At 33.4% G+C, this 72,089-nt stretch overlaps 1 protein-coding gene and 1 non-coding gene across 2 annotated transcripts; both read right to left on the reverse strand.

Annotated features, from left to right (window-relative positions):
* Positions 1–20,063: 20,063 nt before the first annotated feature.
* Positions 20,064–26,996, reverse strand: LOC149527904 (disease resistance protein L6-like). The gene is made up of 5 exons (XM_089812026.1): positions 26,835–26,996; positions 26,577–26,707; positions 26,151–26,254; positions 25,679–25,945; positions 20,064–20,758 (listed from the first exon to the last, which is right to left on the reverse strand). The coding sequence occupies exons 1-5, from the start codon at positions 26,994–26,996 to the stop codon at positions 20,064–20,066; spliced, it is 1,359 nt and encodes a 452-aa protein (XP_089668152.1).
* Positions 26,997–64,219: 37,223 nt separating this feature from the next.
* On the reverse strand, positions 64,220–64,291 carry TRNAV-UAC (transfer RNA valine (anticodon UAC)). The gene has a single exon. It is a non-coding gene; the product is annotated as a tRNA-Val (tRNA).
* Between the last annotated feature and the right edge of the window lie 7,798 nt (positions 64,292–72,089).

Consider the following 72,089-nt stretch of genomic DNA (forward strand, 5'->3'; position numbering starts at 1 on the left):
TTACCTCGAGTCTTATAAACCGCTCAGTTGTATCATTCTGGCATTGAATCTTAACAGCCAGATTCTTGCTTGCTAGTGCCATGGGCTCTTTTATTTGGCAAAAAGGGTCTAAATCTTTTTGCAATTCTAGTAAATATAAAAAAATTGGCAATTCCAAAAAGTGCGAATATAAATCTTGATGGGATCTTTGAGATCCTTGGGGTATTATAGTCATAAAAGACAGCAAATGGTGATTCAGGAGAATGTGAAAACTCACATCAAGATAATCTTCCAAAGCTATGGGCGTATCTTGGTTTAGTGTGAATTATCCAATTAATCAGCAGAATATAATAGTGGCCATATGCATATATTTAAAAAAATTGATGATTTGTACAGATTTCACGTTTCATTCAAAAAATCAAACCCTAGAAAACAATATGGAAGTCAAACTTTCACCTACAAATCTTGTTCCTAACAATTGCATGGCCAACTGCTTAGAAGAAAGAACGTATGAAAGAACGAGCCAACCTCTAGAAAAAAAAGGAGCACGAATTGGAGAGCTTATGAATTCCTGCGAGGTTGGGTGAGGCAATGACCTCTGAAACACAGAGTGTCGAATGAGCATAAGAAAGAAAGGAAGACAGAGATAAGCAAAGCACAGGGTGGAAGATAGATATCTGACTCTGGACCGGACATGCTACCAAGTAATGTGAAAATATAGGTACCAGATAATCACAGGATGTGATAACCATAAGTTCTCTATAAGAAAATAAAACAAAACAAAAAATTATGTAAAATGTATTAGGCTAGAGATTACACCAATTGGTGTCATTGGCAGTATCCTCTGACTTTTGACTGGTGCATTTATTTTCAATAAGATAGCTATCCATCTCGTTAGCTTTCCACATCTACATCTACAAACTCTAAAGGAGACAATTTCTATAAAAATGGGGAGGACTGTAACAAACACTAGTAACTATGGTTGCAGAGAAAATAAAAATCAGAAGTAAAAACATATTTAATTTAAATCATGTGGTAATACAATATCTAATAATCAAACTAAAAGAGGGGTAAAGTTTTTATTGAATACCAAAGAGAGCAGAACAACACAAGAATCAAAGAGAACTACAAAACTTTATCCCGGGCCATAAGTTGAACCAATATTTGAGATAAATCAAGAGGAAGCATCCTATAATCAATAATGTTCCAAGCCGGCTCATGCTCAGAGGCCCATTTAGCCAAACAATCAGCCACACCGTTCCACTAACAAGAGATATGCATAAAAGACATAGAATTCAGAGAATTGCATAACTGCATGATCTGTTGAATAACTTGAGATAAATGCCAATCCACATGCACAAGGTTCCTTCTATTCAATAAATTTACAACCACTTGCAAGTCAGTCTCATAGATAATTCTTTTCAAGCCACGTTGACAGCATTGTTCCACTACAACCAAGATAGCCTGGGCTTCCATGAGGTTATTAGTATGGTAACCCTTGTGCATAGAAAACAAAAACTGAATATTACCATAACTATCAGACCCAACTCCCCCAATACCAGCCGGACTAAGATTTCCCCAAAAAGAACAATCAGTGTTGATTTTAAGAATGCCTGCCTCAGGAGGAGACCAATGCCCCTCACAATGAAAAAAAAAAAGGTCTCATAAAAATGTTGCATTTTTTAACATTTTCCTGGATGACTACTAGATAGAAACACATGCAAGGTCATGTCAAGAGAAGCATCTTCTAGAAAGATTGTGGTTGATTTACTAAGCTTTGTAAATTGGAAAATGAAAAAGTCTATCAGAATAAATGTCAAAAATGCAATTTCAATAGAGGAATTTCTAATAAACATAGATTAAAATGATTTTGTATTGTTTTGGAAACATGAATTGATAGGAAGTAAGAAAGTGAAAACTTTAGTCTTCGCCTATGACTGGACAGGACTAAAAAAAATCTCTCTATATATTTACTTGCTACAATAATCTAAGGTACTTTAAAATCATCCAAATTCTAAATAGATTCTACTTGAAACAATTTGTAGATAAAACACAATTGAAAGCAAGCAAATTAGTTTATTATATTTGTTGACTATTATTAAAAGAAGCAAGTTCCTCTACTCTGTGTTGTTAATAACTTCCAATTTGTCAATAATAAGACCGAGTAAGATGAGAATATAACTCTGGAATATGTTGACTCCCACTCCATCTCATTCTGAGGAAAAATAACATCAAAAGAAAACAACATTTAGTACATGTCCCACTCTGGCTAGAAACTCCATTCCACGCTCTTGCAATTCTGCCCCCCAGAAGTATGTATTTAAACTGGCCTTATTTATCACTTTCATCGTTTTTATGTATTCGTGCACCAACACCACTTCCCCTCACCAAATAACTTAAGAAACCACATAAATAAGATGATTAGCATGCATGCAAAATGTTAAAGCATATGAAGCCACGTGAATTATTTGAAGCCACGTGGACACTTCACATTTTTTCTAATTTTGTAAAGTTAAAAATAAAAAAGACTACCGGCAAAAACAACCATAGTCAATCATAAAACAATAATAAATACATAAAAATCCATTTTAATAGAATTATTTCACCACACCAGAGGTTAAATGATTTGACCACGGTTTTTTTTTCTTTTTTTTGATGGAGGGTTCAGACCTGCGAGGCAGCCTAGCGAGGCACAAAGCCTACGAGCTACCAACCAGCGAAGGCCACCATTAACTTTTAGGTACCCGATACGGGCCCACACGTGCCTAAATACTGAACACCTCTTCGGCTAAGAGCCAAGGACTGAGGAGCATCCACGCTGTCAAATTCGCCCGGGGCACAATCACGACCACAGTTTTCAAAACATAAATTAATTGTAAAGAAGCAAGTGAAAACTATAATCTTCCCATTCACAAATTAATTGTAAAGAACTAAGTGAAAACTATAATCTCCCCCTTAAGATAGACGGAACTAATAAGTTGTAAAAATGTCCTTTGACCCTACTAAAAAATTCTTCTGATTTCTAATGAATAAGAAGAATCATGTTCCATTTATATAGGAATGGTAGCACAAAGAAACGTACCCATAGGAATCTACACAGTTACTGGATTAAACCAAATGAAACACATAGCTAGGCATGCTCTACGCCTCATAGGATGGCCCTTGCCCTAAATTTGTTGTTGTTGGGCATGACTTTTGTACCATTTCTCGTCTATAAATGTATATATTTTCTCATAATCACCTATGTTTGGGGATCTTCAGATAGACTTGTAAGCCTTTGAAAAAGGTTTTTCTAATGTCTCACGTGATTTGCAACTGTATATCCATCAGTTTGGATAATTCATTTTTCTCCCCCCTTATCCCCGCCTTCCCTTCCATGTTTCACAACATCTCTTTAACTAAAAGGAATTTCATATTGAGAGCTTTTTACTTTTCACATTTATTCAATTTGACAAATTATACTCTAATATAATCAATTACAAGAAATAATTGATATAATCAATTGTTAGAAAGAATAAATCAAGTCTTATTACAAGTTTATATTACATGTTCTTTATTGTTTTAGGAAATAACATATTGAGATGAATGTACTATAGTTTATGACATTACAAATAGATGACATTATATGCCAATTTTAGATATTTAAGTTATTGAACAAATGAACCTATATGACTGAGAGAAATAAAAGAAAACATACAATGAAACATTCATATTTACAATGAGATGGTACTATAAAAGAAGATACAATTAACTGATAATATTTTAATTTAATTTTGAAAAAACATAATCCCTCATATGGTAAAAAATCCTCATTATTTATAAACTGTAATAAGCCTTTGCCATTTCAATTCAATGCACATACTTTCTCATCAATTTCACTAGAGAATAAACAACACAAATTTTTAACATCAATTGAAATTGTGTTCATCAAAACCCTAATAGATGAATCCACTAGAAAAATCAGGTCATTACTATTTATTTTATTTTTGAAATTAGACGTATAGTTCCTATTTTTACTATTTATGAAGCCCAAAATCTATAGAATTTTTTAACAAATTATAAATTTTGACATTCAAAAACTTTTGATGGAAAACAATTTTTAAAAAAATTAGAGCCAATTATACCTGGTCATGTGAGATTAAACGAATATAGTTGAGTCAATGCCTTTCCTCGCGAAATGGAAATAGTCCTTAAATATCCTACCACAAATATATTTTCAGCTTGAACTGCTTTCACCTCCTTAAAGTTGATACATATTTGTATATAACATTTGGATAAAAAAATAAAATTACATGTATCATATCTATATAAGAAATAAATTAAATTGAAATTATTATTTTAATTTACAAAAAAAATATTTAAAAAGAATTGAAGTTCACTTAAAAACATAAAAGTTAAAATAAATCCACATTAAGGGAAATAATACATTTTCATATGAACACCATACATATATCATTCTAAAAGATTAAATAGAAAAATATGGTAGATTTCAAAATTTTAAAAATATCATAAATAAATACGGCAAATGAGAAAGAAATCTGATTAAAATGAAAATTACAGATATTCTAATATAGATTTCAAAATTTCAAAAATATCACAATTAAATATAGCAAATGAGAAAGAAATATGATTAAAATGGAAATTACAGATATTCTATTAAAAAATGATCTAATTCTAATTACTGTAATTACAAAAAGTTAGATAATAATAATTATAATTTAATTTTGACTAATGTTATTAAAAAAGTATAATAACAGATCAAATAGCTTTAAGTTTTGATTTACACAAGTTGATCCTCTACCTGTAATCTGAACTCGAGATCTATTTTAGAAATTTATATCACTTTCAGGAATTGTTATCAAGATTGATCATTTTTACAAATATTCAAAATTTATAAAATTAAAGAATTCAAGTTCAGAAATGCTCAATTATTCCATTTGGGGGTTCTTCACTGTGAAAGAAGGGAAATTATTTGTTCTCATGCAATATTCAGTAGGACAGCATCCAGTAGGTACCTAGATAGTTTTTAAATGATTGGATTTTGGTGCACTACTCATCGCCGCCTGCCAGAAAGCCGAGGACGCAATGCCATGGATGAATACTATGTGAGACTAGTAACAGTGGATTCGCAGAAACTCAATTGCGTGTCGAATAGGGGACACCAATTGGTGAGAAATGTCTTCGCACTCAGATTCGGCAAGAGGAGGTGTTTGAAGGTTGGGCAAAATGAATTGGAGGTGATCGAGATCAAGTCTCCTCCTCTCCTCTTCGTCCAGATACACCAATGTGCCCACACTGCAATTCCCAACCCCCAGATTGGCTTCTTCCACAATACGTCTCTTGTAATAATATTGCCGCACAGAATGCGCAAAGAGGATCCTCGCCCTGCTGTCGGGAGGCATACAGACAACTGTGCCGCTGGGCAAATGTGGCAGAGCTTCCTCAACACGCATCTCTCTTTCCTCCCACGACCCTCCTACGTCCACAAATATCATCTGCCCACCCTCCGAGGCAACCGCCTTCATCCACTTCTTCTTCACCGCTTCCCACCATCTGCTATTCGATGATGTTTTAATATCCCTCTCCTTTACCAACATCCACAGCTTCTCCCCACCTGCCGGACTGGGCCACTCCCCGAGCTGCCCATTCTCGTCCACATGCACGAATTTTGACTCGCTGTGAAAAAATGCTCTACTCATCACATCTGCATCTGAGTATATTTCATCACTCAATCTCAGGAATATATCTTCGTATATTTCAGCACGGAATCTCTGCAATGTAAGAAAAACGCTCAAATTAAGAACACTATGAGCATAACCTCTGAAATAAATTCCTTAGTTAAGTACAAGACAAATTACCCCTCTTCCGCTCTGCACTACTGCTAAGGAGTAATGCTCCTTCACTTGCTCCCATCGCTCTTTCAACTTGGGGCTTTTGTCTATATCCACCACCATCAATCCCTTCATCTTGGCTAATGTATCAATTGTATTTTCCTCTAGTTGGGAACATTCTGAAGCCTTCATGGCAGTAAGTGAACTCAAACATTCGAAATCACCAGAGAGACTCTGTAATGCACTGCATCCTTGCATGTTCACATATTCTAAATACTTCAGCTGATCAAAATTTTGAGGTAGATTCATGAGCTTCCTACAGTCTTGCATCTTCAAACATTTCAGGGAAGCAAGATTTCCAAAACTTTCAGGCAAGAAAGATAGTTGTGTACATTCGCTTAAATATAGTTTCGACAATTTACATAAACTACCAAAATTGTTTGGAAGGCTCCCCAAGCTAGAACAATATTGTAAATACAAATGTTGTAAACTGTTAGACACAGTCAATAGGCTGTTATAACTGAATTGTCTGTCTGTCACACATTTCCTATTATGTTGCTAACAGATATGGATGTTGTCCTTGATACTAGGTCATACAACTTTATCTCCTTATCCTCTAGAGACATCTATTATTAATACCCTCATATCATAGGCTCTTTATATATAGAGGCCATTGCATATGTTTGTAGCAATCAGTTTGGAATAAAATTTGCTTCTCTCTAAGTGTTTATTTCTGATATTTTTTATTATCTAGTATTTATCTTGCTGCTCATGTATTAGATCTCAATTAGATATTAGATCCCCTTATTTTATCATGGTATTAGAGCCTAGTTTATCTAGGTTCAGCTGGAGATTCATTTAGAAATTCAGCTAAAAATATTGCTAGAGGGTTTTGTTGTAGGAAAATATATTGCTGAAAATAGTTTGTTTGCAGGGTTGATATATTTTTGGAGTGATACTTTGTTGTAGGGCTGTTATGCTTTTGGAGTATTGCTAGATTTGTTTGAAAGCTGATTTTTTTTGCTAACATGGGTTCTTCAAATGAAGTTTTGCCTATCTTTGATGGAAGTGGTTTTGCAAATTGAAAGATTGCAGTCAAGAATGCTCTAAGAGAGAAGGTTTTATGGATGATAGTAAATAAAGAAATTGGGGAGCCTCAACAAACTGATAAAGAAAAGGAGTTGTGGCAATGCAAGTTGGAGCAAGCTAGAGGTATTATTGGTAAAGCTTTCAACCCCAATCTAAATAGAAGATTTGTTGATATTGATAACTCAATAGAGCTATGGGAGACTTTAGAAAAAGATTATAAAGATGCAGACATTGCTAGCATGTTTAGTGTAGAAGAAAAAATGATAAATTTAGATCCATTTGATTTTGAAAAAATGTCTGATTACTTCAATGAAGTTTCCTTTTTAAATGCTTAGCTAAAAAAAAAAGGTGCTAAATATGGAAAAAAGGATTTTCAATTGATTGCAATGGTTGAAAGTAAGCTTCGCCAGCCATATAAAGTATTTAAGGAATCAAGAAAAAGGGTTCTTTAACTAAATCTCAATACCCCCAGCAAACTTTTGATCAATTTTGCACATCTATTTTAGATGAAGAAGTTCAGCTTATTAAAGAAGGGCATATTAAGAACAATCATGCATATATGGCCAAGAGTGATTTTTTTAGAAATGATGAAAAAAAGAATTGGAAAGGAAATAATAAATTTGGAAACAATGAAGGTTCTAACCATTTTTCTAGAAATGATGGTGCAGAAAAGCAAGCTGGAAGAAAGCCCTTTATTTGCAGGTATTGTGGAGGTGAGAATCACATGGAGAAGTTTTGTTTGAAGAAGAGGAACAATGAAAGGCAACAATATAAGCCCAAGCAAGAAAGGTTTAAGGATGGAAAGAAGGATAAACATAGTTTCGTAGCTATCTCTTTAAAAAGGGAGGAGAAATCAAATGAGGAGGTAATTGCTACACCAAAGAGTAAATCTAGTGTTAAGAGGGGATACTTTGCTTCAGATTATAATAAAGAATGGATTTTAGATTTGGAGGCGTCATCTCACATGACTAGGGATAGATCTTCTTTTATTGATTTTTATAAAGGAAAGAATTCAGATCAAGAAATTTCTATTGGAAATAAAATGAAACTTCCAGTTTTAGGAACAAGAATTGTTAATGTAACCAATTGGTCTTTGAAAAATAATTTTTTATTTGAAGGATTGGGGGTGAATCTTATTTCAGTATACAAAATAGTTTAAGTTGGATATGAGTTTGTTGTCAATGATGATCAAGTTATTGTTAGAAATAGAAAAGACCCAAGCAATATAATTGCTATTGGTAGAGTTGTTTATGAAGAGAATCTATTTAAATTTGTGAGGTTTCTTGATGATAAATATACACTCTCTCATGCTTTTATTGCTCAGAATAATTATATGTCACAACTTTTGCATGCTAGACTTGGACATTTAAATTATAAAAAATTACAATATATGGTGAGAATGGATATGGTTAGACGATTAAAAAAAATATCAGCTTTTGAAGATGTGTGTGAAGGTTGTGTGTTAGGGAAACATCATCAAGATCTTTTTGATTTGGATAAAGCATAGAGAGCTAATCATCCACTGCAACTCATTCATATTGATTTATGTGAACCAGGATATTGTTCACTTTCAGATGCTAGGTACCTTCTCACTTTTATTGATGATTACAATAGGAGAGTATTGGTTTATTTTCTTGAAAGGAAAAAAGAAGTGTTTGAAGTGTTTCAAAAGTTTAAGGCATTAATTGAAAATCAAAGTGGCAAAACAACTAAATGTTTAAGGATGGATAATGGGGGTGAATATTGCAATTATGTATTTGAGTCATTTTGTGAAAATTATGGTATTAAGGTGCAAAGAAAAATTCCTTATGCTCCTCAACAAAATGGGGTGGCTGAAAGAATGAATAGGACTCTTTTAGAAATGGCTCGTTGTATGTTGCATTTTAAAAGTTTGCATAATAAATTTTGGGGTTTGGCTGTTTCTTGTGCTACACATATTATGAATAGAATCCCCACCAAGGCTCTCACAAATATCACCCCTGAAGAAGCATGGAGTGGTAAGAAACTTCACATTGGATATTTAAAAGTATTTTGGTGTATTTCTTGGGCACACATTCTTGATGCACAAAGGGAAAAGTTAGAACCAAAGAGTCATAAGTGTTTGTTTATGGTTTATAGTGAAGAATCAAAGGCTTATAGGTTATATGATTTGCAACAAACAAGGTCTTTTTGAAATGTCTCTTTTCTGATTTTTTTGATATTTCAAGCCACTAATTATATTTTCAAAATCAAACAACCAATATTACAAAGATCTACCAATTTCTCAATAGACCCTAAATCGGGTATGTCCGAAATAGTGCCAAAAACTTCACAACTTCACATATCATTAATAAGTCTGAAAATGGACATTTTTACAGAAATTTCAGCAGCATAACGGCCTAAAAAATGATATTTCCAGATCTATATAGAATTTACACAACAGCTCCCAAATGTAGGACAAAAACCATGCTCATCGGGCTCTCGAAATTAGCACAAAAATGCCCAGAAACACCACAAAACACTAATAATCTATCTCAGAAGTTTAACCACGTCCCAATACATATATTCAACTTTATTTTAACATCCTAAAGTCTAAAATACAGCAGCAACCCAAACTGATATGAAATACTCAACCTGAAACACCAAACTCTTACAAAAAACACACCCGAAAACCCACAAATCTGCACTGTTAAGCACAAAGGCAAACTCTGCATGAGCATGCACATGGAATGGCTTCAAACTCCCATCCTTAGCCTTCTCGAAAACCTGCAAAATCCTGTTCTTGGGTCTCCTTCTCCACAGGTTTGGCAGCCTTTGAAGAACAACAAAGGAATGAGCAAAAATCAAGTTCTCCAATCAGCCCAAAATGCCTCTAAACCCCTTAAAAGAGGGCATAACCCTAACTCACATCAAAGAGGGGTTAATAAAATATAATTTAATAATAATTTTTATTTATTAGTCCATTGGTTTCCAAAGATTAGCCCCTTTTGCCGAAACTTCACCTTTTTGGAGCCTGCCTGCCTTAGCAAAGTTTATTATTTTTATTTATTTGAAAAGGGGACATGACAAGTCCTCCCCTCCCAAATATTGCTTGTCCTCAAACAATAAAGGTTGGAATTTTCAAGAATATGTGCTCCTTTGCAAGTTGCATCCTCTAGTGGTAATCCTTTCCATTTGACCAAATGCTCTATGACGCTCCTGTTTCTCAATCTTTTCTCTCTTGTATCCAAAATCTCTTCTGGTATAAAAACTAATTTTCTTTCATCATCAAAAGGTGGTAATTCTATAGATACTATGGTTTGCTGGCCTAGAACCTTCTTCAGGCAAGATACATGGAAAATATTAAGTATTTTACTGTTTGGTGGGAGCTCCAATTCATAAGCTACCTCTCTTACCTTCTTGATGATCTTATAAGGCCCATAGAACCTTGGCTTGAGTTTCTCTGCCCCACTCCTCTTCAAGGTGCTTTGCTTATATGGCTGCAACCTAACAAATACCAAATCTCCCATCTCAAAAGATCTTTCAATCCTTTTCCTATCAGCATATAACTTTTGTTGGTTCTATGCATGTTGTAGATTATCCTTGAGGGACCTTATTATGTTTTGGTTTTTCTTGACGAAATCACTTGCTGCAAGTACTCTACTATCGAAAAGTATTAGATCAACAAAGGAAAGAGCATCATAACCATAAAGAGCACGAAAAGGAGGCATACCAATAGACATGTGATGAGATGTATTGTAACAATACTCCCCTAGGTGTAACCATTTCACCCAAGCATGTTGTTGATTTGAAACATAGTTCCTCAAATATCCCTCTATCCGTTTGTTAACTATCTTTGTTTGTCCATCTATTTGAGGGTGATAGCTAGTACTAGGAGTGAGTTCAGTTCCTGCCAAATGAAAGAGCTCCTTCCAAAAAGAGCTGAGGAATCTACTATCCCGATCACTAACAATGTTTCTAGGCAAGCCATGAAATCTAAAAATTTCCTTGAAGAACAATTCGACCACTTGTGATGCCTTGAAATCAGATGTGATAGGAAAGAAATGTGCATACTTACTTAGTCTATTTACCACCACATATATGCAATCGTTACCTTGAACCTTGGGCAATTTAGTGATGAAGTCCATGGAAATACTTTTCCACTTTTGTTCACGAATAAGAAGTGACTGCAACAACCCTGCATAAAAATTTTGCTCACTCTTGCTTTGTTGGCATACCATACATTCCTTAATGTGTTTAAGGACATCCTCCTTCATACCCTTCCATGAAAATTGTTCTTGAATTTGCCTATATGTCTTGAAGTATCCCTGATGACCAGCCAAAGGTGTGTCATGAAAGGCCCTCAATATCCTCTTCTTAGTTTTTGATCCTGGCACTAAGAAGATCCTGTTCTTGTAATACATCAATTCATCAACAACCATGTACCTGTTATCATCCACTAACTTATCCAAAATCTTGGTGGCAAAGGAATCTTTAGCATACTCTGAAATTATGGAGACTTTCCAATCAACAGAGATAGATGTTAAGGAACACAAAGTGGGCTTTCTTGAGAGAGCATCAGCAACCACATTATTCTTTCCTTTCATGTATTCAATATCAAAATCATAAGCTTGCAATTTGCTTACCCATTTTTGTTGACGATCATTCAAATCCCTTTGGTTCAAGAAGAACTTGAAGCTATTATGGTCTATCTTTACAATGAATCTTCCACATACCAAATATTGTCTAAACTTATGAAGTGCATGCATGATTGCCAACATTTCCTTATCATAGATGGAGTAACCTTTCTCTGATTGATTTAATTTTCTACTCTCAAATGCTATTGGATGTTCCCTTTGAGTTAGGATAGCCCCTATACCTTCTCCAGAAGCATCACATTCAACAACAAAAGGTAAAGAGAAATCTGGAATTGCAAGCACAGGGCATGAACTCATTACCTCCTTAAGCTTATCAAATGTTTTGTGTGCCTCTTCTGTCCAAACAAAAGCTCCTTTCTTTGTCAAATCAGTCAAGGGGGCAGCAAGCTGAGAAAATCCCTTGGCAAATCTCTTATAGTAGCTACACAACCTGAAGAAACCTCTCAACTGTGTAAGATTAGTGGGTGGAGGCCAATCCAAAATTGTCTGGATTTTTTGTTGATCAACCTGTACTCCTTTAGAACTTATAATATGTCCCAAATATAGGATCTCTGTCAAACCAAACTCACATTTAGATAGCTTAGCATAGAAGGATTGCTGTTCCAAGATTCCCAAAACAGTGTGTATGTGTTTTAGATGCTCTTCCCATGTTTTACTATTAATCAAGATATCATCAAAAAATACCAAAAAAAATTTTTGAAGATGCTGGCAGAATACCTTATTCATACAAGATTGGAATGTTGCAGGTGCATTAGTGAGGCCAAATGGCATAACAAGAAATTCAAAGTGCCCATAGTGACATCTGAAAGCAATTTTTTCCACATCTTCACTTCTCATTTGGATTTGATGGTACCCTGATCTTAAGTCAATTTTTGAGAAGTATATAGCACCATGTAACTCATCAATGAGTTCATCTATGTGTGGTATGGGATGCCTATTTTTTATGGTCTTCTTGTTTAGAGCCCTGTAGTCTATACACATTCTCATTGTACCATCTTTTTTCTTGACAAGTACCACAGATGAAGCAAATGGACTAGAGCTAGGCCTTATGAATCCCATGTCCAGGATTTCTTTAATAGTTTTTTCAATTTCTTCCTTATAACCTCTTGGATGGCAGTATGGGGTTGTTATAACTAGTTTGGCACCCTGTTTTAACTCTATAACATGCTCAAAACCTCTATCCGGTGGTAATCCTGGAGGCAAGTCATTGAAAACTATACTATGCTTATCAAGAATATTTTGAATTTCAAAATGAAAATTACCTTGATTCTTTGGAGAGCTTGTTGGATGGATTATGACTCCTACTGCCCATGCTACTTGTCCTCTTCGAAAAGTCCTCTCCATCCTCTTTGTAGAGACTGCCTTAGGTGCTCCATTTGATAAGCCTCTCAATATGACTTCTTTCCCATTGGAATGAAATTTAAACTCCATAGTTTGATGGTTCATGTAATAGCCTCTAATAGAGTGCAACCATTGAACACCCAATACAAGACCCATCTCCCCAATGCCAACCACATAGAAGTCATCACATAACTCATAATCTCCTAAGGTCATCTTGAGTTGTTTCACCACCCGTGTGCAAGGCATAGTGAATCCATCAACTACAGTAACATTGAATCCCTCAAAATATTCTGCTTTAAACGCTCTTTTCATGACAAATCCCTCATCAATAAAATTGTGAGTTGCCCCACTATCAAGAAGAACTGTCAACCTTTGCCCTGCTAGTATCCCTCAAATTCGAAAGGGATGGTATCTTGAGACTCTTCATAATGCTGCTAAAGTGCCATCCTTGCTGATTTCTTTTTCTTTCTCTTCTTCTACCTCCTCTTTAGTGTCATGAAATTCCTCATGCTCATCTGAATAAGATTCTGAAGCAACTTCAATATAGTGCACTTGACCTTTCCCCAAACATCTGTGTCCTGGAACCCATGGTTCTCTACAAGTAAAACAAAGCTTTTTCCTTCATAATTCACTCCTAGTCTCTTCATCTACCTTCTTTTTTGCCACATTTATCACATCTTTTGGTGGTAGTGTTGGGAAAGTCTTTTTCTAAAAATTTCTCTTATGTTGCCAAAGATTTGGGCGTTTTTGATTAGTGACTGATTTCATAGGCACACAAGTTTCAAGTTGCAAGCTTCTTTTGATAGCTTCCTGTAAGGTTAAGGGTGAGAAAGCCTTAACCAAACCCTTAACAAAATCTTCTAAACCATCAAGAAAAAGATAAACAATTCTCTTTTCACTCATATCAGGTACCATAACAGCCACTTTTTGAAACTCTTCTATATACTCATTAACTAATTTGGTTTGCTTCAACTTTGACAATTTTTTAAAGTACTCTTCATCATCCTTGAGGTCAAATCTATCTATCACTCTTTGACTGAAATCATCAAATGTAGTTACCTGATCATGACCTTGAGTAGTCATTCCATGATACCACCAATCATAGGCTGCATCTTCCAAGTGTAGACTTGCAAATTGAATAGCATCACTCTCCTTCATGGGGTTAAGTGTGAAGAAAGTCTATAATTTTTGTAGCCATGCTCTAGCTAAAATTTTAATTGTTCCATCAAAAGTAGGTGTTTTAAACTTGCTTATTTTATTTTTGAGCTCTTTTCCACTTATGTCATGCTCCCTCCTATTCTCTTTCTTGGGCATCAAAGTGTTCATCATATCCACATATTCTCTAAAAGGAACTGAACTACGAAAGTTATCATCTAAGCCATTGTAAGTAGCTCTTAATGCAATCAAGTTACCTGTAACCTCTTCCACGGGATTAATGGCTAGATTTGGTACTGGTGGCTCATCTGCAGGCAAGAAAATAGTTTTGGTTGATTTAGATGGTGTGGATTTCAGATTTCTTGGCTCCTTTGAAGTGCTCCCTTTCTCATTAATAGATGCAACACCTTGTAGTTTTTCTGTCAATATTCGCAAAGCCTCTCTAGTTTCTATCAAACTATCCACTGTTTGCTTCTAAGTATTTTTGATGTCTTGGAAGAATTTCTTTGCCATATCATCTGGATCATTCATACTTTTCCCTTCCTTGGATTTTGTACTTTTACTTTCAATTGGAGGTTTGATCAAAATTTCTTTATTCTTTTCTCACTGCAAATATTTTTTTCTCTTTCACTTAGTTGCATGCGACCATAAATTTCGACATGCAGCTGATTGGAAGCAATAGGCAACCACCAAATTCACCAAGAACTAACATGAAAATGATTAGAAGTAGCATGCAACCATAAATTTTGACATGCAACTGATTAGAAGCAACATGCAACCATAAATTATGACATGCAAGATCTGGGTAGTCATCAAAACTGACATGCAAACTTCTACAAACCCTCAGGCTGGCAAGATCATTGCTCTAATACCACTGAAATGTCCCTTTTCTGATTTTTTTGATATTTCAAGCCTCTAATTAGATTTTCAAAATCAAACAACCAATATTACAAAGACCTACCAATTTCTCAATAGACCCCAAATCGAGTATGTCCGAAATAGTGCCAAAAACTTCACAACTTCACATATAATTAATAAGTTCGAAAATGGACATTTTTACAAAAATTTCAGTAGCATAACAGCCTAAAAAATGACATTTATAGATCTATATAGCATTTACACAACAGCTCCCAAATGTAGGACAAAAACCATGCTCATCAGGCTCCCGAAATTAGCACAAAAATGCCTGAAAATATCACAAAACACTAATAATCTATCTCAAAAGTTTAACCACATCCCAATACATATATTCAGCTTTATTTTAACATCCTAAAGTTTGAAATACAGCGGCAACCCAAACTAATATGAAATACTCAACCTGAAACACCAAACTCTTACAAAAAACACACCCAAAAATCCACAAATCTACACTGTTAAGCACAAAGGAAAACTCTGCATAAGCATGCACATGGAATGGCTTCAAACTCCCATCCTTAGCCTTCCTGAAAACTTGCAAACTCCCATTCTTGGGTCTCCTTCTCCACAGGTTTGGCAACCTCTGAAGAACAACAAAGGAATGAGCAAAAATCAAGTTCTCCAATCAGCCCAAAATGCCTCCAAACCCCTTAAAAGAGGGCATAACCCTAACTCACATCCAAGAGGGGTTAATAAAATATAATTTAATAATAATTTTTATTTATTAGTCCTTTTTTTTCCAAAGATTAGCCCCTTTTGCCGAAACTTCACCTTTTTGGAGCTTGCCTGCCTTAGCAAAGTTTATTATTTTTATTTATTTGAAAAGGGGACATGACACTTTGTTAGTAGAGATGTGAAATTTGATGAGCATTCAAAACTTGTAGCCACTCCTTCTTGCTCTACCACAACAAATGCTTCTCATTTTTAGATATTTTAAGAGGAAATGGAGACTACATTAATGAGGATGAGTTGTGCACTTCTACAAATGATGAAATTACTAGTGAAAATAACACAACTAATGCTTGTAATCAAACATTTTCTATAGGTACTAATGAAGAAGAAGATGACTTATCAACTAGAAAAAAGACAAGGAGTGTTGAAAAAATATATAGGCAAGGTTCAACGATCCAAGGGAGGAATGGTAGTGCTCTCATGGCCAAAGTATTACAAGTAAATGACCCAAGATCATATGAAGAAGCTAGAGGGAAGAAAGAATGGGAGCAAGCTATGAAAGAAGAATACGATGCTTTGGTGAAAAATAAAACTTAGGAACTTGTGTCACTTCCCAAAGGTAAGAATGTCATTGGTTGCAAATGGGTTTATAAAACAAAATTTAAATCAGATGGTGCTATAGAAAAAATTAAAACTAGATTGGTTGCTAAGGGATTTAATCAAAAAAAGGGTGCTGATTATGAAGAAACTTTTGGTCTTGTCATTAAAATGAATACAGTTAGAATTATTCTTTCTTTAGCTACAAGTCTTGGATGGCATATTCATCAAATGGATGTAAAAAATTCTTTTTTAAATGGAGATTTATATGAAGAAATATATATGGACCAACAACCAAGTTTTGTAGATCAACAACATCCTAATCTTGTTTGCAGATTAAAGAAGTCACTATATGGGCTTAACCAAGCACCAAGAGCATGGAATGAGAAGATTGACAGATATTTTCAGCTTCATGGGTTTCAAAAATGCAAATTAGATCCAAATCTTTATGTGAAGAGAGTGCAAAATGAAATTATTCTTGTTGCAGTTTATGTGGATGATTTACTCATAACTAGACCAAATATTTGGTTAATTAATGATTTAAAATCAGATCTTAAAGGGGCATTTCATATGAGTGATTTGGGTGAACTAAATTATTTTCTTGGCTTGCAAATTAGTAGACTTCATGATGGGTTATTTATCTCTCAAGCAAAATATGCTTTGGATCTTTTAGAAAAATTTAACATGCTTTAATGTAAGCCAACCCCTACTCCTTTTCAATCTGGAATTAAGCTTACTAAAGAATGTATTTTCAAGAAGGTGTATGCTACTTTATATAGATAGCTTGTTGGTAGCCTAGTTTATCTAACACAATCTAGACCAGACATTTGTTTTGCAATCAATCTAGTATCTAGATTTATGCAAGAACCAAAAGAAATTCATTGGTTGGTTGCCATAAGTATTTTACAATACATTTGAGGAACCATTTAGTATGGCATACATTATAGTTACAAGTCCTCAATTTCTTTGATTGGCTTCACAGATTCAGACTGGGGAGGTGATATAGATGATAGAAAATCTACTGGTGGTTATATTTTTCAGCTCGGGTCAAGTCTAATTACATGGGGTAGCAAAAAAAAAACTACTACACCATTATTCTCATGTGAAGCAGAATATAGAGCAACAAAAGAAGCTGGAAAGGAAGTAGTTTAGATTTGCAACCTTTTATTTGAGTTTGGTTTTGCACAGAGTTCAACTACTCCTTTGTATTGTGATAATCAAAATGCTATCCAAGTTGCAAATAATCTTGTTTTTCATGCTAAAACAAAACACATTGAGATTGATGTTCACTATATTCGGGATCTTGTTCAAACAAATTTTGTTAATCTCCAATTTTGTCCAAGTGAAGACCAAGCAGCACACATATTTACTAAGAGTATACTTGAGGCCAAATTTTTGAAACTACGGGGCATGCTAGGCATGATTGAGGTGAACGTTAAGGGGGGATAGTCATATAATGTTCCCCTCTCTCTTTTTATGTTGTAAATAGGTACCTAACAAGGCTCAATGTCGGGACCTATCCTATCTATATTTTTAATTGTAATTTCTCCCACACATTATCATTAGTGGTAGAAATTAAGGGAGGATGTTAGACACAATTAACAACTATGCCCAGGCTATTATAACTGAATTATCTGTCTGTCACACATTTCTTATTATGTTGCTAACAGATATGGATGTTGTCCTTGATACTAGGTCATACAAATTTATCTCCTTATCCTCTAGAGACATCTATTATTAATGCCCTCATATCATAGGCTCTCTATATATAGAGGCCATTGCATACGTTTGTAGCAATTAGTTTGGAATAAAATTTGCTTCTCTCTAAGTGTTTATTTCTGATATTTTTTATTGTCTAGTATTTATCTTGCTGCTCATGTATTAGATCTCAATTAGATATTAGATCTCCTCATTTTATCATAAACAATACATACTACCAAAACTATTTGGAAGGCTCCCCAAGCTGGAACAAGACCATAAACTCAAATGTTGTAAACAAGACAAACTACCAAAACTATTTGGGAGGCTCCCTAAGCTGGAACAAGAGTGTAAAGTCAAATGTTGTAAACAAGACAAACTACCAAAACTGTTTGGAAGGATCCCCAAGCTAGAACAAGAGCCTAAATCCAAGTCTTCTAAACAAGACAAATTACCAAAACTATTTGAAAGGCTTCCCAAGCTGGAACAAGAGCCTAAATCCAAATCTTCTAAACAAGACAAACTACCAAAATTGTTTGGAAGGTTCTCTAAGCTGGAACAAGAGTTTAAATTCAAACGTTGTAAACAAGACAAACTACAAAAATTGTTTGGAAGGCTCCCCAAGCTAGAACAAGACCTTAAATCCAAACATTGTAAACAAGACAAACTACCAAAACTATTTGGATGGCTCCCTAAGCTGAAACAAGAGCTTAAATCCAAACGTTGTAAACAAGACAAACTATCAAAACTATTTGGAAGGGTCTCCAAGTTGGAACAAGAGCTTAAATTCAAATCTTGTAAACAAGACAAACTACCAAAACTATTTGGAAGGCTCCCCAAGCTGAAAGAAGAGATTAAATTCAAATCTTGTAAACAAGAAAAACTACCAAAACTATTTGGAATGCTCTCCAAGCTGGAACAAGACCTTAAATACAAACCTTGTAAACAAGACAAACTACCATAGCTGTTTGGAAGGCTCCCCAAGCTAGAACAATAGTTTAAATTCAAACGTGGTAAACAAGACAAACTACAAAAACTGTTTGGAAGGCTCCCCAAGTTGGAACAATAACTTAAATCAAAGTCTTGTAAACAAGACAAACTACCAAAACTGTTTGGAAGGCTCTCCAAGATGGAACAAGAGATTAAATTCAAATGTTGTAAACAAGACAAACTACCAATTGTTTGGAAGGCTCACCAAGGTGGAACAAGAGCTTAAATCCAAACGTTGTAAATACGACAAACTACCAAAACTGTTTGGAAGGCTCCCCAAGCTAGAACAATACATTAAATCCAAGTGTTGTAAACAAGACAAACCACCAAAATTGTTTGGAAGGCTCCCCAAGCTGGAACAAGACTGTAAATACAAATGTTGTAAACAAGACAAACTACCAAAACTGTTTGGAAGGCTCCTCAAACTGGAACAATAACTTAAATCCAAAACTTGTAAACAAGACAAACTACCAAAATTGTTTGGAAGGGTATTAAACCCACTACAGTATTGTAATGCTAGACATTTCAAAGACCGAACTTGATAAAGTGTAGTGATAAGATTAGTTAATCTAACACCACCTATATATACATATTTCAATGAAGATGCGATGGTGGCCACAAACTGCAAAACAATTTCATTGTTTGGAGTTAGCAATGTCTTGAAAAAAATATTAAAATTAATTTGTTTTTCCATAAATAATAATATAAATTAGGTAGAAGTTCTAGATCTTGCCTCAGGGCAGTCGGGATCTTCGGAGTCTATGTAGAGGCCGTCTTTATTTGTCAAAATAATTGCTAATAATTTTGGATGTTCGCTTACATCCATCCGTGAGTAATTATTATGATTCTCGATGCTAAGCAACCTTAGATTTTCAAAGGCTCCTTTGCATTCTCCATTTACTATATTCTTGTTGATTTTGTCACGTTCAAAACTCTTCAAGATCTCTTCATCAAGTTGAGATGATGTGCTTCCAGTTCGAATGGTCCATCAAGAGCAATCCCCTTTATTTTCTTTATGCTCTGCAAAAATGTTTGTAACTCAAAAGTAAATCAAATGTAGAGCACTAATTGATCTTTAAAATATTTCCCATAACTGATTCTATAAAGTTATATGCAAAATTTTGATTGTTAAATTGTTTATATTAAACAAAATCTATAAATTTAGTTAAAAATAAAAAAATCACACCTCTTCATCTCGGAGAGCATGAGTGAGAGATTGTGAGTCGATGATTCTCTCCCCATCTCTCGACAGCATTCTCCCTTGTGCTTTCACTATATCGTGAACATTCACCATGCCTTCATCTGTAACATTGACAAGTGCTGCGCTTTGAAGCTCTTCAAACTCTGTCGCTCCAACACTAGAGACCACCCTTTCTCGCTCCCAATTACAATAAAAGAAGACAATGTCAAGAAATTCCTCCTTACAAGAGGCATCCAAGCGATTATAAACGAAGTCTACCATGCGCTCACTTAATTCGGCTTCTCCTCCTTGTAGCAGCGATGACTTGAGATATTCAACTGTCTCTCTACAAGTTCGCACATCTTCTTTATGCTTACGTAATTTCGGTCTTGCCATTTTCAATACCAGTGGAATTCCCTGACATATTTTGAGGAGGCCGTCAATATCTATGGTGGGGTCAAAACTTGCATGGGCACTATCTAAAGCCAACTCACACAAGATTTCTCGTGCCTTGTCTTGTGGAAGACAAGGTACTGGATAATGACATAGTTCGACTCTTGGCCATGAAAGACTACAAGTCTCACTCAGATTCCTTGTCGTAAGAAGAATCCTACTCTGTGGTGGAAGTGACGCCAGGTCACTTGATGAATTAAAACAGCAGCACAAAGAAAGAAAAACAGAGCATAAAAATAGAGCTTAAAAACAGAGCAGCAAAACTCAAATATATCAAAGAGCTATAAAGTTTCTTCTTGTTATTACAACTGAGAGGAATGCTCTATTTATAGAGCTCATACATATTTCTAGAGGGTTCTTGAGAAGCTTCAAGAAAGGAAGCACTCTAGAGATTTCTACATAATTTTAAATTCACATTTTGCACAAAGAGAGAGGCTCCAAGAAGCAAGTAGAAAGTTCTGGACTGTGCATTAAATGCCCAACTATTATAATAAACATTATTTTTAACACCCCCCCATAATGTTTATTTGGAGAGAGTAGGAACATTTTTGAGCTGCAATAGATCTCTAAATTTCGTAGATTTTACAATAGACAATGCTTTTGTAAATATATCAGCAAGTTGATCTTTTGTTCTGCAAAATTGAAGCTCCACCTCTTGTCTTTCAATTAGATCTCGAACAAAATGATGATGCACTTCTATATGCTTGGACCTTGCATGATATACTGGATTTTTTGCTAGCTTGATAGTACTTTGATTATCACAAAATATTGTTGTTGGAGAGTCTTGTGGATGATGCAATTCTTCAAGTAACCTCCTAAGCCATAATGCTTCTTGAGACGCCTTTGATAAACCAATATATTCAGCTTCTGTAGATGAGAGTGACACTGTTGATTGCTTCTTGCTACTCCACGAAATCGGTCCTGATCCAAGATGGAAGATATATCCTGAAGTTGACTTTCTATCATCAATGTCACCTGCATAATCAGAATCTGTATATCCAACTAAAGTAGGTTCTCCTCCATATTTGTATTCAATGCCAAGCTGGTAAGTACCCTTAATATATCTTAATATTCTTTTAGCCGCTTTCCAATGTTCAATGTGTGGATCTGCCATGTATCTCAATACAATACCAACTGCATATGCAATATCTGGTCTAGTTATAGTAAGATACAAAAGATTTCCAACAAGCTGCCTATATAATTTTCCATCCACTTTCTTTTGAGTATAGTTAGCACCTAACTTTACTCCTATTTCACATGGTGTATTACATGGTTTACAATCACTCATATTGAATTTTTTAAGTACATCAAGAGCATATTTAGTTTGAGAGAGCATGATTCTTCCTTCTTCTTGCCATACTTGCATACCCAAAAAATAGTGCATTAGTCCTAAATCAGTTATTTCGAAAGCTTGTTTGAGTTGATTTTTAGTTATCTCAATATCATGTGTGTGATCTCCTGTAATAATTAAGTCATCCACATACAATACAATGATAACAACCTTATTATCACAATATTTTACATACACATTTGGATCAGCATTACTTCTTTTAAATCCAACTTCTAGGAAGTACTTATTAATTTTTGAGTACCATTCCCTTGGTGCTTGTTTGAGACCATAGAGTGATTTTCTTAATCTACACACCAAATTCTCTTCTCCATACTTAATAAATCCTGGTGATTGTTGCATATAAATTTCTTCTTTTAAGTCACCATGCAAAAATGCACTTTTTACATCCATTTGAAAAATTTTCCAACCAAACTTTGCAGCTAAAGCAACTATTGTACGAATGGAAGTCATCTTAGCTACTGGAGCAAAGGTTTCAGTATAGTCTATACCTTCTTCTTGTGAAAAACCTTTAGCCACTAACCTTGCTTTGTATTTTTCAATAGCTCCATCTGATGTAAATTTGGTTCTATAGGTCCACTTGCAACCAACCACATTTTTGCCTTCTGGAAGTGTTGTTAGTTCCCATATTCCATTCTTCATCAAAGAATTGTATTCTTCTTGCATAGCTTCTTCCCATTTTTCTTTTCCTTTTGCTTCTTCATATGTGTTTGGAGTGTCAACCTGCATCACCTTAGTCATAACAGCATAGTTAGCAAATATATATCTAGGACCTTCTTGATAAATTTCTTTGATGCTTCTAAATTTTTTTGGATTTTCATTATCACTTTCTTGAGTCTCATCCCATGTAGTGGTTTGCACACCTTGACTTTGACTATTGGTAGAATTTTCTTCATCAATCAAAATTGGAAAGAAAGATAATGTTGGAGAATTATCATTCTTAACATCTTCATCAAACCATACATTTCTTTTAATATAGATTTCATTAGTTCTAGGATTGTATAACCTATATCCTTTCGATTCCTCACTATATCCAACCATTATGCACTTCTCGCTTTTCCTTTCAAGTTTGCTCCTCCTTTCATCAGGAATGTGAGCATATGCTTTACAACCAAAAATTCTAAAATGAGATACTGTAGGCTTTCTTCCACTCCATGCCTCTTCTGGTGTTATGTTCAAAACTGCCTTAGTAGGTGTTCTATTCAAGATATATACGGCAGTATGAACTGCTTCAGCCCAAAATTTAGCTTCTAGATTTCTAGAATGAAGCATGCACCTAGCCATTTCTATTATAGTTCTATTTTTCCTTTCAGCAACACCATTTTTTTGGGGTGAATAAGAGACAGTTGATTCCTTTTTAATGCCATGTTCTTTACAAAAATCTAAAAGAGCTTTATTCATGTATTCAGTCCCTCTATCAGTTCTTGGTATCTTTAAGTACTTTCCACTTTGTTTTTCAGTCAAAGCTTTAAACTCTTTAAACTTTTGAAACACTTCATCTTTCTTTTGTAGAAAATACACCCAAATTCTTCTACTATAATCATCTATAAAAGTGAGGGCATACCTTGATCCTCCAATTGATGATGTTTTGAAAGGACCCATTACATCACTATGGACTAGATGTAGAAGAGTTTTTGCTCTCCATGATTTACCTTGAGGGAAACTTTCCACATGTTGTTTTCCCATTGCACATCCTTCACACACCTTAGGGCTTAATGATATCTTTGGCAGCCCATGCACCATTTGTAATTTCTCCATAAGCTTGAGACTTTGAAAATTGATGTGCCCCAAATGCTCATGCCATATCCTGCTCATATCATCATATTGAGCAATAGCACACATATGTTTATCTCCACATTTAGAAGTAAATTCTTGAAATTTATATAATCCATTCTCCATTTTACCAATTGCAATGACTCTATAATTATCATTGACATCCTTGATTAAGCACTTATCATTGTAGAATTCTATTTTATGTCCTTGACTTGCAATTTGAGATACTGAAAGCAGATTTGTTTTTAATTCAGGGACTAATTTCACATTTTTGAACAAACAATTATCAATTTTGACATTACCAATCCCTTTAACTTCTAAAGCACTATTATCCCCCAAATATATTTTCTCTATATTATTTTCACTTATTGATTCAAATTGATTCTCATTATGAGACATGTGTTGTGTAGCACCAGAATCAATAACCCAATCTTCTTTGGAAGTATTATTTTCTTTAAGTGCAACACAAAATGCATTTCTTTTAGAATCTCCTAATTTTGGATAATTATTTACTTTCTTTTCTACATCTCTTTTCTTCTTGAAACATTCATTTGCCTTATGACCCATTTTACCACAATAATGACATTTCCATTTACTTCTATTATGATCTATATATGAAATACTCTTATTTTCATTCTTCCAATTTCTTTCTTTAGATTCATTTTCTTGTGACTTCTTATAATATTGTTTTCCTTTCATTACAAATGCTTGAGATTCACCATCAAATGATTCTTTTTCTTTAACTTGTCTTTTCTCTTCTTGAACCAACTTAGCACACAATTCTTCTGATTTAATACTTTTTAATTTATCTGCAGTATCTAAACCCCTTATAAATGATTGATAAGATCTTGGAAGACTTTGTAATATAATTTGCACAAAATCTTTATTATCTATATCTTTTCCAAGAGAAGCAAGCTCATTTTTCTTTTCCTTTAACTTACTTAAATGTGGGACTATCTCTTGTGAGCTTGATAATTTCAAATTGTATAATTCAGTTGTGAGAGATAAGATCCATACATCACCTGGATTTTGATATAAATCTTTCAAAATCTCCCAAACTTTGACTCCACTTCTCTCATTACGAACTTCTGGAAAAACTTCTTCTGAAAGTGTAAGCTTGATTAGTGCTGCTGCCCTCTTGTCCCTTTTATCCCAATTATCTTGATCATTTCCTGGATTCGTAGGCCTTTGTTCACTACCAGTCACAATATCATAACAATTTTGAAGGGTTAGAGTGATTTCAACATGAGATACCCAATCATAATAATTTTTTCCATTTAATTTAACTGTAGGCAAAGTCACACCAAGTGATTCCATTGTTAAATTCTCTCCCTTTTTTTTTTTTTTTGGATGAGAATGAAAGATATTTAAGAACTTGAACACCCAAGCTTGAAACTGAAAAAATCTCACCAATTTGTTGAAGAAAAAAAACTTTTCTTTTGCTGCAATATCCTTCCTTTGATGTAGTTTTTTTGTCCCAAACCAAACTGTTGTTCACTCCTTAGTTACAGCCTGCAAATGTAAAGATTCACACAAGGAAAGCACATATCTTCATTCCAAAAGCATCATATATTCACAGCCCAAAGAACTGAAAATGCTCTGATACCATGATGAATTAAAACAGCAGTACAAAGAAAGAAAAACAGAGCATAAAAACAGAGCTTAAAAACAGAGCAGCAAAACTCAAATATATCAAAGAGCTATAAAGTTTCTTCTTGTTATTACAGCTGAGAGGAATGCTCTATTTATAGAGCTCATACATATTTCTAGAGGGTTCTTGAGAAGCTTCAAGAAAGGAAGCACTCTAGAGATTTCTACATAATTTTAAATTCACATTTTGCACAAAGAGAGAGGCTCCAAGAAGCAAGTAGAAAGTTCTGGACTGTGCATTAAATGCCCAGCTATTATAATAAACATTATTTTTAACATCACTAATAGGTAGTAGCTTTTCCAGGTCACTTTGCTTCAATGCATTGTCAACAAAAATAAATACAGGTTTAGAGGATTGCTCTTTTAAAATATTTGGACAATTGTTCCCGACCTTCATTCAAACTCCTGAAGGCAATATTAGGGTCATAAAGGTCTCTTAAGATTTGTTGTTGTGCAACTTTCAAATCAGTCTCTGAACAGTTCTGTTCTAAATAGACCTTGCAATATTTATAGTTCTGAAGGTCGAGTTTGCTGAAAACTGTATCTGCTAAAGTAGTCTTTCCTATCCCACCATGACCATAAATAACCACTGCTTTAACTGATTGAACTTTCATATCGAGAAGTTCAATAACACTATTAGTTGCTTCCTCGATACCCACTAAAACAAACACAAATCAAATTTATCAGAAAATCTGTATAAATTAAAAAATATCTGTTTAAATAAAAATGAATGAATAATTTCATTTATTTAGAAAAATAAAAAATAATATATAAAAATATATGATAACTATATTATTCATTTTTTATTTTCTTAGTTTCAGCCTCATAAACAAAGGGCTATTTAATAAAACGGAAAATAGTACCTGCAGGAGGAGTTCTTCCCTGGGATGGAGGCAACACAACTGGAATCCTATCTAGCACAGCAATTATTGATTCCATTGTGAGCTCCGAGTCCTCTCCGTAATTTCTGCAAATCATCAGCCGGAACCGGAGCACCGAAAAACCTATTTACCCATCAAAAGTAAATAAAGATTTTCAATCATTCAAGACTCGAAATACGAACACACGGTGACTAAAGAAAATTGACAATGCATGGCTATGAGTTAATTGGAAAGCGGATGATTCTTCATTTGCGATATGCAGAGGAGCGAGGCTTCTACTATGAATTGGAGAACCCCTTCAGTTTCTCTTGATTATCCAAATGATCCTCCAATCGCTTGATGTATTTTGCAAGGTTACACATGTATTTGAGGAGTTGTATACATTCACCTCTGTAGGAAGAAACTTACTCTATTCTTTCCAACACAAAACCCACAATTGACAGCGCTATTCCCACCCACTGAATCTGCGATGCTCCTTGCTTTGTCACATCAATCACAAATACCAGTGTTTCACGATTAAGATTTGGAACAATGCTCTTCTGCACCCAAAAACATATTTTTTAAAAAAATTGTAATTTCTTTGTACGTCAATACATTCAATTGTGTACATCAAGAAGCTTAACTATGATAAGGAAATGAATTTTCTGAATTAGAATAGCTGTAAACCTTGCATATATGTTCAGATCGCTTCAATATCTTCTCCAGTAAATCGCCGCTCGAATTGAGAGAAGCAGTCACCCGATTGGTCTTGGCAAGGCCGGCAGTTAAGAGCCCGTCTATGTAAGAAATCAATTCATCAATGTGACTCATCTCTGCCACTGCCGCCATTTTATCAAAAAAATCTTGATAATCTACTTGACCAACGGCAGAGCTTGAACAGCAGCAGCAAGTGTTGCCCATTTGAATCTCACTGAATTAATGAAAGAGGGAAGCTGTGTAAATGAGATTTGACTTTGGATAAAACAGATGTATGTGCACAAAAGAGGAGATTCACGGTCTTTAATAGATGTTGCCAAAAAGAAAATACAAAAGGTAAACGAAAAAAGGCAACGGCTATCCTGTTGCCAAAAAAAAGCAGGTGCGAAAGCATCTTTTGCAACTTGCCGGATAAATCGGTACAGTGTTCTGCACCAGTGGCCGTTGAACTGCACTTCCACTATTGTTTGTTCCCCGTCTTTTATGGGAAGAGAGCCATTAGATTAAAATATTAGTATTTGGAGGTTCCTAAGCTTTTTCATTGTCAACACAAAAATGGCTTTCCTTGAATAACTAGACAAAGTAAGAAAAGAAAATTCCACATGCACAGACGAAAATAATTGAATCCCTTTCAAATGGATTGGCGTGCGAGTCCTCGTTTCCCTCTCCTTGTCGTATCTTACTTCATTATCGTTTCCCTCTCCTTTGGCTCTTGATTCATTCTCTTACTATTGACTAGGATCTAATCCAGTGGATTATTTGAATCATCAAGCTTTTTAAATGTGTATTTTTGGGATCTTATTTCGAGACCAAATCTTTTCAACCTAGGATAAGGGAATATTACAGAGCGATACAACCTAGGATAACATAAGAGTATCCAACCAGTTTTGTGTCTGCTGCCAAATTAAGATAGATTGTTAGAGTTATGATCAGTGTATGGATTCATACATTAATCATTCTGGTTCACTAAGATTTTATTTTATTGTAGGTTTGGAAATTAATGTTTTTCTTACCATTACTAAATTGATATCTTATATAGTAGCAAACTAACAATAGCATCTTAGTGTGCAATAGTGTAGAAATTTGTAAAAGGTAACATATTATTTTCTTAAAAGTTGTTTGTATATTAAATATGAAAAATAAAATAATTTAGATAGGATAGACAAGTTGTGTATAGATCTTTGAGAGACACAATACACAATGAAAATGCTAACAAAGTCAAAAAATGCGTTGGAAACACTTACAATGAAAATGATAAAAGTACTTTGAAAATGTACTACCACTAGAAAAGTATCTTCTATCCTTTTAGCTACTTTTATGTATGCACAAATCACTTGTTTTAAAACCTCTATTAAACAATTTGATCTATCTTCACTCTCATGATATGTTACTTGTCTCTAAAAAAATAGTTATGTATCCAAACATTGCAGAAAAGAAATTATAATTATTTTTATCTTAAGATTAATTACAAAATGTTCAAGTATTTTATAGCAATTAAACTACTAATATCTATGATCTAAATAAACCTAAGGATAAATTAGAATCTAATGTAAATATATTATCTTTAAACCAATTTAATTATATTACCTTATGTGTGAAGAATAATTAATTGTAAACTCACTACATATTGGTAAAAGAAAAAAAATGAATTATTTTTTTGTCATCATGCACCATCCTGCACCAAAAATCAATGAGAAATAATGATAAATGCTCACATGTAAGAAGCCCTATTTAGGGTTACACGGGAATCAACATTTTATTGGTCATTAATTTCCACTTTATACATATAAGATATTAATATTATAAGAACTCATTTTATTACAAGGTTGGAGTTTTAAAAGTTGGCTATGATCCAAAGAAAAATGATCATTTATTTGGGAGTGAGAGAAGTATCGCATTTAAGTGTAGATAAATTAACATAGAAAGATATGTTTATTTGAATTTGGATAAAAGAATATATTTTAATATAAAGATAATTGTTATACTTTTTATTTGGAATCTTTAATTAGAATAACATAAGTAATGTTTAGGAACTATATGTAAAATACAATAAGAACTATATAAATAGAATAATATGTATATTTATTATAAAATATTAGATATGTAATAAACTATTGATGATATTTCATTTAGTAGTCTATAATTATTTAATTTATGTTTTAATTTTGTTCGCAAGCTATCAACACATTGATTTTTTATTTTTTTAAACTAGTTATATACATATTATATATTTATATAATATATATATAGAGAAAGCCAAGAGATATCAAGATTTTAATTTTTTAATATGAATATATTTTTCTGTACAAATTAATGCCTATATCTCAGTTTTCTCTATATATATTGTATAAATATATAATATTTATATAGAGCTAATAGCATCCGCAAGGGATGTTAAGAGAATACCATTCTAATATTTATTATATATTATTATATTACAATATGAATTCATATAATTCTATTATGTATATGACATATTTTTTAATTTGACAAATAGGTGTAATCTAATGTAGGTTTGGGGTTGTAGTTGCTTAGCTTAACACTAAAAAATGTCAAGGCTTTTGAGTAGGTTTAGAGTTTAAGTTTATTGAGGTTTATAGTTAGGGTTAAAATTAGTTTGGTGTTAAGGATATGGGTTTTAGTTAATTTAGTATTATGTTTAGGATTCATTACCGTTTATAGGTTTATTAGGTTTAAGGTTATGATTCAATTTGGGTCAACATTTAATCACTAATAGGGTTCACTTTTGGCTAGGGTTATTATGTAATAAATTAATGAAAGGTTTAACATTAAATTGTATTTAAAATTATTTTGTCGTTAGAGTTTAGTTTGGTTTAATTTTGGCTCTATCTTTCAATGCACTCTCTCTCTCTCTCTCTCTCTCTCTCTAATAATCTCTCTCCACTACTTAACATATACCTCAAACTTGCATATCTCACCCTCTCCCTCTTCTCTCACTCACACATATCTCTCACATTAATTACTCTTTCTCTCTCTCTCTCTCTCTAACACACACACACACACACACACATTCATTTCTCTATTATCTTTATTTCACTTTATCCCCTCCCTCATCTCACCATTATAATTTTTGTTAAAATTGGTGCAGTATTTAATTAGGTTTAAGATTATAATTCAATTTGGTTAAGGATTACATGATTTAATTTTACCTGATATATGGTTCACTTAGTTTTTTTTTTTTGGGTTCGAGAAAATCGATGTTTTTCTTACCATTACAAAATTGATATCTTATATACTATCAAACTAACAAAGCATCTTAGTGTGCAATAGCATAGCAATTTGTAAAAGGTAATATATTATTTTATTAGAAGTTGTTTGTATATTAAATGTGAAAAATAAAATATTTTAGATATAATAGACAAGTTGTGCATAGATCTTTGAGAGACACAATACACAATGAAAATGCTAACAAAGTCACAAAATGCATTGGAAACACTTACAATGAAAAAGATACAAGTAATTTGAAAATGTACTACCACTAGAAAAATATCTTCTATCTTTTTAGCTACTTTTATATATGCACAAATCACTTGATTTAAAACCTCCATTAAACAATTTGATCTATCTTCACTCTAATGATATGTTACATGTCTCTAAAAAAATAGTTATGTATCCAAACATTGCAGAAAAAAATTATTATTATTTTTATCTTTAGATTAATTACAAAATGTTTAATCATTTTGTAGCAATTAAACTTCTAATATTAATATTACTTTATAATTAATTGTAATCTCACTATTTGGTAAAATAAATAAAATGAATTATTATTTTCATTGTCACCCACTATCCTACACCAAAAATTAAAGAGAAATAATGAGAAATGCTCACATGTAAGAAGCCCTTTTTAGGGTTACACAGGAATCAATATTTTATTGGTCATTAATTTCCACTTTATTTATATATTATATTAATATTATAAGAACTTATTTTATTTACAAGGTTGGAGTTTTAAAAGTTGGCTATGATCCAAAGAAAAATAGTCATTTATTTGGGAGTGAGAGAAGTATTGCATTTAAGTGTAGATAAATTATCATAGAGTAGTAAGTGAAGATATGTTTATTTGAATTTGGATAAAAGAATATATTTTAATATAAAGATAATTGTTATACTTTTTCTTTGGAATCTTTACGATAACATAAGTAATGTTTTAATTTTGTCCACAGGCTATCAACACATTGCATTTTTAAAAAAAAATTAATAAAAACATTTACAAATTAAAAATAGGGTACCAAGGGTTGTATCTTGCCTTTATGCTCTCCTATAATGGGTTTTTCCTTTAATTTATATATAGTTTCTTTTATTTTTCTTCTATTGTTTGACGGGATAGAAATCAGGCCTATTATAAGAGTTTCATATAAGTATCATTTTCAATTTGGGTTTTTGATAATCTCAATTGAAGAATTAATCAAAGAATAAGTAAGTAGGCTTGGTGCTTTGGATAAATGTCTCTAAAAAACTTTCAATAGTATTTGTGTTTTAAAGTTCTAATTAGTCCTTATTTATTTTCATTTACATTTTCTTTTCATAATATAAAAATTGTTATTCAAAAGGAAGATTTGATTATAGGAAAAGACCTAATGTAGATAGAAAGGTCAAGGTTGATAAAAGTAGAAGAAATTCTATATTATATATAAACATAAAATGATATCAACAATAACTTAATCAAATCTACATCTTTATATTACCTGTTAATAGACTTTGCAATGCAAGTGGCACACTACCAATTTTGCAACTTTTCTCTACTTGTTAATGGTGGTTAATGGCTGTTACTACATGAGAAAACTTGGCCCCTCTTGCCTATAAGGTTTGTCCAAATTATGGCTGGTCATGTCAAATAGAAAAGGCATAGATATTGGGGGTACCTTGCGTGGGGAGGAGTTGACATTTTCATCTTCATCGAATCTACCATAGGATCTGGCATTTATGTAGTCTTTTGAGCCCAAGGCCCCTAAGTCAGATATGAGCATGGTTGATCCTAAACTAAGATGGAAAGGCATGCTGGTGGGGAAAAAAAACTCTAGACCCACCCCTGAGGTTACCCCTACTATGCTGCATGTGGACTCTATCTTGAAGATTTCTTTGCTAGATGTGGTTCTAGAAAATATTTCCAAAAGCTTTTGCTAAGCCTCGTCAGAAGATTTTTGGGTTAGAGACCTACCATAGAGATGGTTAGGAAATATGCCTCTAATAGGTAGAAGCTCAGAGGATTGGTCACAATTGCTTCCGTGGTGAGGGAAATGTATCTATTTAGGTTCATAAATGAAGAGGATAGAAACTAGGTTTTGGTGAGTTCCTGCTAGAAGTTGGGGAAACACATGCTAGTTGTAGCTAAATGGAAGCCCAATTTCAACCCCAGTGTTGACCTATAGGGAATGGCCCCAGTTTGGATTCATCTCTCAGGTTTTCTCCTGGGATTCTAGGAGGATAAGGTCTTCCAATGGATCGAGGATTTAGGCAGTTCATTAAGGTGGACACTATTACAAAAAAAAGGTATTGGTTAGGATTTTCCAAACTTTATGTGAATGTAACCATTAATAACATGCTTCCTAGCTATATTGTTCTGAGATCAAAATGGAGAATGTGGAGGCAAGCTATCAATTACAAGAATATGGAGCTATATTGCCAACACTAGAGACAATATGGTCATGTGGTCTCTAGATGCAAAATAGAACTTAAGAAATGGAATGATAAAGAGTTGGAACCCATGAAACCTCTAGGTGCCATAGATGCGAATCCTGATGAATCCATGGTGATGTCCTAGGACCAACCCTATAGTTGGGAGAGCTAGGGGGATAGATGAATCAAGAAGGAGCTAAGACTTAGATTGGTAACACGCACCCAACTCATCTCTTGAAGGAGAAAAAAGTCCAAAAAGAGAGACATGAGGCAGGATTACTGTAGATCAAAAAGGCACATGGTTCAAGTGATCCCTTGGAGGCTATGGGGACTCACATGGAGGCTATTGTGAAAATGATGACCTAGAAGGTGGAGATGCCAAAGTATTTGACTGAAGAGGAAGAGGCTACTCTAGACCAACCCAAGGATGGCCAGGGGGCATAAGTGCAGTAATAGGAAAAGATGAGATGAATGGCTCACTAACATAGGACACTCTTACAATTAATACTCCATGTATTGAGCTTCAAATGAAAGAGCTGAACTCATCATCCTCAACTCTAGGAACCCTTTTTGGGATAGAGGGGGTTGGAAGGAACCCAAATGAAAGGCACAAGGCCATATAAGGCATATGTGGGCTCAGAAACAAGGATTGGTAGTCCCCCAATTATGAGGGTTGTAAGGACAAAGGCTACCTCTCAAGACATAGCTAATGGGTCATAGAGGACCTTGGAAGATACCCAAAGAGGTAAAGAATGAATTTAATCTCTTGGAATAATAGAGGTTTTAATAGCCCCAAGAAACAATTTGTCTTTAAATATAGGATCAAATATCATCACCTGGATATAGTTCTCATTCAATAAGTCAAGATGAGTAAATAGAACTTCAATAAAATGACCAATTACTTGTGGCTAGGGGAAAAATGTTCCTATAGTGAAGCAATAGGGGCTTCCAGGGGGATTTTCACTATGTGGAACCCCAATAAATTTGAAGGAGTGGAGCTACTTTGTCACCCCCATTTTGTGGTTGTTGCCCTCAATGAGGAAAATCACAATTGGATGTTCTTGAACATCTATGCTCTGAACACTAGAGACAGATGACTTCAACTTTGGGATGAAGCTTCTAACTGTACGAAGAACTGGAAGGATACCCATTTCATGTGTGTGGGATATTTTAACACCCCCTTATACCCTTTAGAGAAAAGGGTGGCCTAGATTATATGTCAAAGAGCATGGAAGATCTAGAGGTATTCTTGAGTGGAAACGACCTCATGAATATTGACATATAGGGAGTCCAATATACTTGGTCTAATTAGAAGATGGGAAGTAATAGTATTCAAGTAAGGCTTGATAGAGTGCTAATATTAGTGGGATGGGACATTCTTCCTTACACCTTCCTCTAGGGATTCCTTAGTTCAAATACCAAATCAACTACTGGTGGAACACTAGAATACAAGGATTGACTATGTATCACATAGCAAGAAAGCTATGAATTATAAGAAGAGAAATTGGCAAGTGGAGTAAAAATTATTTTGGAGATATCTTTAAAAAGAAGAAGGAAATTGATTGCAAGATGGAAGAGTTACAAGGGAGGATGGCAGAAGGTGATCTTTCAATGGCTACCCACAAAGAAGGACATCGATGGAGAAGAATATGGAACATTATGGTTGGAAGGGAAGAAGATTTCTAGAAGCAAAGGTCTAGAGTCCAATTACTTTTGGAATGAGATAGGAACATGACATTTTTCCACAAGTCGACTTCCAAGCATAAAAAGGGAAATACTATCTAGAAACTATTCAACAATGAAAACAATTAACTTTAGGAGGAAGAGGATCTAAATAAATGGATGATAAGCTACTTTTCATAGATTCACAACCCTCCAAGTGTGTAATGCGTACCCCTAGTTTGCATTTATTTTATCATTGCCAAAATCTTTTAGGCTAGTTTTATGCTTGATGTTTAGTAGCATTACTTTCAAATTATTAGATATTGTTTCAGATTTAGTTGATTATATGATGAGATTACATGATACTCTATACTTCATGTATGCATGATGACTATTATAGTGTATTCAGTTATTAATGATGATTAGTTAGATGGTCTATTATCCTATGTGTTTTCTTATGGATACTTACCCCATACTATATGTGTATGATGTGTGTGTTTGTTTTCTTTATGTATGGCATTTCTGTTGTTGTTAAGGAAGGGAGTCATAGTCACCTGCTATTCAGGATCTACATGATGTACTACTTCCCACCATTGCTTGTTTAGCTTAGAATATTGTGTTTGTACATGTGTGGATTTTATGTAGGTTGCAGGTACCGGGTATCCACTTCCTTGAATTGTTAGGATGAGCATACTCTACCACATTATCTTAATGGTAAGAGAGGGGAGATATATTCTTAAGTCCAAATCCAAAACCATTAAGCCATTTGTCCTAGATAATTAGGACAAGTATTCGAGTTGAGTGCCCTCTGAATGCATCGAATGATATTAATTCATGATTGTAACCCTTTAGATTGATTTTGAATGTGATTTTCTATGATGGGTTTTTGTATTTTGTTTTATGAGCCTTTGGTGAATTTTCTATTAATTAAGTCTAATTAAAAGATTAAATTAATGATTTAATTTAATGAAAAATTATTATGATATTTTAATATTTAATTAATTTGGAAATTATTTAAATAAAAAGAATTAAATTTGAAGATAAAAGTTATAAGATAAATTTAGAACATGATAATATTTATTTAATTTAATAATAATATAATTAGAGTTCATTTTTAAATAAATGCTAAATATTATTATTATTTATGTTAATAAATATTTTATCAATTAAGTTTTGAAAATAAATTTAAAAGTAAAAATATATTAATTTATTAAAAGTTTTAAGTTCGCATGATGTATGCATGATATTAAAATATAAGAAATTAATAAAACAAGTGAATTTAATAAAGATATTTTAATTGCATAAAGTGCACATGAGATTAAGATTCAATAGACTAATTAAAGGAAAAGTCAAGTGAAAATTAAATAAATTAATTTAATGATTCAATTAATGTGCATAGAAAAGATAAATAAATGATTAAGAAAAGTTAATAGGAGTTGAAGTTTGGTGAGCATGGAGTTCTCCTAGGTGAACATACAATTAGTGCCACAATTAAGGGAAGAACTCTTTATCATAATTGGAGGTTTCATTTTTGGGGGATGCGAATTTTGAGAGCAAATTTTGGAGAAGGAATTTTTGGAAAGGAAAAGGTTCCAAGAGGAGGAATTTCTCTACAATTTTATTTGGTGTGGCGATTAGCATCAATGTCCAGGTAGATGGTTGTGATTTTTGCATATTTTAAATACACTCCTTTCTTTCGGTCTTCATCATGTCTGTTAAATGACTATTTGGATAATTCTTGTGATGAATGTTTTATATTGTGAAATTTTTGTATGCATGTTGATTCTTTATGTGTGCGAAAGATCAAGGAAAAAACTCAATTAGAAACCCTCATTCTATAGATGAAAGAAAATAGAATTTATTTTGGAAAGGGTTTGAATTTAAAAATGAAAATTCTAGATTGGAAATTCAAATGATTGTCTATATTTACTCTATCAAGTTAAAATGACAATTGTTCATAAAAAAAATAATTAAAAATTTTATGTGAGGGGGGTATTTTTTTCTATTAGAAATAAGAGATACGAAAAGGAGGAGAACCTAAAAGGTCACCACGAGAGAAAACAAGGAGGCCAAGCCTCACCACAAAGAATCAGAAACCACTGTACATTAAGTTAGAAGAATAAGAAAAGAGTAGAGGAACAATCTAGCCAATAATATCATAGGGCATATCCACACATGGTATCCACCCTAAGTGGCCCTCCATCCAAACAATTCTTTTGTGCTCTTGAATGTGCATCATCATGAATAATTCCTCTTTTTTGGCATGCCCTTTCTCTTTTATCTCCTTGGTCAGCCTATTACAAGCATGTGTGAAAACATGCAAGTCATCCAAAGTTCTACGCCATTGGTACCCATCATGTAGGAACCTTCTCAATTTCTCTTGCTCAATCAACATGGTAGTATGCACCTGCAAGTAGATTTTAAAATAAGTGAGTTTTACAAAAAACTCAGTAAGACCCCTTTGCTTACCTTGGTACCTTTCCTCGTTCCTGCATTTCCAAATCTGCCAATGAATGTTAGACGACAAAATATTCCAAAATAAATTGGTATTTTTAGGAAGAGCATCAATATGCCTAGAAATAATATCAAGAATAGTAACATCAATAGGATAGACAATGCCAAACATATTCCATAATTCTTTAGCAAAAATACAGTCAAGAAGGATACATCTACCAGTTTCAGGAACCCTACAAAAATTACAAGTATCAGAATTAGAAAAATCTCTCTTAATAGGCAGCTTGTCCAACAAGACTAACCATCTAAAGCATCTAATTTTAGGTTCAATAGAATTCTTCCATAAAATTTCAAAATACTTTTTCCAATCATCAGCATCAAAAGAAGAGTACCAAATGGTATTAATATGATCAATAATATCAGTGTTACAAGCAAGAATTTTATAAATGTTCTTAGCCTTAAGAAGGTTAGTGACAACACCAATTTGGCCATTTACACTTTAAATACCTGTGAGAATCAACATTGCAAATAACAAGAAGACCAATAGCAGCTTGCACAATCATGTTATAAGTTCTTCTATGAGAGTCTGGGATACCATATTTTTTCTTAAGCTTATTCCAAGGTAGAATATGATTTTTCTCATAAAGGTCCATGAATTTCTTAATACCTTTCTTCGCCCAAAGTATGGTAGAACACCCTTGGGTAAGGGCCAAAGGTTTACCATTTAGGTGAAGATTCCACCAAATGGACCTTTCACCATGGAGTTGATGGCTAGAGTGAAACTCTTTGTGAGTGATGAATTTCCTAACATGATCCCAAGCCTTCCAAATAGACCTAAAAACCATGGAGCCTTGGACCATAACAGGAAAGTTGCCAAGTAGGAGATCATAGAAGGGGAGGTTAGTCCAAGATTTAGCTTTTGTAGGAACACCCCTCCCAATGTTGTTTCTAACCAGCACTTTCCAAGGAGAATCATCCTCCATGGACTGAAAAATCCACTTGGTAGACAGGGCTATGCCCTGAGTTCTTAAATCTTTCAGCCCAAGCCCCCCAAGGGTTTTTTCAATGTTGCACCAAGCCCACTTAACATAATGAATTTTACTATTTCCGTTGCCATCAAACCAAAGAAAGTTTTGGATGGACTTCTGAATTTCAGCAATCTGATAGTTATTAAATAACCAAGCAAAAGAGTAATAAATGGTGTAAGAGGAAAACATTTTCTGGCAAACCTGAATTCTACCTACTAGAGAAAGGGCCCTATTATGCCATTTGCCAAGCTTCTTATCAATCTTCACTTCAACCAAAGACCACATGTCTTTGTGGGTAGGCTCCACCGAAAGGGGATCCCAAGATATTTGGTGATCTTATTAGGACCACCCCATTGAAAGTTGAATTGGGAAAGCCAATCCGGGGGTTGCTCCTCCCACCCTAAGCAGATAGATTTAGCTTGGGAGATCTTAGCCCCAGATATAGCACATAAGAGACTAAGTTTATCTAGCAAAGCATTAAATTTACTTTCTAATAGCTCAAAGAAAAGCGTGGTATCATCCACAAATTGACAATTGATGAGCTCTTCATTATTAGGCAGGTAAATACCTCTGACCTTAGGAGAAATGGAATTATCTTTGAGGATATAGAAGAGAGCCTCTAAGGCAATCACAAAAAGAGAAGGTGCTAGAGGGCACCCCTGTCTAATGGATCTACCAAGAGAAAAAGGAGCAAAGAGAACACCATTGACTTCAACCTAAGCAGAGGCATCATTAAGAAGCATCTGCAAAATTTTACAAAAGAAGGGAGGGAATCCGAAGGCATCTAACATCATAAGAAGAAATCGTCACTCAACCCTATCATATGCCTTCTCAAAGTCAAGAAGAAGCATGGCAGAGCTTTGATGCAAGCATTTAGACCAATCCATGGCTTCCCAGCTACTTATGAGATTCTCCAGAATGTACCTACCCTTGATGAAACTAGTTTGGGTGGAATTAATAAACTTAGTAAGAATATTGACCAACCTAAGAGCCATGATTTTAGCCAAAATCTTATAAGAAACATTAAGAAGGGTAATCGGTCTCTAATTCTTAATGAAGGTCTTATCACCATCTTTAGGGAGGAACTTAATAATACCTTTATTGACATCCTGACCCAAGGAACCCTTAGTCAAAGCTTCAAAATAAAGGTCCTTGAGATCCTTACATATCCAACTAATATCGAATTTATAGAACTCAACTAGGAAACCATCAAGGCCTGGGGCTTTATCATTATTGAGGGCCTTGATAGCTCCCTCAATCTACTCAATAGAGATATCTTTAGCAAGGATAGCAATATCTTCTGAGTCCAACTTTTTAGGAATGAGAACTTTGCATTTATCTCTTATAGACTCAGCCTTAGAGGAGTCTTTAGAGGTAGAAAGGCCCTCATAATAGTTGGCAAAAGCCCAAATAATAACCTTAGGATCAGTAATATCATGATTATCAATTGAAAGTCTATCAACAGACTCTTTAATATTCTTACGTTTAAGAAGGTTAAAGAAAAACTTAGAACCCCTGCCCCCATATTGAAGCCAGTGGGCTCTAGATCTGATCTTGGCTCCCTAAATCCTAACCTGCTAGTGCTTCCTAAGAGCATCCTTAGTAGCTATAACCTAGGCGAGAAGATCCATATTAGAGGGATTATTTTGGATGTTGTTCTCAGCAATTTGTAGATCATAAGATAATTTTTTTTCAACAAACCTGTAGTCCTTAGCCTTTTTCTGACCAATGGTTTGTAGAAAAACACTCTAGGTAGACAAGTTAGTGTTCCATCTATCCAGATGGGACATGTGTTGAAGATTAAGTTTATTAAGACCTCTAATAATTTGCACAGCAGAAAGAACATCCTCATCCAAGAGGAGGCTCATGTTTAAAATGAACTTATTGCTGGTAGACTTGTGTTGAAGGGGGCTACTATTAAAATTGACTTTAGTCAAAATAGGGTGATGAATAGAAAGAGTAGTAGCAATGACGTGGATAATATTCCCAGAACTGTCAAGGGGGAAAGAGAAAGAAAACCTATTGGCATAGAAATGGTCAAGCCTGGAGTAAATCCTGGCATTGCCCTGCTGAAAATTACACCAAGTGTGCCATAACCCAAGATTAGAACTCCTGTTCCCAGCAATAGGATCAAAAAGATTCTTAGAATTTATAAGTTTATACGAAAAAAAATTCTCATTATCTTTCCAATGAAAAGGAGACCCACCAACTTGTCATCCTAGGATTCAACCATGTTGAAATCACCAACAAAAAGCCAAGGCATATCAGGGAGGCCTAAAAGCCAATTCCAGAGCTCAATTCTTTCCTTAGGGTAATTTGAAGTATAAATAGCACAAACTCCAAAGGGTTTATTATCATGCTACAGAGTCACTCATATAACTCTCTAACAAGGAGAACATCCCTGATTGGTGATACAGTTACCCCACTTGCAGTTAATAAGAAAAGAAACAACACCTCTACCTCTCTCATGGTTAGAATAAAACTTGATAGCATCCCTCCATATAAATTTGAGATTGGAATCCAAAGTGAATCCCACAGCCTTGACTTCTTGCATCATAAAAAAATCAATAGAATGCAGAGAATCTAACAACCGCTTGATAATATACTTTCTATCAGGGGACTCTAAACCCCTCACATTCCAAGATAAATAATTCACTGAGAAACAGAGTGAGGGGTGGAACACGCAATTCCCTCTTGATCAGTTAGAGCCGAGAATTTATTTGAGCACTCCCTTGTTTTAGGCACAAATGGTTTGTTCTTTGAACTAGGGGGCCTACCTCTACGTCTGGTAGTAGAAGGGACCATATTTACATCATCATCAAACTCTGCTATAGACTCTATATCCATGGAAGGCACAATAAGAGTGTCAGTGGGCATAGGGTCAGCCAAGATGATGTCAAAATTATAATCATCCCCAATCTCTTGGAAGACTTTTGGAGGGATTGTCTTAGATGAATCCCCTATGAGGGGTTTTTCCATCAAACCATCATGCTGCTTTATGTAGTTGGTACTGGTATTGGTCATGGTCAAAATAGGAGTAGATAACAAGCTAGATTGTTGAGGAGAACTGATAGTAGGGTGGGAAGATTTTTGCATAGAGTTGCTATTCCCTTTTTTTTCCTTTTTCTTGTCTTAGACGATAGTGAAGCCATCATCCGAATTGAAAGTAATGGCTAAGTCACTAATAGGGGGTGCTTGAAGACCTTCATTAGAAGGAGCTTGGGAAGAAAATGAAGCAGGAGTCATTTCCCCAATAGTTTTCCCAAGATGAGTGATAATAGCAGAGTGAGGGTTAGACAAAATTTTAATTGAGTCATTAGGTGTGTTGCCAGGAGGAGACAGTGGTGAAGAAGAAGGAGGGGGGTGCGACTGAAGACATTCTCCTAAGGCAAGTTACAGGTGACTGAGGGAATAACCACATTATTAGTAGAGGGGTTGGGTTTTTTCTTGATGATAGGACAATCCTTACGGAGGTGCCCTTCTCTTCGATAGAGAAAACATGCGTTCAAAACCCCCAGAATATCTACAGGGAAAATATAAGTTTCATTAAGGATATTAATGGAAATATCGGCAAGGATATCCTTACCAGGCAAGAAAGAGATAAGAATCCGAGCATCCATATGCAGGACAAGTCTCATAGTTTCATCCATCTGGAAAACTTTACCAATAGGTTCAAGCAATTGTCGAAAAAAAATGCCACAAAAATAGGGGAATGTGAAAGTTCTAGTATCCACCTTGGTGCTAAAAGTGCGAGAACCTCCTCATGGATGGCCTTAGGTGACCAAGCAAGAGCCCTAAAAGAAGTGGAACCCACATTCCAGAATTGTTTTTCAAGCACCTCTTTTTGAGCATCATGATTCACAAAGAAAATCACATACAAGCCCTTCTGTAATTGCCTACAGAATGAAATGTGTAACCCTAGTTTTTTATTCCAATATTGATGAAACCAGTCATCCATAAACTTTCTTGGTGGACATTTTTCAAGTTCAATAGCTGAAAAAAATATAGCAGTATTTCTCAATCTATTCTTTTCCTTAACAATTTCTTCTAACATTTCTGGATTCAGAACAAAAGCAAAGGGTGACAAGGAAACCGAAGGGATCTTACCAGTTTCAGACGCTTCATTGTTGATAGTGCCTAAAAATTCAAACTTGGCCTTATCGTTAATGGCAGAGAAATGAGCCACAACCTCAGAAAAATATTTAGGACGAACGTTGCCATTCGGAGAGGAGGAGCCATTAATTGGCAACGAGTTTACCTTACTTGCAACATGCTCAGCGTCCCTTACCTCAGCCATAAAACTTCCATACATGGAGGAGGTTTGCTATCCTCCACCTTATCCACTCGTGATTTCAAAGGTCGCCACCTTAGCTAGACCTGGTGCCAGAGAAATGTGTAAAAGGAAAATTTGCTATTTCGCTATCAAAAATTTGGCTCTACTTATTTTGGGCGAGTATCTCTAGAGACCTTGACAAAGCTAGAGGTCGCCACCTTGACAAAGCCCTAGGCACAGACCCACACTAAAAAATAATACAGATCGAAGGGAGCAGATTTGATAAAAAAAGTTCCAAAATCGCAATGGCTGATCAAATTCGCAATGTCAGATTTGCAAGGCAAATTTTCCAACACTCGATTAAAAAATCGTAATCGCAGATACCTAAGCGATCAAATTCACATCCGCTCCATTAATATCGAGGGGGGTATTTGGTTGTACTAAATTTTATATAAAAAATATATTTATATTAATTAAAAATAATAATAAATAAATTTTAAAAAATTAATTAAATTTATATGGGGGTGGGATCACCACACCCCCACCTCCCATTCCTTTTATGAAGTTGCAGCTGCTATAGCAGACCGCAGGACTGCCAATGGCAGACCGCGACTATGTAAGTAGTTCGCGGCTGCCTTTGGCAACCCATAGCCTACTAAAGGTAAGGGTAATTTTTTTAATTAATTTTTTTTGTTATGTTTTTTTTTTTAAGAATTAAATTTATAATAGATTATAATATATGTTTATTTTATATTTATCAAAATACAATGTAGTAAGTATGTTTGTTAATATTAAATATTATCAATATTAATAAATATTATTAGTATTTTATTAAGAAATATTTTATTAATAATTAATATAAGTTAATTTATTAATAAATAAATAATTGTTATCTTATGGTAATTTAATGATCATTGTTATTTTTATAAATAATATTTAAATTGAAGTTTTATTTATTAAATTTAATTTGGAAAGTAAAAATTGAAGATTGTAATTTGGAAATGGTTGAATTTAGTAAATTGGGTTTTATTTGGCAGGTCATTTTGAAATGGAATATGTTTTCTATGCTTAGGGAAAATATATCGTTTGAGGAACTGAAAATTTTATAACCAATAATATTGGGGAAATGAAAATTGAAAACCCAAATTGAGATTAAAATAAAGATAAAAATTATGAATTGATATACTTGACAACGAAACTAGAAACTTGAAAAGAAACCTATAAGTGAAATGGAACTGGTGTGTATTTTTAAACCTAATATATATTGTGAAAGTAACTTTTGTATGCACTTTTTTTTATGACATGTGATTTTACTGTTGGGTTTGGGTTGTTTTAGCATTGATCAGTCTTAAAATGTTGCCAGAGGCTCAAGGGTTATGTGTTTGTGATGTCATGATGATGTTTTTATCTTGATCTTTTTAACCCAACAATGGTAATGTAATGATATGCTCTACAATATGTTTGTATTTACTATTTGTTATTGCTTTCCAGTGATCTTGTGTTACATTGAGGTGAATGTATGACTTACTTGACTTAACCATTTATGAGTCCTCAATTAGTTAGATTTGAATTACTTTCTAGTCACTTTGATAGGACTAAGGTGTTTTGAATGATTTGTTCTTAACAATGTCATGTTATGACATAATTGACTTGACCATTTTGGAGTCTAGGATCAGTATTATTTTGGGATGCTTTCCAGTTGCTCATAGAGAACTGATGTGTTATTATGATTATCTTTTGATGCTTTCCAGTTGCTTGTATAAGGATGAGGTGAACTTATGTGATTCTTGATTTATACTTTTACGAGCCTAGGGTAGGTTATCTACATGTAGTTTTGGGAAGTGGTTTGCAATGGGGACCGGTGCCCTAAGTGGTTCCCAAGGTAACTCATTGTAAGTTGTTTAATAATTTAAAATATTACACTAAATGAGAGTAAAATGAACCTAATAAGAGTCTTTTTATGTTCTTTCCCATGCTTTGAGTACTAGTACAGACTAGGATGGGAGTAGAGAGAATGCTTAGTTGTGACTTTGCATCCATAGTATGCCTTGTCAGTATGAGAGGATATTAGTGGCCACATAAGGATCACTAGGGAGCCAGGGTCTTGAGAGACTACCAGGGTAACTCTAGTGTGATTTGTGCGATGACACTTGCCCACTTACATAATAGGTTTCCTATGTGTCTTGTGTGCCTTTGGGAATTAGATGTCAATCTATCGTAGAACCTTTGAGTTAGAATACTTTTAGGATTTCTTAGACTTAGAAAGTACTTTTGATGTTTGGATTGATGATTAGTTTGGGACTTGAGACTATCTCCTTGGCGCGGTGGGAGTTGGCCATTTAGGTTCCACATAGTTGGGTGGTAGTGCTTTTTCACTCTTACCATTGAGATTTGTCCATAGTCACCATGGCTAGAGCTTCCTTGTTTGCATTTACTTTCATTCTTTCTATGTACCATTATGATGGATGGTTGTATTTCATGATGGATGTTATATGTTTTATGATGGATGGATGTAGCATGTATGGTGGATGGTTTCATTTATTTTTATTGTACTTTGTATCATGGATCTGAGGAGGATGATGTATTTCTATTTATACATATGTATATTATTTCAGCCTTTCATACCCTATGACATGTACAGTGGATGATTGAGCATTCTGAATTTTATTTTCCAAGTGGCATTTGAAACTAATGTATATTATTTAAATGGACATTGGACTTTATAATTATTCTTTCATATGGATGTGGTATTTTATGGACTTAGTATTAATTAAATTTAAATGTGATTCAACGTCATGGGATCCTTAAGGAATGTGACCTGTTATGTATGCTTTTAGTTTATTGTATGTTATTTCTTCCACTACTATATGTTTGATGTGTACTTTATTCTTCTTGTTCAAAATTTTTTTTTTTTGGAAAACTTAGTAAAACTTTAGGTTATTTCTTTTGGATCCTTTGGTGGCGTGTTACAAAGTGTTCAAGTTAATCCCCACGCCAAGCTTAACTTCCTGGAAGTTATGCACTTGATCATTGACAATGGCATGAACCAGGAATTTTTTAGGAAGGTGACAAAGGAGGAACTTAATAGTGTGGTTTTTTTCATGGGTGCCTTCAAAGCCCCTGGACTAGATGTTTTCCCCTGGTATTCTTCCAAGAATTCTACGAAGTTATCAAGTATGATCTTGTCCATGTGCGGTGTGGAATTTCATCAAGATAGGTAGGATTCTTAGAGAACTTAATGAGAATTTCTAATTTTGATCCCTAAAGTTAATGACCCTTCCAAATTAGAAGAATTCAGACTGATAAGCCTTTGTAATACTATCTACAAGATTTTCTCGAAAGTGATGGTCAATACAATGAAACCCATCTTGAACAAAATTATTATTCCAACTTAGAATAAATTTTTTCTTGGGAGACTAATCCTAGATGCTATCATAAATTTACATGAGGTATTGCATTAAATGTAAATGTGTGGTAACCCTACTATGGCATCAAAACTTGACATCTCTAAGGCTTATGAAAAGGTAAGAAGAGATTTTCTTATGAAGATTCTTAAGAGACTTGGGTTTGGGGAACATTTCATTACCATGACTGGTGTGATGACTAATAGTGTCAAATTTTTAGTGCTATTCAATGGCTCACAAGAACCTTTCTTCCTAGTGAAGAGAGGGATTAGACAAGGTGACCCACTATAGCCTTATCTCTTCATAATGGTTGCTGAGATTCTTGGTAGGAATCTTCTAGATTTGATGGTGTGATGAAAAATCAAGGGGATTAATCCTACTACAACTCTACCCCTTGAGGTTCTCCAACAATTTTTTGATGATACCTTTCTCTATGGAATATCCTCCACAAGAGAGGTGAAGATGTAGAAAAAGACTTTGAATGGATATGCTAAAGTGTTAGGACAACATATAAATTATCAAAAAAGTAAATTATATTTCTGCAATACAAAGATGGCCATTCAACAAAGAATTACTAGGGAATGGAATGTCAAGTTTCCCCCTCCCTAAAACTTATCTAGTTTTTCCCCTCACTATCAAGGAAGTCATGATCCCCTAATTATGGAATATAATGGCTGAGAGGATGCAAAGGAAGCTGGTAGGTTGAAAGGGAAAAGACAAGTAAGCAATGATGGCAAGCTTCAATTACTCTCAGCTTCATTCAAGGTATCCTAGTTTACTTCTAATCTTTATTTAAGATATCTAATAAATTCAGTGATATTATTGAGAAGATGCAATGTATTTTATTGTGGATGAGAATGAAGGAAAAGAAGAAGTTAAGCCTGGTTAGCTAGGACAAATTTTGTAAGCTGAAATACCAAGGAGGTCTAAACTTGAGAAGAATTGGATATCTCAATAAAGCCTTTATGATGAAGGCTAGATGGATGTTGGCACAAGTCTATCCCTTGGTGTCATATTATGAGAGCTAAGTATTTGAATTCTTGACCTTTCTCCCAGACTCTTTCTGGTGAAGATCTACCAACTGGTTCAAAGATATGGAATAATCCTGTAAAGACAAGGAAACAATTGAAAGGGGGTATGTGATGGAAATTAGGAGATGGTAAAAAAAATAGATTATGGAAGGATAGATGGATGGGGGAAGGTCCATTATAAGAAACTAAATTCAACATGTTAAAAGGGGGAGATCACAATAGGGGAAATGGTGAAACATTACATACAAAATAATCAATGGAAGATGTTCAACTCAAATAACTTAGATGGTATGAATAGAGCCTTAGTCAAAGAGCTTAACATTTAGTTGAAGGGAACCCATATCCCTTCCTTCCCAGAGGAGGATAGAATAATATGGGATAAAAACTCAAATGGAGAATTTAGTGTGAAGTCTTCTTACACTTCCCTAGTTGGTGATAGCGGAAATCTAGAGTGGAATTTTTTTTGGCACCCTCACTTTCTACCCAAAATCAATTTATTCTAGTGGTCAATCATGCACAATAGTGTTCTCACCATTGATAACCTCAAGATGCAAAACTTGTAGATGTGTAATAGCTGTGTGCTATGCTATAAGGAGGAAGGGTCCAATACACCTCTTCATTCACTTTCCTTACTTTGCCCAATTTTGGCAAAGTATTTTTGTGTAGATTGGATTATTATGGGTCTTCCACCATTCAATCTCCAAATTTATTGTTGGTTGGCAGTGCCATCTCCACCATCCCTAATAAAAATGGTTTGGAAAGTTATCCCCCATGTGTATATTGGAGCTTATAGAAAGAACAAAATAACTGCATATTTAGAGATATAGGTACCTTCTAGGGATGGTTATTCATAAATGTATGGGAGGAATAAGTGAGGGGACCTTGATATGGAAGTGGAAATCTCCTCTAGCTGGGTAAAAGCACAAACTTGTGTCATCCTTTTGTAAAGGAAAAGGCTAACAAAAGTATAACTATTCACCTTCAATGATATACAATTGATATTGTTATTTTGAATTTTTAAATAAAGTAAACTAATGAAATGTGTAGAAATGGATGAAGTTTAGGATTATAATTTTTAATAATTATTTGGAATAAGAATTGATATATATATATATATATATATATTATAGATGATTTTTTAGGTCCTAAAAAATGCTGAAAATTAGGGGTGTAGTTCCCACTAGAAAACTATATGGAAATAAATTTATTTCCCTTTGATCTCAGAAAATGTTATAGATAATATATATAACTCGAACAATCAAAGATAAAAATTGGATTTAGACCTATATTTTCTCTTTTATAAGGATTGAAATCTCAACTCACCTAAAATCGATAGTTTTCATCCCCCACCACATTTTTCAAAACGAGTCTAGTCTAATGTAGTGCCTGCCCTCATTCACATCTTTCTAGACATTATTGTTGTTATTATCAGACTATGTTAGACTAGCTTTATGTTGATGGATTAGTGGCATTGTTTTGAGACTATCAGACATTATGTTATGGATTCAGTTGATATATGATGAGATCATTTAGACTTTACATTTCATGTATCCATGATGATCATTATATTGCTTTCAGTTATTGATGATGATTAGTTAGATGGTTTATTATCTCATGTGTTTTATAATGGATACTTACCCCATACTTGCATGTGTATGGTGTGTATGTTTTCTTTTATTGTATGGCATTTCTGATGTGGTTAAGGAAGGGATTTGTAGTCACCTACTAGTCAGGATCTACATGATGCACCACTTCCTGCCATTGCTTGTTTAGCTTAGCATTATATATATTGTATGTACATGCATGGTTTTTATGTAGGTTGCAGGTACTGGGTATTGACTTCCCTAAATTGCCAAGATGAGCATACCCTATTATACTATCTCAATTATAAGAGAAGAGAGATAAATTCTCAAGTCCAAATCCCAAACCCTTAAACCAATTGTCCTAGTGAGGTAGGACAAGTATCTAGATATTTTACCCACCGAATGTCTCGGATGACACAATTCATGATTTTTAACCCTTTAGACTAATTTTGTGTGAATTGCTCTATGATGGGTTTTCATATTTTATCTTGGAGGTCTATGGTGAATTTTCTATTAATTAAGTCTTAATAAATAGATTTAATTAATAAATTAATTATTTGGAGAAAATTAATATAAAATATCATGATATTTGATATTTTGATTATAATTAATTAAATGAGGATTAATTGAGGATTAAAAATTAAAAATTAAAATTAATAATAATTATAAAATAATAATAAAGTAATAAATAAATAATAATAATAAAAGTTATAAAAATTAAAATGAAAGTTATAAAAATTTAAATAGAAATTATATAAAAAGTAAATTAGAGTTATAAGCTTGTCTAAGAGTTAACACACCTTTCTATTTCTCTTATGTCAACAACACGGGAGTTAGTGCATCAATTAAGCACATGGTGTCTACAACCTTATGATTCATCTAGAAGGTTGGAAAAGACACATGCTTAGTTGGTGACACCTTCTAGCTGTTTCTAGAGACATTTTAGGTGTTTCCTAAGAGCTCTTTATAATCAGGCATTCCTAGAAGCTTAGAGATAGCGTTTGGAGAGCATTTGGAGTATTGGAGGACTCAGGAACTCTGAAGAAGGAAGGAGCTTGCTCTACGGGTTTTCTGAGGAAGAGCGAATTAGCATCAGAATCCAGATAGATTCTTATGATTTTATTTATGCTATTTCTGCATCTTGCACTTCCTGTCTACTTCGTGTCTTCCATATGTCTTCTGAGAATTTTTCCTATTTAAATTGTAGGCATTCTCAATATAGATAGTTAAAGTTGATTATATGCATAGATCTGAAAAGAACACGGGGCTAGGGTTTAAATTGTAGCCAAATCCATTAGAAAACTAATGGGTAAATTTAGAGATCAAATAGCTTATAGGAAATTCTGAAAATTTAGAATTTTTAAATAAACTATGTATATACATGTTTATATTTTTGAATTTGCATACACATGTACATATATATATATATACACACACACATACACACACACACACACACACACACACACACACACACACACACACACACACACACACACACACACACACACACACACACACATGTTTATATGCTATGATATTTGATATATACACACAGAGTTCATCAAATATCATAGCATATGAACATGTATACATATATATATATCTATATATATATATATATATATACATACATATGTATATATACATATAAATTTATTTAATTAAAAATTGAATGATATCATACCATTGATTGAATACGTTTTAAAAAAATGTTATTCAGGAAAAACTTTGTTAAAAATTGAAATTGTATATATTAAACAGCGAATGAAATCACTTATGCGATTTAAAAAAAAAGAAATATGTAATAGTGGGGGGGGGACGAGACCCGCGCCCCCGTACCCACTGCGGTCATAGTGTACCTGTTATCGCAGGTACTGCGACGACAGGGGTACACAGTACCCACTGACGTTGTAGGGTCCTGCATACCACTGATGATACACATTTATATATGTATTTGTATAACAGTCGTTTCATGTTATGTATGAAATCAAATTTTCATTATTATTAAAATGTTATATTGTATCAATCAAAATTTTTGTAATTCGATTTTATAAAATGCAACAATAATGATTATTTATATATTTATATATGTATGTATATATATATAATTATATATAAATATAAATATATATTTATATATGTAATATGTAAATATGTTATTAATAAATTTGAATTATTATATAATTGATAAATGATTCATATCAAAGGTTCATTTTTATAATGGTGAACTCTTTTATAATATTCAACTACTAAGATTTAATTAATTGTTTTAAATTATTAAATAAACTATATGAAATCTAATTGGTAGTTTGGTGGGGGACGTTTTCAAACAAACAATATAATTGGAAGATGGATTTTAGACCTATTAAGGGAAACTTTTATCCATTCAAAACAATACATGTGTTAGGAAAAATGTACAAAATCTTCCTCCATTCATTCTCCAAACTTGGAAATGTAAACTGAGACCTCTACATTTAAATTTAAGTATGTAAATTTAGCAAAATCAAAACATGTGTTTGCATTGTGTATTCTTATGCTACTGTTTTGGGTTGTGGGTTGACTAGTGTTGACTAGTTATAGGACATCTACCAAAGGCTTGGGAGTTATGTGATTGTGATGTCATGATGATGTTTTAATCTCGATCTTTATAAACCCAACCATGGTTATGTGATGGAATGCTCTATGTAATGTTTGTAAATTACTGATTGTTATAGTTGAGATTCCTATGTATGAGACACTTGACTTAATCATATTTTTGGTTCATCGATCAGTTATCCTTGGTTATTTTCTAGTCACCATGATGGGACTGAGATGTTATTTTATGATGTCATGTTGTGACATGCTTGACTCAACCATTATGGAGTCTTCAATCAGTATGATTGAGATATATTTTGGTTATTAAGAACCAATGGATACTTTTGATTATCAGTGATACTTCAGTTACCAATAGAGAGCTGTTGTGATCATAATTTTCTATGGATGCTTGCTCATGGAGATTTGATGCTTTTATGCATATTTGATGATTTTATTATGGATTATCTTTTGTGATTTTGAGATTTGTGATTCCATGAGCTTAGGGTAGGATATCTGCATGTAGTGTCGGGAAGTGGCTTGCAATGGGGGCCGAGGCCCTAAGAGGCTGCTAGGGTAACTCATTGTAAGTTGGTTAATAAGTGAAAACATTCACACCTAATACTAACTGAATGAACCTAAAAAGATAAGTGTTTTGGTTCTCGCCCATGCCTTGAGTGCTTGTGCAGACTAGGATGGGAGTAGAGAGAACACATGGTTGCAACCTTGCATTCCATAGTATGCCTCGTTAGTATGAGAGGATACTAGTGGCCGCATGAGGATGAGTATGGACCCATGGAGTTTAGCTAACTACTAGGGTAACTTGTACATGATATATGCGATGACACTTTCTCGCTTGCATAGTAGGTTCCTACATGTCTTTGTGTGCCTCTAGGAATTAGATGTCAATTTTGTGATTGGAACCTTTAAGTTAGTATACTTTTAGGATTCTTGGAATTTTAGAGATTTATGCTATGTGTTTTGGATAGCCTATTTGGGACTTGAGATTATCTCCTCAGCATGGTGGGAGTGGACCACTTAGGTACCACGAGGTCGGGTGGTAGTATTTTTCCACTCTTATCATTTGAGATTCATTGAGACATCGTGGCTGATGCATCCTTCATGATGGTGGATATGTATCCTTTCATTGATGATTAGCATGTGTTAGATGATGCTATCTTATGCTTATTTTTGCATGTTAGATTACTTTCTGCATATGATATAGTATATGTTAGGAGTGACATTCCTACTATGTTAATACTGATGATCTCTTCGGTGATTTTGGAATGTTACGCACAGAGGGATGGCTAGGGCCCATGATGGTCTAATGATGCTATTAATGGTTGGGAGGAACCGTGCACTTAGTTTATTATGTTTTATCTTTATGATGGATGTATATATCTTCTATGATGATGTATCATGTATGACATGTGATTATCTTTACTTTGATGTATCATGGATTAGAATAGGATGATGTACCCACATATGTATATTCTTTTAAGCTTTTCATACCCTGTAACATGTACAGTGGATGATTGAGCATTTGGAATGTAATGTATAAACATTGGACTTATCATTATTATTTCATGGGGTTGTTATATTAGATGGATTCAATAGTGTTAGTTGATTTAGATGTAATTCAACGTTAAGGGATCCTTAAAGAATGTAATCTGTTGTGTATGCTATGTTTACTTTTTGATGGACATTGCTATCGCTTCCATTATGGTGTATAAGTTATATGTGGTATTTACTTTCATATTTAAAAGAAAAAAAAAATGCTACCAAACTTAGTGAAATTCTAGGTTAATTCTTTGGATCCCTTGGCGGGGCATTACATCTAACCAGGATAAAAATTGTACATTATAGAAGAGGACTCTCTCCTCTAGAACATCATATAATTTTTAGATTTTTTTGATATGATCTAATATTTTTTCTTTCCCAAAATCAACATCTTTTTGAGTGTTAAAATATGTGGTTGTAGAATTTTTTAATTACAATATACTATATCAAATTAAAACACTATAAAATCTATATGAGAATATTCTTGACTCCGAGCTCTATTAAATGGTGTTTACATATTATTAAAAAAAATCATAGAAAATAGTAAGAATTATTGAAATGCCACTTTTCTGAAATAATTTTATTTCTATAGTAATTGTAAATAAACTAGTATAAAACATGCATTTAATAGACATTTCCAATTGGAAAAGTGTGAGACCATATATAACTTAAGTGGAATGAATTTATCTATATCATATGTTTAAAAAAAATAGATTTTTAGATAGAATACTCAAATTTAGTTGTTCTGATAAGTCAACCTAAAAGATGACACAACTTTGTACTTTTACCCCCTACCCCTTAATGTGCATTGAGTGGGCCTAGGCAAGAGTGTGGGGCATTAAGAAAATTATTGAGAGAATGGATAATTCTAAGATAAGATAGAGGATGCAATTTAAATAACAACCATCGCCTCCCCCCCTCCCCCCCAAAACTAGTTGAAGTTGAATTTTGATGGATCAAAGCAGGTGGAGGAAGAAGCTTCAAGAGGAATAATCAAGATTCTCTAGGTGTTGGCATTAGAGGATACTCTAGGAAATGTGGAAATGTCTTGAGCAATGAGGCTGAGGCACTTAGGCTTCTATGGGGGGTCAAGTTAGCTATGAACATGCGAATTCAAAAGTTGATTATGGAGGGAGCCTCTATGATAGTCATTAAAGTTGCTAAGGGGGAGAATAAGATGAGCTTGAATGCCACATTGATCATCAAGGATGCCCAGTATATCATGAATAGTCTTAATGATGTCAAGATACAACATGTATATAGGGACAAAAACTAGGTGGTGGAAAACCTAGTGGGATACAAATATGGAATTAGTAATAATAAAGTTTGGTAGGACAAGAAAGATCTCTCAATGATGATCAAATTTCATGTTCATAAAGATTCATTTAATTAATGATGTATAACTTGGTGTACAAAAAGGGTTGTCTTTCCATGATGGGTTTAGTTAAGATTATTAACTATCCTACTATTTTAGTTGGGTGTGCTATGATGGTGATGATTTTAGAAGAGGCCTTTATTTATGGTGCTACTTCTAGTGAAGAGATGGTAATCCTTATTCGTAATGGGAAGAGGAAAATTGATACTCCAAAAATAATATGGGGAGATTTTTCATGCCACCCAAGAGGGGCTTCCAAATCTCAAGAGAGGGAGTTAATGAGATGCCATGGGGATTTGGTGATCTGGCCATTTGATTTTAACTTAATTGCTACGATTCCAAAAAGGCCTTTATTCATTTGGGGCTCTCTTAGTTGTAAAAGCTACTGCATGATTTCGATGGTTTGTCTCTAGTTTTCACCAAAAAGTTAATCAGGCATTTGGAGAATATGGTAGCCAAGCTTAATGATGGAGACATGGAGTTGGTTGTAGACCTTGATGATGATGAGGTTATAGAATGGTAAAATTTAACACTTGAACTATCAAGAATTAAGAAGATTGTTAGGGACAAAAAAGTGGCATGGTCCTATTTGAAAGAGGGCATATTTATCTTGTTTATGGAAAGCATTGAGGGCCATGATGAGATGGTTACCTTGGAATTTGTCAATTTTTGGAAGAAGCATTGGGTCACCATCAACGGGGTAACTTTTAAGGTAATAGAAGAACAAATAGACAATACTATTAGCCTCTCATTGGAAGGGAAGTCATGGAGGAAGCAACATAGAGTTAAAGATGAAGTGAGCCTTAGGAGTTTCTTTTGCTCTTACAAAGTCCCAATTTGCTTCCATGATGGGTTTTCTCATGAGAAGCTTCTAGAGCCATGAAATATGGTCTGCTCTATTATCATGTGCTATGTCACCCTTGAGGACAAAGTTAGGGTTTTCTATTACTATCGTTTCCCTATTCTGAATCATTTCTAAAATAATTTAGAAAGCATAAGTCTCATCTTTTGCATTTTCAATAGCTATATAAAAAATTTGACATTGCTCCACCACTGTCTTGTTGTCAAAAAACATCTTATATAGTCTTGAGGCCCGTAACCAAATGGTTCTTTATGATTTTTTCCCTTCAAAATTGGTAATAATCATTTCATCAATTTCAATTATCCATTTTGGCATTCTAGGACCTTCATGTCAATCATAATTAGGAGATATGTAATGTTCTTGTGTATTTTCATTTTCAACATAGTCAATCATGACATTTACATTATGAATTGGTAAATTTTCATTCTCCAAAATTTTAATCTCAACATTATCATTATCAATTGGTACATTTTCATTCCCTAACTGAACATATTCATTTTTTGACTTTATGATTTCACCTTTGATCAATACATTGTCAACTTGATTCACATTTAACATACCTTGTCTCTTCCCTCAATGATTTACATTGTCCCATTCTGTATATGTTGCAATGTCTTCATTTTATACCTTCCTTTTGTGTTTAGCCTTTCGATGACTATTGCTCCCCATTCAGACAACAATATTGGACACCAAATCAAATCTTTTAGCAACCTTTTCGATCATATGGGCCTTAAACAATCTTTTTTATTCAAACTTGTGAAAATGACCCAAAAAAATGTGGTTATTGGGTCTGTAGTCATAGATAATATTTTGGGAAAAGTATACCACTAAAACAATTTGCGTACCTAATCCCATATTGGGTATCTGATGGTATCTAGTTTAAGATTGGATACCCAACATGATATCAAGTACCCTAAAGGAACACCCAAATTTTGGAGAGAAATCAATTTGGCAAGTGTGGGAAATCAAGAACTATTGTATATTATTGTATATTGTTATATTATTATATATTAGTATATTATTATATATTAGTATATTATTATTATTAAATATAATATAGTAAAATATTATTATTATATAATCTAGTAATATATTATTATTATATATAATATATAGTCATACTATTATTATATAATATAGTAATGTATTTTTTTAAAGCAATAGTGGGTAGGCCACCATAATATATTTATTATAAAAATGATTCAAAGACTCTTTCAAGAAAGAATCATGTAGAAAACTAAAGCAAAAGTTGATATCTGAAATTACATAAGATTTTCTTGTTTTGTTGGATTACTTTAGAATAAGTGTGAAGGAGGGTGGCGGGGGGGGTGGGGGGTAAAACATTCATACCCATGCATGTATGCATAAGATTATGCAAACACTAAAACTTGTATGTTATTTTCAAATCAACTTATAGAAATGTAAATCATGAAACGCAATAGATTCATCAACACACTTGACATAATGATTTATGTGGAAACTCAATTTGGGAAAAACCATCAGCAACATACTACTCCTTTGCACTCTTTTGAAGTGATGCCCTGTGAAAGGCCAATCCTATTAAATATAACTTGGTTAAGGGATTTCAATCACCCTGATAGAAATGAGCATTGTTAGAGAACTTTAGGCCTTTTGGGTGGAATGCCACCAGATTAAACAATTTACAAATGACTATTAGGTCAAACTTAATACAAAGGATTTACCCTAGACTAATACAATTGTTAGAGAGTAACAATAGAGCTTTGATCTGATACAACTTACAACTTCTCTTGTAGATTACAGATCTTTTTTTAATCCTCAATTCTACTTGGCCTTCATACTTTTCAGCTTTGAAAAATTGTTCGCCCTTCAAACATTCATCTCCTTAAGCCTTCTTTCTTAACATGCCATTGTAGATTCTTCTCTTAGGTCACTTGATGAAGAAAAACCCTTATCTCCTCTTCCTTAGGTGCTCACACATGAAAACATTTTCTTCATGACTAGACATTCCTATAAATAAGAAATTAGGATATTTTTCCACACATTTTCCATTGTCAGAATTAGGGTTTGGATGGATTAGGTAGGATACAATTTATCTACCCCATAACTTGTATCTCTTCTAAAAATTTCTCCTAGAATCCATTTGAATTTTCTTTAAAATGGTTTTCATCAAATTCTATGCCACCAACTCATCATCCTTATCCTCCTCCTAGTTCACAAGTTTCAAAAAAAAAACTTGTTAGCTTAGATTTAGTGAATCTTTGATCTTTAAGATAATGCAATAGCTCAACATTATCAATGTTATGATGCTTGACACATACTACATTGCTTGGCATCAACTGTAAAATCACTCGGCATCAACTAAAGTTTTCTGATGCTCGACATCAACTAAATTTTACTCGGCATCAACTATCTTGCCTAACATCCACTAGAATTTTCTTTTACTTGGCTCCAACTGACTTTTTTCTTAGCTTTCACTAACTATGCTCAACACCTACTATCCACTTGGTCAAGCTTGGCAGACAAACTTTGTGTGACTTGTTCTTCTAAATTTTCTTAGTGTAGCCAACATTTGTAACCTTAAGTAGATTATCAATACAACATATCATCGCTATCTTAACTGATCCTTGTACTTTATTACATAATCATAACTCAACCTTTCCTCTAGATGCTTTTTTTTATATCTTATTGATCAAATCCTATTCATCAATCAACTAAGTGATAATACTTGAATCTTATAAGTAGTTGTCTTACCAACAAATAGAAAGTTTGACATCAGTGACAAAACAATGATTGAAAAACATATTCTTCTTCAAAAATCTCCCTCTTTGATTAATCTCTCTTCAATAATGATCTTTTCAATAAAATTTCAACAATCTCCCTCTTTGGCATTGATGGCAAAGCTAAACTAATCAACCAAGTTAATCAAATGCCAAACATCTTGTTCAACCAAACTCACTAGGTTAAAATATAAGTCAATACCAAAAAGAAAAACTTGTATCAAAATTTCTCCTTCTATTAGATGCTTCCCTCTTCTGATTAGGTTACAAACTCTTTCTTATAACTCCCTCTGAGTTTCTTCTTGTATCTCCCTCTTACAAGGTAGATTAGGATTTCTCTCTCTGTGATTATACATTCTGGCTCTCTGATCAATATCTCCTTTCTCTGTTCTAACTCAACTCTTGATATCTTTCTCTGATTTACTTTCTCCTTATGATAATCATTGTAATGTAATTTCTCATTTTTTGATCTGTAGATCTCCCTTTTTGAATATGATTAGTTTAATGTACTTTCTCCCTTTTTGATCAATAGATTTCCCTTTCTAATCATGATCCTTTTAATTTACTTTCTCCCTCTTTGAAAACAATTCCAAAGACATATAGCAAAAACTTGTCATCTTAAAATATGTAGATATAAACTTTTATAGTTTGTTTAGCTTCTCCCCCTGTCACCTTGCTTGTCACTAATTTGAAGTTTTAGCTTTGTGATTACCTTAGGCAGCTCCTAAAGTAAGATCCTCTACATCAATGTGTAACATATGAATATCAACATATTTGATGTAGGGCACTCCTCTTGTTACTTAGATAGCCTTTGATAGGGGTATCACCCCTAGTTTACCTCTTAGATACTCATGAGCATCATTAGGTAATGGTTTTGTGAAGATATCAACAATTTGTTCCTTTGAGTTAGCATATTCCATCTTCACCTCTTTATCTTGAACTAACTCTCTCAAGTAATGAAACTTGATTGCAATGTGCTTGGTCTTTGTGTGCATCACTAGATTCTTTGATATATTGATAGCAATTGTATTATCACAATAAAGTATCACTAATTTTGTGATCTCTTCCTTCATTCCTTTGAACATCTATTTGATCCATACAATATTTGTGCAATTCACTGCAGCAGCAACATATTCAGCTTTAGCAATAGATTGTGAAGTACAACTTTGTTTCTTTCTAGTCCTTAAATCTAGTCTCTTGCCTAAGAAAAATGCTCCTCCACTGGTACTCTTTTTGTCACCAATTTTTCCAGCCCAATCAACATTAGTATAGGCTCTCAATTCAAATTTTTTATTCTTCTTGTAGTATAGACCAAACTCTTCTATTCCTTTCAAATATCTCATTATTATCTTCACAACCATTAAATGATTCTACCTGGGATTAGAAAAGAATCTTGCAACTATCCCTATGGATAATGCAATATTAGGTCTTCTATGTACTACATATTACAATTTACCAATCATAGACTTTTATAATGTTTGATTCACCTCAGCAGAATCATCATTCTTTGACAACTTGTGTCCTATCACCATAGGTGTAGTTGCTGGTTTGGAGTCCTCTAATCAAAAAAATTTCAATATTTTTTTGACATACTTTGACCAAGTGATGTATATACCATATTTCATCTGATATACTTGCAATCCCACAAAAATTTTGATCTCTCCAAACATAGACATTTCAAACTTTTGCTTCATCTAATTTGCAAAATCCTTACATAAAGCATCTTGTCCTCCAAATATGATATCATCAAAAAATATTTCAAATAACAAAATACCTTTATGTTTCTCTATCTTTATGTATAAATTTTTGTTATCATTAGTCCTTTCAAATCCAATCTTCACAAGATAATTATGAATTCTCTTGTACCATGCTCTAGGTGCTTGTTTCAAACCATGTAGAGCTTTGTGCAGTCTACATACCATGTTCTTATTGTTATCATCAAAAAAACCTTTTGGCTATTCTATATAAACTTTTTCCTCTAGTATGAAATTTAGAAATATAGATTTAACATCCATCTAATAAACTTTGAACTGTTTGTATGTAGCATAAGCAAATAGAGTTCTTACTCCTTCCATTCTAGCAACAGGGGAAAATGTCTCCCCATAGTAAATTCCTTCTTCTTGTGCATATCCCTTGCAAACCAATCTTTCTTTGTTTCTTGTGACTTCACCATTTTCATCTAGCTTGTTTTTGAATACCCACTTGGTGCCAATCATATTCTTGTCTTCTAGTCTAGGAACTAGACTCCATGTTTTGTTCTTCTCTATTTGTTCAATCTCTTCTTCCATGGCTTTATACTAGTCTACATCTTCTAATGCATCTTTCACTATTTTGAGTTCCTCCATGCTTAAAAAACATGATTCACTTCATCATCTATTTCTTGGAATTGGCCTAGCATCTTTGTTTCTAATGATTTGATCAGTATGATGATGTCTTTTAACATGATTGATCAATCTTAGCTCAGCTCTTGTTTCTTCATTTTGTCTTTCAGCTTCAAAATTACTGTGCACATCTCTGTCAGGTATCTCAACATCTCTTTCATGTTTACTAATCTTAGAATTAGAATGTGCACCTGCTTCATTTTGTAACTCGGCATCTAAATGTAGCTCAGTTCCTGAATGTAACTTAGCATTCACAAGATATGACTTGATAGTCACTGAAACTTGTTGTTGGTTTGCAACTTGATTTGTAGCATCTTCTTTAGCAAGCATACCTTCATAAAAGTATACAAATGATTTTTATTCCTCTAGCTTTTTTATGGGTTCAACCTCATGTAATTCAGTATATTCATCAAAATTCGCATTTGCGCTTTCCACAATTTTGTTAATATTAGTATTCAAACACTTATAAGCTTTACATCTTGTAGAGTAGCCAAGGAATATACCTTCTTCACTTTTTGAATCAAGCTTACCATTCCTAACATCTTTAAGAATGCAACACTTACTTTTGTATACCTTAAATTATTTTACATTGGGTGGATTTCCATACCATAATTCAAAAGCTATTGAATGATTACCTTTCTTGATTTGCACATTGTTCAAGGTATATACAGTAGTACTTATAGCTTCTCTCCATTATTTTGGAGAAACATTCTTCTCCATCATGAGTGTTCTATCACAATCCATTATAGATCTATTTCTCCTTTTAGTAATCTTATTTTGTGGAGGGGTCCTAGGGTAGATGTCTATCTTTGATTCCTCTATCATTACAAAATTTTACCATTTTCTTTCTCAACTCTTACCAAGTACCACTTAAACATTTGAAAGGCGTCAGATTTCTATTTCAAAAACATAATTGTCATCATCCTAAAATAATAATCAAAAAATAGCATTATGTACTTATCTCCCTTATAGATTTGCACCTCAATTGGTCCACACAAGTCAATATGAACAATCTCTAGTATTTCTTTAGAGGTATAAGCTTTACTCTTAAAGCTTGACTTTTTCATTTTGCCTAACTAACATTGTTTGCACAATACATTATCATGCTTCTTCAACTTAGGAAAACCACTAACTTTCTTAATGTTATTGATACTTACTAAATTATCAAAATTAACATGACATAATCTTTTGTGCCAAAGCCACACATCATCAAATTTTACAACAAGACAAGTAGCGTCCTCTATATCAAGATAGAATAGATTACTTCTAGTTTGATCACCTTTTCCAATTAGATTCCCATTTCTGTCATATATCTTGGTAGTCTTGTTTCCAAATTTAAACTTGCATCCCAAATTATTCAATTGTGACACACTAAACAATTTATAGTTTAGTCCTTCAACATAGTAAGAATTGTCACATGAAATCTTATCTGTGAGTTTGATAGAACCTTTTCCTTTTATTAAGCATGGTGCATCATTACCAAATCTTACATTTTTTCCATCATAAAAACTCAAGGTAATGAACTTACTTTTGTTTCCAATCATGTGATGTGAGCATCCACTGTCAATGATCCATCTATCATTTTTGTTCACACAAGTCACAAGTGCAATCACCTCATCTTCATCAGATTCGTCCTTCATTGCAATATACACCACTTCATCATCATGTTCATTAGAATCATCCCTAGTTTCCTCTTTAGCAATGTAGCATGATTTCTTTCCTTTATCTTTGTAATCTTTGTTGTCATCTTCTCTTTTGATCTTGTACTTTTCACCACCTCTATAGTTCTTCTTCTATGTACATCTTTCAGCAATATGACCAACCTCATTGTAATTGAAACAAATGATGGGTAATTTACCTTTGAACTTTCCTTTACCTTTATGAAATATTTTTTCCATTAGTGCTTCTAATTGTTCAACATCCTTCTCATCTATATCACTATCACTGGATACATATTTTACCTTTCTCTTCTTCTTCATTTACTTCACCTCATTAGAGTCCTTCAATAACAACTTAGTTTTGAAAGCATATTCAAGACTCTCAAGTTTGTAATTGTCAAAGTTAGATAGCTCAAAAGTAGTGATTTTACGTACCAAACCTTCAAGGGTTAGATCATTTCCTAGAATACATATCAATTCTTGAATTGTAGAAAATCTAATAGCATAATTAGGTAGTATTATTCTCAAAAAATTACTTCACACAGTATCATCATCTATATGATTTGTAGCTCCTTTTATTACAGTAACAATTTCTTTTATTCTAGCAACATATTGAGTATTATTCTCACCTTCTTCCATTCTCATATCATCAAACTTACCTCTAAGACTCTCAGATTTTCCTTTCTAAACATTTTTGTCTCCTTCATAGATGGTGGCTAGGGCATCCCACATTTTATTTGTACTATCAAGACCTTTGATATCATCAAATTCAGCATAACTTAGGGAAAATGCAATCTCCAACATTTCATGATTGTGTTCCTTCTACTTCTTCATATCTTCAGCAATTAGAACTCAAACTAGATCAACATGTTACACTAAAATGGTAAATTGTGTATGATCTCCAAGTCCTTCAAGATGTAGCCTCATCAAACTTTTTCATGCAAGAAAGTAATCTCTATTGAGCTTGGGTAGTTCTCTTTTTGACATCTCGATCTATGTGCTTCTAGTACCTTGAAACTAGTCCTCTTAAGTAGATGGCTCTAATACCAATTGTTGGAATACTTTAGAATAACTAAGAAGGGGGAGGGGGGGTGAATCAATTATCCAAGGTCCAAATGTATAAAAAAACTTTTCACTACTTAGTGAACCCAGAAAACATTCATACCCATGCATGCATCCATAAGATTATGCAAACACTAAAACTTGTATATTACTATCAAATCAACTTGTAGAAATGTAAACCATGAAATACAACAGATTCACCAATACACTTGACACAATGATTTATGTGGAAACCCAATTTGGGAAAAACCACCAGTAATATGCTACTCCTTTTCACTCTTCTAAAGTGATGCCCTATGAAAGGCCAACCCTGTTAAAGGTTACAATACACACTGTTAAATGTGACTTGGTTAAGGGATTTTAATCACCCTGTTAGAAGTGAGAATTGTTAGAGGATTTTAGGCCATTCACTTGGAATGCCACCCATTTAAAGGATTTACAAATGAATTTTAGGTCAACCTTAATCCAAAGGATTTACCCTATACTGATACAATTGTTAGAGAGTAACAATAGAGCTTTGATCTGATACAACTTACATATTTTCTTACAGATTATAGATCTCTATTCAATCCTTAATTCTGCTTGGCCTTCATACTTTGCAGCTATGATAGCTTGTTTTCCCTTCAAGCATTCACCTCTTTAAGCCTTCTTGCTTAAAATGCCATTGCAAATTCTTCTCTTAGGTCACTTGATGAAGCAAAACCTTTAACTTCTCTTCGTTAGATTCTTGCACATGAAATTTTTTGCTTCATGACGAGACATTCCTATATATAGGAAATTAGGATATTTTCCCACTCATTGTCCTTTGTCAAAATTAGGGTTTAGGTGGATTAGGTAGGATACAATTTATCTACCCCATATCTTGTATCTCTTCTAGAAATTTCTCCTAGAATCTATTTGAATTCATCAAAAAATGGTTTTCATTAAATTTTGTGCTACTAACTCATCATCCTTATCTTCCTCCTGGTTCACAAGTTTCAAGGAAAAACTTGTTGGCTTAGATTCATCAAATCTTTGATCTTTAACATAATGCAGTAGCTCAATATTATCAATCTTATGATGCTCGACATATATTGCATTTCTTGACATCAATTGTAAAATCACTTAAGATCAACTACAGTTTACTGATGCTCGACATCAACTAAACTTTACTTAGCATCAACTTTCTTGCTTGGCATTTGCTAGAATTTTCTTTTACTTGGCTCCAACTAACTTTCTACTTCGCTTGAATTGACTTTTCTTGGCACCTACTTTCTTAGTGTAGCCAATATTTGTAACCTGAAGTAGATTAATACATCATGTCATCACTGTCTTAACGGATCCTTGTACTTCATTACATAATCATAACTCAACATTTCCTCTAGGTGCTTTTGTTACATCTTATTGATCAAATCCTCTTCATCAATCAACTAAGTGATAGTACTTGAATCTAATAAGTAGTTGTCTTACTAGAAAATAACAGGCTTGACATCTGTGAGAAAACAATGGTTGAAACACATAGTCTTCACTAGTACAAAAACAACAATATGTGACTAACAAAACCACTAAATTTTGTATATATGTGACTAAAATCAATCATGTGACTAATAGTCGTTAATATCTAGTCATTTATAACACTACTAAATGTACTATTAAATGATTTTAGTCACTTATTTGATCACTGATTTTGATCATCAATTTAGTCACATAGTTAATGGTATATTTCATAGTATATTTAATCACATATTTAGTTGTATGATAGTTGATTTAGTCACATACTTAGTTGTATATTTAGTAGCATATTTAATCACATATTTATTATATTTACTCATATATTTGGTATTGTATTTAGTAGCATATTAAATAGTATATTTGGTCACATATTTAGTAATATATTAAATAGTATATTTGGTCACATATTTAGCAGCATATTCAATAGCATATTTAGTCACATATTTGGCACATATTTGATAGTGTATTTAGTAGCATTTTCAATAGTATATTTGATTATATATTTAGTAGCATATTCAATAGCATATTTAGTAACATATTTGGTAGTGTATTTGGTCAGAATAGGGCACGATGGAATTGAACCACCGTCCTCTTGCTTGTAAAGCAAGTGCTCTTCCATTGAGCTAGCACCCTTTAAAGAATACATAATAAATTATTATTTGTTTTATTTCATTCTCAATATAGCACCCAAAAGGTTATGGACTTGTATTTCTTTAAATAGGGGCAACAAAGCAACATCCAATTAGGCTGATAGTTTGCTCCTTTTATTTCGAAAAATAATTCCAATTTGTCAAACTTAAATTAGCCAGAGGACAAGGGAACTAGGGTAATGGATTTTAAATTTAAAAATGGTGTCCAACTTGTTATTAACAATGTAGAAGTACATGTAGTGACTAGAAGATTGCTTCAAGTGTGTCATCCAAAAATTCACTCTGTACTAGATACAGTGTCATTGCCTAATTAATGACACTCTAAACTAGCCATTGGCATGACACTCCACTAATAGATGAAAAGCCACCAGTCATAAACAGATGAGCCATAAAAACCACACATTAAACTCTTCATAATCCATACCATCCATGTACCTATCAAAACAAGAATGTTTGCTTATGCCTTATTTTTGTGATTAGCCACGTCTAACAATTTCTACAAACTTAGACATTAACACTAATAATGAAATGAGAATATTTACACCATAATAAATAATGCAATTGAATAATATTGTCAATGTACACAAATAACAATTTCTAAAAACTTAAATGTAACACTAAAATATAGTGAGACTATTTATACATCACTAAATAATACAAAATGATGTTCTCAGTGCACCAACATCAAAATTAGTTGAGATCATTCACAAAATAAAGTACCAGGCTCTATAAATTCTACAACAACAAATAGTCTGGAGCTAGACAAGGATACAAATCTCAAACTATATCATTTAATCCCAAAACAATATCCAAAAAAAAAGTCGATTAGTGTTTACGATAAATATGCAAATAAATCCCAATAGAATATCACATAAGAATAGAAATCACCAAGCGAGTGAGGTAATGATCTAGTAGTATAGTAGGGCTATTTAAATGTTGATGATGGTTTCAAGATGTATTGGGCTTGCTTTAGAAGATAGTGAATCTGCAATAGTGTAGGCTAAACTAGTAAAGGTTGAATGATAGTGAGTTCTAAAAAAGTTTGGTTTCTCATGTAAAGCTTCTAAGTCTTGAGAGTATTTTAAGTTGTCCATGTTGCATTCCCCACATGATTAGAAAAAAAAGTAGCATGAGTTATTAATAGTTTATCAAGTCTAGGAAACACAAATGCAACATGCGTTATTAATAGTTTATCAAGTATGTGAAACACAAATGCACCAAGTACCTCCTGTTGCTGTTGTTGTTGTTGAATTTGTTGTGCACCATGCTTCTCTCCACCCATTCTTTGTCCTTGTTGGCTCTACCTCTATAATTGAAATGATAGCATAGAATTTTGCATCTATGCCATTCTAGGGAGAATGCTAGGTAGCAACTATTATTGATGACCAAAACCTGCAAGTTGTAAGAAATTATAAGAATCGGGGAATTTCTAGCCAAAGTAACTCCCCATGAATCAAAATAAAGTACTACCCATTCCATTTACGAACCTATGGAGGAATCAGGCTATGAAGATCCAAACTGTAGAATAGTTGTTTTGGGGCAAGCCTTAGAGCACTAGGATGATATGGTGATAAACTAGTTGGTATTGTAGGAACTGAACCTAACATGATAATAGATCAAGCATTTACATTGTTTGCAAGCACTTGAATCTTTTGTGCATCTAGAAAATCAATATGGGTATCTTAAAATTTCTACCACAAAAACTCTACATACCTGCAGTTTCCCCCTTCTCTCTAGTTTTCATTGAGCCAATGCAACATAAAGAGGTTTTCTTTCAATCATCTTTCCACTCATCTCAGCAACCTACAATTCATGACAAATACATCACATTCAAAACCATGCCATGCTCTAGTGGATAGAAAATAGGAAAATATGGTTAGATACTATGAATTCAAGAAAAATTTCTAACATGATAATAAATAACATCTTACAACATGCATGGCTTCTTGTGGAGAAGAAAATGCCACAAACTCGGATCCACTGCTCTGACCTTGGGGGTCCCTCATAACCTAAAAATAGTGGCATGATGTTAAGAAATTAAATACGCAAATAAGTAGAATGTTTTTCCATGAGAAGCTATAGGAGCTAAATTTAACCACAATGTAATCCACAAGAAAATAATAAAATGAGAAGAACCTTAACAACATCATAGTCATGAGAAGATATACCTTGCAAGATGTTATGGCCCCATTTTTAAAAATAGTTCTCTTAGCTTTTCATCATCAATGAAATCATCCAAATTTTTCATATACAAATTAGCACCCTAAAATTGTCCAAAAATTGAGAGCGTTTTATGTAAGGATGATATTACTACTTTCTTCCTTCTAGGTCGTGAATTATTTCCAGATAGTGGATGCCTCTGCACATTGATACATGATGAAGAACGATAACTAATTATTGTTAAAAAAAAAATGATATTAAAAAAATTGAAAAGTCCCAATCACACCTCAATAAAGCTATTAGACCATAATTTCACTCCTCTAACATGTCTTACTTTCTAATTTTCATATATCCAAAATATTTGAGAAATAAGACAAACAACTACCAAGAAACTGAATGTCACTTGAACATAATACAAAGAGAATATTGAGAAAAACTAGAACCAAGTTACAGATTTGTATTGACAAGATAAAACACGTTTTGTTATTGTAGATTCATTTACTGTACAAGACTTTCATTAACTAGTTTTGTATTATCAAATATGAAGATCTTAACAAATAATATATCATTACATCAATACCATCTGAAGAATCTAACTATTACTATAACATAAAATTGCATTTGTAAGTAACTAAAGAAAATTATGAGTTAACAAAATAGTGTCAATGAGACATAAAGCTTACCTAACTAGCAATGGAATAATTAGCACCATTAATGGCATGACGCGTTGCTCGTGCAATACTTTTCTTTTTTCTTAACAATGTTTCAGGCTTTCCTTCAAACGTGTCCCTCGCAATAGTTTCTTATGTGTCTGCATTAAGCATTCCTCCAGTAGACTTCTGACTGGGTCTAATTTTATCGTCTTTAATTGATGTAAGATTCATTTCATCTATTGAACCCCACTAATCAATATTTCCTCAAGGCCTTCCAAATTCCATGCCAGCAAAGGATTTTTTAACATCCCCATATAGCACACTGACAAGATGTAATTGATGAGGTGAACAACAATGAAAAATGGTTTCTCAAATTGGTTAAAGGCTTGACATAAAAATAGATATAGAATTTGCAATTTCTTCATTTCAACAAACTGTGGCATAATTGCTGATCATTCCTGGTATCACTTAGCCTATGTAACAACTATAAGATGCTTCATCAATGTAGATGAGACAGCAATGTACAAGTCCTTTGACATTTTTTAGAGTTCAACTTTCTTAGCAAAACCATTCTTGTGGCTTAAGCTATAAAGTTTTGTAAAATAATCTAAATAAATGTAATATTAATGCATATCCATACTTAAAAATGGACTAGACTTACATTTCTATAAGTTTTCTTCCTTTCTCTAGATGTGACTCTATACAATATGGAGTGTGCTTCGACTTGATAGCTAGGGAGCCATTTATCTTCAAGTTAGATTTTGAAGACACTGTCATCCTATCCACTATAGGTTCAACCACACTTCTAGAAGGGGAAGTTTTCTCAATATCACATTCTACCCATAATAAATACCCTGCAATGTCCTAATAACATTAATTCTACAATGCATAATGAGAAAAGGTAAAGCCACGATTTTAAATAGAAAATCACACATTTATTACACATACATAGTGAATTTATAATTAATGATATATTAAATCTTATATACACCATTCCAATGATCAAAGCTAGAAGAAAACTATATTATCTGCCTATAATTTCTATATAGAGAGAGAACTTTTCACATTTTAAATTTTGATACTCTATTGATCCTTTGCTATATGCATGGAATGGGGTTGTCACAATATGAACAAACTATCTCATGAAACTGAACCAACAACCCTAACTATTTGTAGATCTTTTCAAGTAAGAATAATTGGTTGTCTTGTTAAGAGGCATGTGACTGTTGTATTAGTGAGTATTATGGATTTGGGTTTGAAGTAAATGGTAGGTGTAAAATCAACCTTCTTCCTTAACCAACATGGGATATTTGGAATGGGGTATTGCATATGTTGTAGTTAAAACTACCATTCTAAACATGAATGCAAAATATGGAAAAGAAGACAAGGCACATGAACTATTTGACAAATGCCTCAAAGAAATGTGGTCTCGTGGACTCCAATGATTACTGGATAAGTACACAATGGATTTGTTGAAAATTATTTGGAGAATTTCAAGAAAGTGCAATTGAAAGGTGTAAAACCAGACTGCTCAACCTTTGTTAGCATTCTCCTTATCAGTGCCAAATTAGGAGCTTTAGAAAATGGTGTCAGTTCTATAGAAAAAGTAGTTTCTAATTAAGAGAATGATTTATTCCCCTTAAGTACTATACCGATTTTTGGTCTATTTTTGGTTTGATTTCTCTAGTGCTAGATATATCATTCTTGTTTTGGTTGCTTCAATATCTGTTCGAGTGGCCTCTATTTTTTGCAAATTTTGGAGGGAACTAGTGTTCACTAATTTGAGTATAGAAGATATAAAATAAACTTTGGAGGAGCTTTAGAAGCTAGTACATCCTATACTAGAAAGATGTTTTTATTCATGTCAGAATGACTTGCAAACCAATTTTGTTGGGATTCTAATTAGAATGTTTAGAATGATTTGGTTGTTATTACTTATGCAACAAAATGTTATAGTTAAATTTCATTACAGCTATTTCATAATTCCCAAGTATGAGTTTCTACAAAAGTAGTGGGATGAATTTATGTTTCTCTTGAAGATTCCAGGAGTACCAAAGATTTCAAAAATACAGATAAGGAGTCAATCTTTTGAGAAGATCAAGAAACACACTCTTGCTGGCAGATAAATATAATTAGATACATTCATCGCAAAATAAGAAATGAGATAATTTACTATATTCAAATCTATCTATAAACTATCTAATAAAAAATCAATCAAATCCAACCTTGATATCTACACCTCCAACAAGATGTTGCAATTCCTCTATAAAAGCTCATAACCAGCAACAAATTTTGCAATTGAAGAATCTGAATTAAAATAATTACTATGAAATCTACTAAATAACGTGTATTATTACCTGATGGTGTATGGGTTAAAATGAAGTTCTGGGAGTCCCCCAAAGTGTTGTCCTTGTTGTGATTGATGATACTAGTTCATATATGGGTTAAATGATATGAATTGAATCCATGGTACCATTTGGATCTAATCTTCCTTCTTGAAAGTATAATTTAAGATATTCTTGCATGGAACTTCATGGTTTTAATTGATATGGCTCAAACAAGAACAAGATATGCACAAAAAATATTAGGAAAATGCAACTACCGGGTGTAAATTCAAATAAAAAAACATTTTGCTAGTATCTTAGTTGTTTGTGGTCATTAGGAGTTTTTGAATAACGTATAATTGTTCATTGATGTATATTGAAAAGAGAATATTAGTTTAGACATAACTTTTGCAAACTTTTTGTTAAATATATGTAAAATGCAAAATTGGGACATGATGTAAAATATGTGGAAGCATAGCCATGATAGGAAATAAACTATTTGACAAATATCTCAAAAAATGTAAGACGATTGCGAGGAACATAATTCATTTAAGTATGAAGGTTGTGAACATCATCATATGTTATAGTTCAAGGTATCCTTATAGATATACATGTAAAATATGAATATAGAGATAAGACTTGTGAGTTGTTAAAGAGCTATGTGAAATGCAAAGTTACATACAAGGGGTGTAAACTGTTTGCTGAAATGTAGGAAATGATTGGATCATGGACAATGTAGGCCAATGGGTTAACATGTGTACAAAGTATTAAAACACACACATGACACCAAAAATATTTGAGATATCTCCTTGAAACCAAATATATTTTGAATTGTAAGAGACACACAAAATAGTATGTTGATTTGTCTCCAAACTAACCAGTGCACATTTTTAAATGCACTCCAAGCCAATGCTAATAAAATGGTATGTTGATTTGTCTCCAGACTGACCAGTGCACATTTGCCAACATATTCCAAGCCAATGCTAAATATGAAAGCATAGATAATACAAATCAACTATTTTATAGAATGTCATCTTATTACACATGTGACAATTGAATATATTAATGTATTCTTAGATTGAAGGTTTTGCTATTTTTTCAATATTTGTGATAGAAAATATATTATTTTTATTAACAATAGATATGTGTAAAGTCCCTAATTAGGATTGGAGGTTGAGTATGATTGCAATTAATACAATAAATCTTCCTTAAACGATTAGGAATGGTGTTTCATATCAATTTTTATGTTTGATCATAAATTTAATGTCAAACTATCTACAAATATCATGAGTCATAGTCAAAATTTTACTCTCTATTTTATGATCACATTATAGTTTTATGATATTGAGAATAATTATATTTACAATACTAAATGGAAGTCCTTTGAATTCATGAAACATTATTATTTCAATATACAATTCAGAATTATATTTTCTAACGAGAACATTCAAAATATATCATTTAATCATGTCCAAATCCACAAGGGGATGCAACATGTTCCAATTACTTACTTGTTCCAATGATGCCCTTTCAACTCAAATTGACATACCCAATGCCCTTTGATCTGTTAAGAAAAGATAAGGATCATTTAAGGAAATCCTCTAACTTTATGAAATAATATTATTTCTGTATACAATTCAGATTTATATTTTCTAATAAGAACATTGAAAATATATCATTTAACCATATCCAAATCCACAAGGAGATGCCACATGTTTCAAGTACTTACCTGTTCCAAGGATGTCCTTTCAACTTGAATTGACATACCCAATGCCCTTTTATCTATTAAGAAAAGATAAGGATCATTTAAGAGTTGTAATAAAACAAAGCCAACAAATGACAACTCCAAAACTTTTGTCAACAAATTTTTGATCTATGGAATAGACATCTATAAATTCATATGAAAACATAAAATAAATAAATACAATATCTCAACACACATTTCATGAAAACATATGTCCCCTAGGACCCCTCGGGACCCATTTAATTTGTTTGAATGGGTCAAAAGGGGTCATAGGATAATCTATAACCCCTTTCGATGCATTTCATGACAACATATGCCATTAGGGGTCTTTGAACCCTAGGGACCTATTTCATTTATTCAAATGGGATGAAATGGATCATAGGATAAACTATAACCCCTTTTAATGTATTCATGACAATATTTTTCCCCAGGGGTCCTAAGACCCTTAGGGACCTATTTCATTTGTCTGAATGGATCAAAATAGGTCATAGGATAAACTATTATCCTTTTCAATGCATTTCATGACAAAATTTGTCCCTAGGGGTCCTAGGACCCCTAGGGACCTATTTAATTTTTTCAAATGGGTCAAAAGGGTTCATAGGATAAACTATGACACCTTTTGATGCATTTCATGACAACATATGTGACCCATACAGATCTATTTCCTTTGTTAGAATGGGTCAAAAGGAGTCATAGGATAACCTATGACCCCTTTCAACATATTTCATGACAACATATGTCCCTAGGACCCTTAGTGACCTATTTCATTTGTTTGAATGGGTCAAAAGGGGTTAGAGGATAACCTATAGCCGCTTTCAATATATTTCATGACAACATATGTCCTTAGGGGTCCTAGGACCCCTAGTGACCTATTTAATTTGTTTCAAAGGGTTGAAAGGG

Source organism: Cupressus sempervirens, unplaced genomic scaffold (genome assembly GCF_028749045.1).
Source record: "Cupressus sempervirens isolate cs-2001-9-10 unplaced genomic scaffold, ASM2874904v1 CseChr00c100005_01, whole genome shotgun sequence".
NCBI lineage: Eukaryota > Viridiplantae > Streptophyta > Pinopsida > Cupressales > Cupressaceae > Cupressus > Cupressus sempervirens.

What these genes read in the sequence shown, in the direction of transcription:
- LOC149527904 (XM_089812026.1), bottom strand. Translation starts at nt 26,996, where the DNA reads ATGGCGGCAGTGGCAGAGATGAGTCACATTGATGAATTGATTTCTTAC. An exon ending in GGGAAGAACTCCTCCTGCAG is followed by an intron (nt 25,946 to 26,150) that starts GTACTATTTTCC and finishes TGTTTGTTTTAG; the next exon opens with TGGGTATCGAGGAAGCAACT. An exon ending in CTTCAGGAGTTTGAATGAAG is followed by an intron (nt 20,759 to 25,678) that starts GTCGGGAACAAT and finishes TCTGTTTTTAAG; the next exon opens with CTCTATTTTTATGCTCTGTT.